Source organism: Aegilops tauschii, chromosome 5 (genome assembly GCF_002575655.3).
Source record: "Aegilops tauschii subsp. strangulata cultivar AL8/78 chromosome 5, Aet v6.0, whole genome shotgun sequence".
NCBI lineage: Eukaryota > Viridiplantae > Streptophyta > Magnoliopsida > Poales > Poaceae > Aegilops > Aegilops tauschii.
The window spans coordinates 543,004,307-543,076,395 of NC_053039.3; the positions used below are offsets into that span (position 1 = coordinate 543,004,307).

The following is a 72,089-nucleotide window of genomic DNA, read 5'->3' on the forward strand; positions in this document are numbered from 1 at the left end:
CATAAGATGTGCATATTTGCTATCTTAGCCATTTTACAATCCCTCGAGTGATTCTCCTACTGCTACAACCTCAGTCGCCAAACTTTGTCATGGTTCATTAGCAGGACATGCTTGTTTCTTTGACACACCCTCAAACCAGTTAAAAACCCCATTGATGAGATTCTTTGTATTTATCGTAACACAGATACTCAAAATAGAAGAACTATGATCACCTTCTCACCGAAATAAGGAACAAAATGTAGTGCCCGATCAAGAGAATCCTTGCCGGTGGCAGCGGGGGCATACATATTTTTAGTAGTTCAACAACAATAGTGTCACACATATACTTTTTAAATCCTTTTTCAACCATCTCGATATTTTTTTTTTGCTTAAGACATCTTCCTTTTCAAGAGTACGCCTAGGCGTATCGTATTTTTATAGAAGAAAGAAGCAGGTTACAAGAGGACTACCCTTGTTACAAACTACAAGTGTAGCACAAACTCCACACCATAGCAGTCTGAATACATGTCACCACACACATTACAACCACAACACAGGATGCCTACCCTAAACTGAAAGACAAAGTCGCGTTTCAAGTGACACCGGATGCCTCCGAAGATAAGACACCATCAAAACTTCCCTGATCAACGCACCATCCACCCATGTAAGCTTAAAAGAGAGGTCTGTGAGGAGGTGGCAGGACTTGGTCGGACTCGAGGAGGCACCGTCTCGGACGCATGAGAGATTTATGGCAAGGTTAATTAATTTAGATTTGATCTTTAGAGATTGATCGTGATTGATTGTTTCACATAAAGACATTACTAAATAGCTTGTGTCGACATGGAAAGTTCTGATTAGTTTCGATTTTTTTTTCCGTTGTGTGAGAGGTGACGCAAAAATAAACCGGCGGACTGGGGGTGAAGGGACGAAAAAAACTCAGACGAAAAAAAGCCGTGGACGCAATCCTATCAACTCAGACATTAGAAATAGAGATGTTGTTGTTCAACGCGATTGTATATTTGATAAGTCCAGTACGGAGCCTCCGTACGTAAACTCATGCAATACAAAGAGCTACCATCACAGCTTGAGAACGACTCAACATTGACAATACAGTGATTCGTTTGCTCGCCCGAGTTGAGGACGAGCGCGCGGATCCTTACGGGGCGACGTGGGGACCGAGAGGAAGAGAGCTGCTATACGTACGATCAAATTATGTAGGATCTGTGTACGACAAGACTCATCTGGTGTGGTGGGCCAAGACCTCAGAAAACGGGCCTGTCTCTTCTCGTACAAATCGTATGCCAGTTGATCATGCGTGAGGCAGTTTCGCCGAGAGGAACGTTGAAGCAGCTGCGTGATCTCCCGTATCCCCTTCTTCCTTATCTGTCTGGCTTCCTCTTCGTCGTCCAGCACAATTGGCATGTCCTGCATCCCTGGTGACGGCACCACCATCTCCACCACTACCGCATCCACCTTGGGCCAAGAGGTGCCCGAACACAAGATCTGTATATCGCCAACTTCCATTGTTGGACATTCCGCCATCGAGACAATAATGCAGTCTCGATAATGGTGCGTGCCATCGAATGCCACCACCCCCATCCCGGTTCGATCTGTGTACCTCCTCAGTATAACAGGCCACAGACACGATCCAGATGGCACGAAACTATACGTCATAACCCTCCGCTATCCAGTCACCTTCGCGGTCATCGACATGGCCCTGCTGGTCGAGAAGAACTAGCCGCGGTGAATCAACTTGCCGGAGAAGAGTACCATGTCAGTCGATGAGGTTGTTCTCCGCCCTGAGGTCAGAGACGAAGAGCACCGACCGGGGTATATCGCACGATATCTCCGCGCAGCTTTTGGCCCAAGGATGAGGAGCGTCTGGTAAAAGCGGTCTAGCTAGTTGCTGCTCGGCAAAATACTACATCCGTTGCAAAATAATTGAAGTTTTGGTTATGTCCTAAGTCAAATTTGTTTTAAGTTTAATCAGTTCTTAAAATATATCGCATCTATAGCATCGAATTAATTTCGTGAGAATCTTTATGACATATGCTTTCGTATTATATGTATTTGATGTCGCAAAATCTTAGTAAATCTTTCTGTAGAGTTGATCAAACTTAAGCAAGTTTGTCATAGCACAATTCTAGAACTTTAATTATTTTCGAAGCGAAGGGAATATTAACTTTTTTTAAAGAAAACTTTCGATCTTTTCATCTTCAATCATAGCAGTACAACGAATGCCGGAAATAATAAAAATTACATCCAGATCCGTAGACCACCTAACGACGACTATAAGCACTGAAGCGAGCCGAAGGCGCGCCGCCGTCATTGCCCCTCCCTCGATGGAGCCGGGCAAAACTTCGGGAAGTCGTCGTGCTAAGGCCCCATAGGACCAGCTCAGCGGAACAACAACCGTCGCCAATGAAGAGTTGCGTAGATCGAAGGATCCCATCGGAAAACATCAAACCCTAACAAAACGCGAGAAAACAATTAAAAATATAGCCCTCCCGCCGGCAAGGGCCGAGATCCACCGCGCCGCCATGGCCCTAAGGTCACACACAATGCAGAGCTTGAAGTCATTTTACGGCAGACGCGTTGATACGCTTGCAAAGAAATGAAGCTTAATTAAATACTTATATTTTTAGTAAAACCAGGTCCGTACAACGTACTCATCGGTCATTTTTTGTTTTTTTGCGAATAGTACTCATCGGTCATTGTTCTCAACAACAACAAAAAAACTCATCAGTCATCACTGGCTTTGCCCATCATCACATTCTAGGAACAACTTTGCGTAGACGGACGGGTAGCCTGGATTCATGTGGAGAAGGGCAGGGCCCAAACCGGCCGGTACTGTACGCGATCCAGCGCTCTCTCGAGAGACGTACGCGTACCAAGTTGTCAGCAAGTAGCTGCGGAGCCGGCGGTGCGGCCACGTAGAACCACTGAGCTGCAGGTTCGGGTCAATGGGTTACTCCCGTAGAAAGGCAGCTCTGTTCCATACCTGCATTCGCCGCGTCGCAGGGGCCACGTTTTCTCCGCTGCTCCCAACTGCATAATTTGCACAGTTGCACACGGCTCCCGTTTCCCTGCGGACCAAGCAAGCTTGCTCGCTCTCGCGCGGCTGCTCGTCGGCCGCAAGCAATTCCGGCCGGTGCACCAACGCAGTGGCGCGTTGCTTGTCAACTGCAACCGACTCGATTTATTTGTTTATTCGTGCTGGCGGCTAGATATCTGTTCCTTTTGGTGCCATTTTAAATCTGCTAGCAAGCAGTGTGCGGTGCTCGTGCACTCAGCGAGAAGATGACCCCAAAAGGGGTCTGCATGTGCATGCTACATAGTCCCGCGTAGATCGGAGTGTGTCCGTGCTGACGTTACCTAGTCGTGGCCGAGGACATCTCTCCAATGTGAACATGCACACTGTATGACGTTCGCAGAAAGTGATACGCGAGCCGGTCATTCAACGGAATGACCCCGCATATATTTTAAAGTGCATTTGAACAAGCCAACTGATTTTCGTGGTATCAAAACAAAATTCATTTAAGCTTGAACATAATTTACATAAAAAGGACGGTACTTCGTCCGTTCAACTAATAAAACCTAAAAGCAAACAAAAATCTATACTAGCTTGTAGCGGGCGGTGACGTTATACGTGTGCCCGGCCTGTCCAGTGGCACCTCCGTGCCATTGTCGTCTGTGTCGTTGTCGTCATTAGAGTGATCCCTTCCAGGCGGTACAAGGACGCGAGGGTGCGGCGGCCCTGCTCGGCTGCTGCCTGGCGCTCGCAAAGGAGCCGCTCCGCTTCCTCCTGTGTAGTGCGGATGGCCTCCGTGACCAACCCCATCCTTGGAGCCTTAGCCTTGCCGCTGCCGCCGGCCGCGGCGTCGGTGTCGCTGAGATACCACCCCTCGCCGATCTTAGCGAGCTCCCCATCCAGGCGGAGGCGTTGCCGCACGGTCGTCTCTGCGGTTATCAACGACCGTCCAATTGCCCAGGCCTCCGCGAGGTCGGGGTCCTTGTGGACCCAACCGGGTGCCTCGTCAGACTTGGCGAACGCAGCGCACCGCTCTCGCCTCGCCGCCTCCTTTAGCGCCCTCTACTCGGGCCTCATGAAGCTCCACGACCACCAAGGTAGTGGAGGAGGTGCCCACGCGCCTTTGGGATCGCCGGCGGCACCTCATCCTTCACGGCCTTGCCACGTGAGTCGCGGCGCGGCGATGAGGGCTCCTCCTTCGCGTGGCACCTGATTTGGAAGTCGCGGTTGCGCGTGGGAAGGGGGTGGGTGTCGGTGTATCTGTGTGGGGGGAGGGGGGCTCCGCCTTCATCTGTGTGTGTGGGGGTGGAGGGGGCGGAGGGGGGCTCCGTCTTGATCGGCTAATGTGGCTTAGTTGTGCCCTTTTGTGCTATTCAAGTCAGTGCTTGCTTATCTACCTTTGTAAGCTGGTATGCCTAGTAGATTTATTTTTGTTTGCACTCTTAGAACGTTGTAAGTTTCTGCCCATCCGTTTTATGGGGTTTTATGATATAAAACAGGATCCTCCCTACGACTTGCATCTAAAGAAACCAGTGACACACCTATTGGTGCCCGATGGCCCTCAGGATGGGAATGGGCCGGGTTGGCCTGCTGGGTCGCTGACCCGACCGAAAAATTCGAGGCCAATGGGTTATGTGGGTTGGTCTCAAAAGAGATTTGGGTCAACAATGCAGGCACCGGGCTGGCGCGGCGGAGCTCCGGCGATGACTCGGTCCTACGGCGGGGTGGAGGGCCAGGCACCGTCCAGTGGTGCTGCCCCCGCGGCGGCTGTGGCTTGGGGCCCGTGACCCCGATCCGATCTGGATCTGGTGGTGCTTGGGTTTGGGCCATGGCGGCTGGCGAGGCGTGCTGTTCATCGGGGCTTGTCGGCCTCTAGGCACCATGGGGGTGCCGGCGGCGACGCGTGCCCGGCGTGGTGACGTTGGTGGACGTGGTGGTCATCTTCTTCCAGAGATGGCCGGCCAGAGGCTTGGTGATCGGATCTTGAGATCCATCATCTTGTCCCAGCTGTGAGTAGGGGAGACATGGTTGCCGGTGAAAACCGAACCGACGGCAGGCGATGGCGGCTTTCTCGCCGTTACCTTGGTGGAGGCATCATCGTGTAACTACTGTCGACCCACTCGTGCTGCTCCGGGGGAAACCCTAGGATCTGGTGTTCCAGATCGGACGATGGCGGCATGCGGTGTCATTTCTCTCTTGGGAGCATCGTTTGCGGAGCAACGCTGGAAGTCCGAGGCAGGAGGTGGAGCGGCTTCGTCTTGCACGGAGCTTCGGTGGAGATGTCAAGTCATGCCTGACCGACAGGTGCTTTGTCATGCCTGGTCGGCAGGTGCTACGCACGACAGATCTTCCAAGGACTTCAAGCTGTGTCGGCTGGTGGTACTTGGCAGCATGGCGCTGAGGTGTATCAGTGGCGACCGCGACGTGCTCAGCTGTTTGCGCGCAGGGAGGAGGTGCCGTTGGGCGCCTTGGTGGCGTCGACGGTAGCTAGACCGAGCAGGGTTGATGCATCAGTGCATTTCGGAAGATGGAGCGGTGGCAGTTGGCGGCGGCGGCCTCTGAGAGCACGCCGGACCAGTGTGTGCCTCAGACCCGGCAAGTGGCTGGGTTGGGGTCTCAGGTCTTAGATGTTTGGCTTGGCTGCGATGTCTGTTTGATATTAGGCCCAGGCTATCTGTGCCCCTTGATCAACTGGATAGGTGTAGCGACAGTTTGTTGCTTAGACGGCGGCTTTAGTCTTACTGTTATATGACATTGTAAGGTCTTGTGAGAATCATTAATAAAGTGGCCGTATGCATTGCCCAGATGCAGAGGCCGGGGGTCATGCTCCTTTTCTAAAAATAAGATGCAGGCACCGGGTGACCCGCTGGGTTTGCCGGGCCGGCCACCTTAAAGTTTGTAACTCACAGCATTTACAACCTTCATTGCGTCGACCTTGTCGTATGACTTGATTTTGCGACGAGTCTGTCATATAATTTCCATCAAACGCAAGCTTGCATATATGAACAAAAAAAATTCTTGATATGTTTTGGCAAGATGCACATGCACAAAAACACAAGCAGGTGGCTTGATTTTTTTTTCTGTTAACCACGTGTTAGAAATCTTACTAATTCTTACGCTAGTCGGATTCCATTAGACCGTACCTAATTTTAACATCCGGTTTGTCCATAAGACAATGTAAAACAAGAATTTGGGTTGATCTGAAGTACCCATCGGGCCAATGAGGCCACTGACTATTCTTTATATGGGTCGATATGTAGCTTCTCAAATTGGTCTTGGGCCACAGGTGCCGGCTCCAAGGCCAGGTCTGGGTTAGCCCATTTCCATCCTGAGATGGCCCATAGAGTTTGTGTTGCATGAGCACGGATATGAGGAACTTGACGACAACTTCGAGAAGAAAAGAGATGGAGGAGGGACACCAATGAAACTATAGGAGAGTAAGGGCATCTGTAATGCCAGACCTCTAAAACGGGCGCTACATTTGTCCGTGGACCTGTTTGTACCCATCCGTGGACACTGACATGGAAGCCGTCCATCTAATCATTTCCGCATACACTTCAAAGCAAACTTGAACAAAATGGACAAATTTCATGCAAGTCGGACCAAATTCATTATACTTTGGACATATTTCAACTAAAAAAAGTGGGTGAGACTTTTTTGACCTAATCTAAATAATCGCCGGCCATGGCGGAGTACGTGCCCTTCATTCTGTCTTCCCCATGTCCGGCAAGCTCATCGACCATGAGCCCTCGAAGTCAAGCCACGAGAGCGAAAGAATAGGGAGAGACCTTCCTAGAACACAAGTGGCGGCGGCGTCTCATGTGCTACTCTTCCACGCCCGAGTCTGCTGTATCGACGGCGCCGAACATGGACATGCTGGCCTCGTGGTCGTGGCGGCGGGGTACGAACCGAGGTGGCAGCGCAGCTGACACGGAGCTGGCGTCGTCCGTGTTTGCCTGCACCTCCTCTTCAGCCACCTCCGCGTCGATCTCCGCAAACAGGGCGCTGCACGTGAACTGGCATAGCACATGCTGCTCATTCAGGAAGCCCAGGTCCTCGGCGACCATGTCCCCGACGGCATCGTCATTCACCTGCTCGTCGGAGGTTATAGCTTTGGTCCTCTTGCCCCTGCCAAACGTCATGCTCCAAGGTGAAGTGCTCCCGCGGATGCTCTAAGGTGATGCCGGTGTTGGAAATATGCCCTAGAGGCAATAATAAATGGTTATTATTATATTTCTTTGTTCATGGTAATTGTCTATTGTTCATGCTATAATTGTATTGTCCAGAAATCGTAATACATGTGTGAATACATAGACCACAACGTGTCCCTAGTAAGCCTCTAGTTGACTAGCTCATTGATCAACAGATAGTCATGGTTTCCTGACTATGGACATTGGATGTCATTGATAACGGGATCACATCATTAGGAGAATGATGTGATGGACAAGACCCAATCCTAAGCATAGCATAAAAGATCGCGTAGTTTCGTTTGCTAGAGCTTTTGCAATGTCAAGTATCTTTTCCTTAGACCATGAGATCGTGCAACTCCCGGATACCGTAGGAGTGCTTTGGGTGTGCCAAACGTCACAACGTAACTGGGTGACTATAAAGGTGCACTACGGGTATCTCCGAAAGTGTCTGTTGGGTTGGCACGGATCGAGACTGGGATTTGTCACTCCGTGTGACGGAGAGGTATCTCTGGGCCCACTCGGTAATGCATCATCATAATGAGCTCTATGTGACTAAGGCGTTAGTCACGGGATCATGCATTGCGGTACGAGTAAAGAGACTTGCCGGTAACGAGATTGAACAAGGTATTGGGATACCGACGATCGAATCTCGGGCAAGTAACATACCGATTAACAAAGGGAATTGCATACGGGATTGATTGAATCCTCGACACCGTGGTTCATCCGATGAGATCATCATGGAACATGTGGGAGCCAACATGGGTATCCAGATCCCGCTGTTGGTTATTGACCGGAGAGGCGTCTCGGTCATGTCTGCATGTCTCCCGAACCCGTAGGGTCTACACAATTAAGGGTCGGTGACGCTGGGGTTGTAGAGATATGTGTATGCGGAAACTCGAAAGTTGTTCGGAGTCCCGGATGAGATCCCGGACGTCACGAGGAGTTCCTGAATGGTCCGGAGGTGAAGAATTATATATAGGAAGTCAAGTTTCGACCACCGGGAAAGTTTCGGGGGTTACCGGTATTGTACCGGGACCACCAGAAGGGTCCCGGGGTCCACCGGGTGGGGCCACCTATCCCGGAGGGCCCCGTGGGCTGAAGTGGGAAGGGAACCAGCCCCTAGTGGGCTAGGCGCCCCCCATGGGCCTCCCCCCATGCGCCTAGGGTTGCAAACCCTAGGGTGGGGGCTTCCCACTTGCCTTGGGGGGCAAGGCACCCCCCTTGGCGCCCCCCCCACCCTAGATGGGTTTTGGCCGGCGCCCCCCCTCCCAGGGGGCCTATATAAAGGGGGGGAGGGAGGGCAGCAACATTACAGCCTTGGGCGCCTCCCTCCTCCCCTGCTACACCTCTCTCTCTCGTAGAAGCTCGGCGAAGCCCTGCCGGCATCCCGCTACATCCAGCACCACGCCGTCGTGCTGCTGGATCTCCATCAACCTCTCCTTCCCCCTTGCTGGATCAAGAAGGAGGAGACGTCGCTGCACCGTACGTGTGTTGAACGCGGAGGTGCCGTCCGTTCGGCACTCGGTCATCGGTGATTTGGATCACGGCGAGTACGACTCCGTCATCCACGTTCATTGGAACGCTTCCGCTCGCAATCTACAAGGGTATGTAGATGCACTCCTTTCCCCTTGTTGCTAGTATACTCCATAGATGCATCTTGGTGAGCGTAGGAAAATTTTAAAATTATGCTACGATTCCCAACAGTGGCATCATGAGCCAGGCCTATGCGTAGTGACTATGCACGAGTAGAACACAAAGCAGTTGTGGGCGTTGATGTTGCCAATTCTTCTTGCCGCTACTAGTCGTTTCTTGTTTCGGCGGCATTGTAGGATGAAGCGGCCCGGACGGACCTTACACGTACGCTTACGTGAGACAGGTTCCACCGACTGACATGCACTAGTTGCATAAGGTGGCTAGCGGGTGTCTGTCTCTCCTACTCTAGTCGGAACGGATTCGATTAAAAGGGTCCTTATGAAGGGTAAATAGAAATTGGCAAATCACGTTGTGGTCATACGTAGGTAAGAAAACGTTCTTGCTAGAAACCTACAAACCACGTAAAAACTTGCAACAACAATTAGAGGACGTCTAACTTGTTTTTGCAGCAAGTGCTATGTGATGTGATATGGCCAGAACATGTGATGAATGATATATGTGATGTATGAGATTGATCATATTCTTGTAATAGGAATCACGACTTGCATGTCGATGAGTATGACAACCGGCAGGAGCCATAGGAGTTGTCTTTATTATTTTGTATGACCTGCTGTCATTGAATAACGCCATATAAATTACTTTACTTTGTTGCTAAACGCGTTAGCCATAGAAGTAGAAGTAATCGTTGGCGTGACGACTTCATGAAGACACAATGATGGAGATCACGATGATGGAGATCATGGTGTCATGCCGGTGACGAAGATGATCATGGTGCCCCGAAGATGGAGATCAAAGGAGCATAATGATATTGGCCATATCATGTCACTATTTGATTGCATGTGATGTTTATCATGTTTTTGCATCTTATTTGCTTAGAACGACGGTAGTAAGTAAGATGATCCCTTATGATAATTTCAAGAAAAGTGTTCCCCCTAACTGTGCACCGTTGCGAAGGTTCGTTGTTTCGAAGCACCACGTGATGATCGGGTGTGATAGATTCTAACGTTCGAATACAACGGGTGTTGACGAGCCTAGCATGTACAGACATGGCCTCGGAACACATGCGATACACTTAGGTTGACTTGACGAGCCTAGCATGTACAGACATGGCCTCGGAACACGGAGGACCGAAAGGTCGAGCATGAGTCGTATAGAAGATACGATCAACATGGAGATGTTCACCGATCTTGACTAGTCCGTCTCACGTGATGATCGGACACGGCCTAGTTAACTCGGATCATGTTTCACTTAGATGACTATAGGGATGTCTATCTGAGTGGGAGTTCATTGGATAATTTGATTATATGAACTTAATTATCATGAACTTAGTCTAAAATCTTTACACTATGTCTTGTAGATCAAATGGCCAACGTTGTCCTCAATTTCAACACGTTCCTAGAGAAAACCAAGCTGAAAGATGATGGCAGCAACTATACGGACTGGGTCCGGAACCTGAGGATCATCCTCATAGTAGCCAAGAAAGATTATGTCTTAGAAGCACCGCTAGGTGATGGACCAATCCCACAAAACCAAGATGTTATGAACGCTTGGCAGCAGCGTGCTGATGATTACTCCCTCGTTCAGTGCGGCATGCTTTACAGCTTAGAACCGGGTCTCCAAAAACGTTTTGAGAAACATGGAGCATATGAGATGTTCGAGGAGCTGAAATTAGTTTTCCAAGCTCATGCCCGGGTCGAGAGATATGAAGTCTCCGACAAGTTCTTCAGCTGTAAAATGGAGGAAAATAGTTCTGTAAGTGAGCACATACTCAGAATGTCTGGGTTGCACAACCGCTTGACTCAGCTGGGAGTTAATCTCCCGGATGACGCGGTCATTGACAGAATCCTTCAGTCGCTTCCACCAAGCTTCAAAAGCTTTGTGATGAACTACAATATGCAGGGGATGGAAAAGACCATTCCTGAGGTATATTCGATGCTGAAATCAGCGGAGGTGGAAATCAGAAAAGAACATCAAGTGTTGATGGTGAATAAACCACTAAGTTCAAGAAGGGCAAGGGTAAGAAGAACTTCAAGAAGGACGGCAAGGGAGTTGCCGCGCCCGGTAAACCAGTTACTGGGAAGAAGTCAAAGAATGGACCCAAGCCTGAAACTGAGTGCTTTTATTGCAAGGGAAGTGGTCACTGGAAGCGGAACTGCCCCAAATACTTAGCGGAAAAGTAGGCCAGCAACACCAAAGGTATATGTGATATACATGTAATTGATGTGTACCGTACCAGTACTCGTAGTAGCTCCTGCGTATTTGATACCGGTGCGGTTGCTCATATTTGTAACTCAAAACAGGAACTACGGAATAAACGGAGACTGGCGAAGGACGAGGTGACGATGCGCGTCGGGAATGGTTCCAAGGTCGATGTGATCGCCGTCGGCACGCTACCTCTGCATCTACCCACGGGCTTAGTTTTGAACCTCAATAATTGTTATTTAGTGCCAGCTTTGAGCATGAACATTGTATCTGGATCTCGTTTTATTCGAGATGGCTACTCATTTAAATCCGAGAATAATAGTTGTTCTATTTATTTGAGAGATATGTTTTATGGTCATGCCCCGCTGGTCAATGGTTTATTTTTGATGAATCTCGAACGTGATGTTACACATGTTCATAGTGTGAATACCAAAAGATGTAAAGTTGATAACGATAGTCCCACATACTTGTGGCACTGCCGCCTTGGTCACATTGGTGTCAAGCGCATGAAGAAGCTCCATGCAGATGGACTTTTGGAATCTCTTGATTACGAGTCATTTGACACGTGCGAACCATGCCTCATGGGTAAGATGACCAAGACTCCGTTCTCCGGAACAATGGAGCGAGCAACCAACTTATTGGAAATCATACATACCGATGTGTGCGGTCCAATGAGTGTTGAGGCTCGCGGAGGATATCGTTATGTTCTCACTCTCACTGATGACTTAAGTAGATATGGGTATGTCTACCTAATGAAACACAAGTCTGAAACCTTTGAAAAGTTCAAAGAATTTCAGAGTGAAGTTGAGAATCAACGTGACAGGAAAATAAAATTCTTACGATCAGATCGTGGTGGAGAATATTTAAGTCACGAATTTGGTACACACTTAAGGAAATAGTTTCACAACTCACGCCGCCTGGAACACCTCAGAGAAATGGTGTGTCCGAACGTCGTAATCGCACTCTATTGGATATGGTGCGATCTATGATGTCTCTTACCGATTTACCGCTTTCATTTTGGGGCTATGCTTTAGAGACTGCCGCATTCACTTTAAATAGGGCTCCGTCAAAATCCGTTGAGACGACACCGTATGAATTATGGTTTGGGAAGAAACCTAAGCTGTCGTTTCTAAAAGTTTGGGGATGCGATGCTTATGTCAAGAAACTTCAACCTCAAAAGCTCGAACCCAAGTCGGAAAAATGCGTCTTCATAGGATACCCTAAGGAAACTATTGGGTATACCTTCTACCTCAGATCCGAAGGCAAGATCTTCGTTGCCAAGAATGGGTCCTTTCTGGAGAAGGAGTTTCTCTCGAAGGAATTGAGTGGGAGGAAAGTGGAACTTGATGAGGTGATAGTCACCCCTTCCGAACCGGAAAGTAGCGCAGCGCGGGAAAATGTTCCTGTGGTGCCTACACCGACTGGGGAGGAAGTTAATGATGATGATCATGAAGCTTCAGATCAAGTTACTGAACTTCGTAGGTCCACAAGGACACGTTCCGCACCAGAGTGGTACGACAACCCTTTCCTGGAAATCATGTTGTTAGACAACGGTGAACCTTCGAACTATGAAGAAGCGATGGCGGGCCCGGATTCCGACAAATGGCTAGAAGCCATGAAATCCGAGATAGGATCCATGTATGAAAACGAAGTATGGACTTTGACTGACTTGCTCGATGATCGGCGAGCCATAGAAAACAAATGGATCTTTAAGAAGAAGACGGACGCAGATGGTAATGTGACCATCTACAAAGCTCGACTTGTCGCTAAGGGTTATCGACAAGTTCAAGGGGTTGACTACGATGAGACTTTCTCACCCGTAGCGAAGCTGAAGTCCGTCCGAATCATGTTAGCAATTGCCGCATACTATGATTATGAGATATGGCAGATGGACGTCAAAACGGCATTCCTTAACGGCTTCCTTAAGGAAGAGTTGTATATGATGCAGCCGGAAGGTTTTGTCGATCCTAAGAATGCTAACAAAGTATGCAAGCTCCAGCGCTCAATCTATGGGCTGGTGCAAGCATCTCGGAGTTGGAACATTCGCTTTGATGAGATGATCAAAGCGTTTGGGTTTACACAGACTTATGGAGAAGCCTGTGTTTACAAGAAAGTGAGTGGGAGCTCTGTAGCATTTCTCATATTATATGTGGATGACATACTATTGATGGGAAATGATATAGAATTCTTGGAAAGTATAAAGGCCTATTTGAATAAGTGTTTTTCAATGAAGGACCTTGGAGAAGCTGCTTATATATTAGGCATCAAGATCTATAGAGATAGATCGAGATGCCTCATTGGTCTTTCACAGAGTACATACCTTGACAAGATATTGAAGAAGTTCAATATGGATCAGTCCAAGAAGGGGTTCTTGCCTGTATTGCAAGGTGTGCAATTGAGCACGGCTCAATGCCCGACCACGGCAGAAGATATAGAAAAGATGAGTGTCATCCCCTATGCCTCGGCCATATGGTCTATTATGTATGCCATGCTGTGTACCAGACCTGATGTAAACCTTGCCGTAAGTTTGGTAGGAAGGTACCAAAGTAATCCCGGCATGAAACACTGGACAGCGGTCAAGAATATCCTAAAGTACCTGAAAAGGACTAAGGATATGTTTCTCGTTTATGGAGGTGACGAAGAGCTCGTCGTAAAGGGTTACGTCGACGCTAGCTTCGACACAGATCTGGATGACTCGAAGTCACAGACCGGATACGTGTATATTTTGAATGGAGGAGCAGTAAGCTGGTGCAGTTGCAAGCAAAGCGTCGTGGCGGGATCTACATTTAAAGCGGTGTACATGGCAGCCTCGGAGGCAGCACAGGAAGCAGTCTGGATGAAGGAGTTCATTACCGACCTAGGGGTGATTCCCAATGCGCCGGGCCCGATGACTCTCTTCTGTGACAACACTGGAGCTATTGCCCTTGCGAAGGAGCCCAGGTTTCACAGGAAGACCAGGCATATCAAGCGTCGCTTCAACTCCATTCGTGAAAGTGTTCACAATGGAGACATAGATATTTGTAAAGTACATACGGACCTGAATGTAGCAGATCCGTTGACTAAACCTCTCCCTAGAGCAAAACATGATCAACACCAGGACGCAATGGGTGTTCGATTCATCACAATGTAACTAGATTATTGACTCTAGTGCAAGTGGGAGACTGTTGGAAATATGCCCTAGAGGCAATAATAAATGGTTATTATTATATTTCTTTGTTCATGGTAATTGTCTATTGTTCATGCTATAATTGTATTGTCCGGAAATCGTAATACATGTGTGAATACATAGACCACAACGTGTCCCTAGTAAGCCTCTAGTTGACTAGCTCGTTGATAAACAGATAGTCATGGTTTCCTGACTATGGACATTGGATGTCATTGATAACGGGATCACATCATTAGGAGAATGATGTGATGGACAAGACCCAATCCTAAGCATAGCATAAAAGATCGTGTAGTTTCGTTTGCTAGAGCTTTTCCAATGTCAAGTATCTTTTCCTTAGACCATGAGATCGTGCAACTCCCGGATACCGTAGGAGTGCTTTGGGTGTGCCAAACGTCACAACGTAACTGGGTGACTATAAAGGTGCACTACGGGTATCTCCGAAAGTGTCTGTTGGGTTGGCACGGATCGAGACTGGGATTTGTCACTCCGTGTGACGGAGAGGTATCTCTGGGCCCACTCGGTAATGCATCATCATAATGAGCTCTATGTGACTAAGGCGTTAGTCACGGGATCATGCATTGCGGTACGAGTAAAGAGACTTGCCGGTAACGAGATTGAACAAGGTATTGGGATACCGACGATCGAATCTCGGGCAAGTAACATGCCGATTGACAAAGGGAATTGTATACGGGATTGATTGAATCCTCGACACCGTGGTTCATCCGATGAGATCATCGTGGAACATGTGGGAGCCAACATGGGTATCCAGATCCCGCTGTTGGTTATTGACCGGAGAGGCGTCTCGGTCATGTCTGCATGTCTCCCGAACCCGTAGGGTCTACACACTTAAGGTTCGGTGACGCTAGGGTTGTAGAGATATATGTATGCGGAAACCCGAAAGTTGTTCGGAGTCCCGGATGAGATCCTGGACGTCACGAGAGGTTCCAGAATGGTCCGGAGGTGAAGATTTATATATAGGAAGTCCAGTTTCGGCCACCGGGAAAGTTTCGGGGGTTACCGGTATTGTACCGGGACCACCGGAAGGGTCCCGGGGGTCCACCGGGTGGGGCCACCTATCCCGGAGGGCCCCGTGGGCTGAAGTGGGAAGGGAATCAGCCCCTAGTGGGCTGGGCGCCCCCCCATGGGCGTCCCCCCATGCGCCTAGGGTTGCAAACCCTAGGGTGGGGGGCTTCCCACTTGCCTTGGGGGGCAAGGCACCCCCCTTGGCCGCCGCCCCCCCACCCTAGATGGGTTTTGGCCGGAGCCCCCCCTCCCAGGGGGCCTATATAAAGGGGGGAGGGAGGGCAGCAACATTACAGCCTTGGGCGCCTCCCTCCTCCCCTGCTACACCTCTCTCTCTCGTAGAAGCTCGGCGAAGCCCTGCCGGCATCCCGCTACATCCACCACCACGCCGTCGTGCTGCTGGATCTCCATCAACCTCTCCTTCCCCCTTGCTGGATCAAGAAGGAGGAGACGTTGCTGCACCGTACGTGTGTTGAACGCGGAGGTGCCGTCCGTTCGGCACTCGGTCATCGGTGATTTGGATCACGGCGAGTACGACTCCGTCATCCACGTTCATTGGAACGCTTCCGCTCGCGATCTACAAGGGTATGTAGATGCACTCCTTTCCCCTCGTTGCTAGTATACTCCATAGATGCATCTTGGTGAGCGTAGGAAAATTTTAAAATTATGCTACGATTCCCAACAGCCGGTGAGGGCGGTGGTGCCGGCTCGTCGTCGTACACTTCCTCCATCTTCTCATCGGTGTTGCTGCCCTCCGGCTGACATGGTGGGCCTGCCAGCTAGCCGCAATGCCGGCCAACTTCTGCTTCTGTTTGATGGAGAGTTTGTCACACATCGCTTTGGAGCTCGAGTTCATGGTCGACGTGGTGCATGGAGGAGATCGGGAATGGGGGTGTGGTGCGGTGGAGATCGTGTAGGGATTGACCACGTATAGATAGCAAGAGCCGGCCAGGCCAAGCAGCGGGTTGTGTGACTGCGGGCGCCGAAGTGGGTATGTCGGGCGGCTAGTTTGAATGCTGAGAGACTTTTGGTCAAGTCTCTCCACCATTGAAAAGGCATGGGCACCTGGACGTGTCGGCGACGTTCTTGGCCGGCACGTCGCCTCTATGCCACCTCCAGTGAGAGGTCACGTCCAATCTGTGCGGGCACAAATGATGGCCTTACGCTCTGGAGCGATGCTGACCAGCATTTGCGCAACAACCGTTTCACGTCGGCGCGAGAGAGGGTTTTCTGTGCAATCCGGGTGCCGGACGCATGCGTGGCACTGGTCCGGACGCTCGTAAAGGCCTCTCTGGTTTGCCTCCCGTTTGTGGATCAGGCCCATCCAAGGGCATGTGCGGGCTGTGCGACCGCATAGGGTCCCCAATTTCTAGGGCCCCCCGTTTTGGGCCAATGTCTGTATATTATTTGTTTTGGGCCCTTTTTTCGCAGCTAGTCGCGGGCTCCCTTGAACTGGGCCTGCTCCAAATATGTCCTGAACCGAGCCCTAGTCCCGATCTACACAGCCTACCGACGAAATCACTAGTTGAGGAGTACTTGTTGTAAAGATCACTCACATGCAGCGCGCCACTTGTCGCAACCTGGGAGTTTTCCTTTTTTCGTAGATCCGTTTATTCAAAACGTTTTATCTCTCAAACCGTGCGTCCAAATCTCAAATCGCATTCACCGTTGGATTCCTCGCGGCGAGATCTTCAAAACTAGATCCCATGTTGATATGTTTTGACGAACTTTTTTTTCATGAAAAAACCGAACCGGGAGCACGGGTTTTTTCCCTTTCCGAAAGAGGCACGCCCGTGCCTCTCACGAAATCATAACCGTGCCTCTCGCGGAAGCAAAACCGTGACTCTTGCGAAAGAAAAAGAAGAAGAGAAAACACCTTTTTTTTCGTTTCCGAGGAGGCACGGACGTGACTCTCGCGAAAGCACAACCGTGCCTCTTGCGGAAGCAAAACCGTGACTCTCGCGAATTTCCGTTTCTGAGAGGCACAGCCGTGACTCTCGCGAAGGCACAACCGTGCCTCTCGCGGAAGGTAAACCGTGACTCTCGAGAAAGGACAAAAACAGAAAACGCGGTTTTTTTTCATTTCCGAGAGACACTGCCGTGACTCTCGCGAAAGCACAACCGTGCCTCTCGCGGAAGCAAAACCGTGACTCTCGCGAACGAAAAAAAAACAGAAAACACGTTTTTTTCCGTTTCCGAGAGGCACGGCCGTGACTCTCCCGAAAGCAAAACCGTGCCTCTCGCGGAAGCAAAACCGTGACTCTCGCGAAAGAATAAAAAACGCGTTTTTTCACGCAAATTTTTTATTTCGGATTTTTTGGTCGAAAAGCTAAGGAAGACCGGTGGAAAACCAAAACATCGGAAAAACCTAAAAAAACGTTTAAATAGCCGAAAACGCGTGCGGAAAAATAAAAATAAAAATCCGGAGGGAACTCAGAGCGCGACATGTGGCGAATGGCTGAGAGCGCGCCAAGTGGCGCTGATCGTTGCGAGGTTCCCGAAGGAGCGCCCGTTAACTAGTGGCTCCCGCCTACCGATCCATTGATCAATCTACGATCTTTCCCGAGACGAACCGACAGATATGCGCCCCCGCCGCAGGGCTAGTGGTGTTGTCTCGTTTTTGATTGCTTCGTTTCCTTTGTTTTTTTTTTTTTTTGCTTTAGTGATTGCTTCATTTCCTGCCCGGAGACACAGCTCAGTTCATACTTCATAGCTCTTCTCGTATCAAGAACTAATTCCATGATTCCGCTAGCCGTGGGTCGCTCGGAAAGTCGCAGCAAATCAAAACACACAAGTTGAAGCAGCGGGTGGCGAAGACCAAAGGTGAGGGCATCACCGATATGTCTAACAGGTGCGCATCAATTCAGGTCGTTTATTTTTGTTATATGAAGTTGGTTAGTTAATCAACTTGACACACACCAAGATTTCCAAGATAGTTGCTCGTTTAACATTCAGGTTGTTTATTTTTGTTATATTATCTTGACTAGCCTATAATTTATACAGTGTTTGAATTTATTCAAATTTCTTTTCTTAAAAACCAAGTATTCTAGAAAGTTTAGGACCACAATTTGCATTTCGCACAGGGGCATCGAATTTCTAGAGACGGCCCTGTTGTGGATAAACAGACGTCCAGACCAGTTTGCGGACCGATGTGTTAGCGCATTGGACCAGACCGCTCGAGAGAGAAGTAGGAGTATGTCATAAGCTCCAGAACAGGGACCAACAACAATTGACTTGAATCGGGGTCGTCGCCATCCGTTTCTTGAGTCTCGATATGCACATGCTCATTCATGGCTTGTGGTGCAAAAGAACTAATTTAGCGCGTATTGCAGTTAGCTAGTCAGGATTTGTAGTCATTTCCGTGAAATACAGGCACATGCACACACGCGTACGAGTGCAATGCATGCACACTGACGATCGTTGGAGCGCGTGGCGCATGTGCCATGCATCACGGAGAAATTCCATTGCTGCATGCATGTGGTGCTGTAATTTAGGCGGACGCGGCAAGCCGTTTTTGGACTAGAGAACAGGAGCAAGAGCCAAAACTGGAAATTTGGAACCGTCCCGGCAAAAGAAGAGAAGAGAATGTGGAATCATATGCGCGCTCTCCTTCTTCTGGCGGAAGAATCGTCGTCAAATTAATAAAGTTGACCGGTGCAACAACAAATACCCAACTACAAAGGACATGGACCGCGTGCGTGCGCTCACTATGCCCGACACCGTACGTGAGCTTGCTAATCATGGTTGCGGCCCATTTCGTACGCCGAACCGCGTGTGCGCTGCCTGGGAAGCAAGCTAAGCAATTGCTCTCAACTGACGCACCACAAGAGAAGAGAAGAGAAGGTTCTAACTTGAAAGTTCAAACCTTTCCAGACCTGCGCTTTAGGCCGGTCGCCGTCGATCGCGACGGGCTCCAAGTCGTCGTCAAACCAGACGGGGGTCCGTCTACAAGCGATGTACCTGGTGGCTACTAGTACCAGCCAGGCCCCACCGCTAGCACTATAAAAGCCTAACCCGGCACGATCCGAGCCCCATCCACAGCCAGTTCCGAGCTCGTCCGAGTGACTGAATCCATCTCTCGTCTCCTACAGTCCTACACCCTCGTTCCGCACAGAACTACGAACCCTTGTTGAGCAAATATCCGACTAGCCGCGATATGGTTTCGTCAATGAAGCAGCAGTACAGAGATCAGGCCGCCGGGGTGCCCATGTCCCTCTCCCTCTCGCTCTCCCTTGGTGCCATGGCCGACCGCAGCAAGAAGATGCGCCGCGGCGGCGTGGACGGCGAGTTCGTGTGCAAGACGTGCGGCCGCTCGTTCCCGTCGTTCCAGGCGCTGGGCGGCCACCGGACCAGCCACCTCCGCGGCCGCAACGGCCTCGCGCTCGGCCTCGCTGCTGGATACGATCAGCCGGCGACCAAGAAGACCACGGACCAGAAGCGGGCGCACCAGTGCCACGTCTGCGGGCTCGAGTTCGAGATGGGGCAGGCGCTCGGCGGCCACATGCGTCGGCACCGTGACGAGGCGGCCGCCACCACGGCGCAGGCACCGCCCGTTCTGCTCCAGCTCTTCGTCTAATTGTTTTTTTTCTAGTTCAACATGGATAGAAATCCAGTGCAGATTTACTGGTTCACCTGTGTGCGCGATTGGATTTGTACATTTGCTGCACACTAGTAGGTGTTAATCGCTGGTTCATTCGATCATTTTGATATACATGTACATACTTCGGGACTTGTTCATTCGTTCATTACAGAGACTATATATATGTTACATTGATGGACGCGTCTAGCGGGCGGCTGGGTGCCCGCTAGCGCTCATGGGCGGCCAGCTTTTTTGAAAGCTTCTATCCACTTTGTCCCGATTAGAAAACTTGTAGCATGTTGTTAATTAATCACCTTATATCGATTTCTTCTCACGTATTAATATTCCTCATGTTCGTCTCTTGTGCATTAATTTTTTGTTTTCAAAATTATAAAAGACATATCTTCTAAACCGCATGTCGAAATTTAGATCCGTTTTCACCATTGAAACCCTCGCGACGTGCTCTTCAAAAGTAGATCCCACATGGGATGTTTCGACGAACTAGTCTTCCTGCAAACCAAACATCAATGTGTGTGCAACTAGACTACATTGCCGCGCCAACTGAGCATATGTGTGTGCCAATAGTCCTGCCAACTAAACATCAATGTGTGTGTAACTAGACTATATTGCCACGCCAACTGAGCATATGTGTGTGTAACTAGTGTCCTGCCAACTAAACATCAATGTGTGTGCAACCAAACCACATTGTCGCGTCAACTGAGCATATGTGTGTGCAACTAGTGTCCTGCCAACTAAATATCAATGTGTGTGCAACTAGACTAAATTACAAGCCAACTGAGCATATGTGTGTGCAACTAGTCTTCCTGCCAACTAAACATCAATGTGTGTGCAACTAGACTACATTACAGGAGGAGGTTCCGCATCGACTTTCGTCGAGGCAATAGACTAGTTGTACATCAAAGTTGTCGTGGTTGCTAGGTTGCAACCTCATACGAAGGTGCAGCTCCAAACATTAGTTTCGAAAAAAAGTTGCACGATGTAGTACTAAAGTTGCACAATATATCACCAAAGTTAGCATTATAAAATTTTTGTTGAAACATATTCATATGGGATTTAGTTTTAAAGATCTCGTCACGACAAACCCAATGGTGAAGACGGATCTGAATTCCAACACGTGGTTTAAAAGATATGACTTTTTTAAAATGAAGAACCGAAATAAATACACATGAATCTGCTTTGTTGTTCATCGGATATAATAAGTCTGACTGCATTTAATGATCAATCACATGCACTAGCAGACAAATCCTGCGCATGCATGTGTGTGGCAGAGCCGGCCGCTCGTTCTCTCCGTTTAGTGCGCGTGCACTTTGGAGGTTTTAGGTACATTGATTCGTTCGTTATTTTGGTCCAACTGAGTCACCTAGGAGTTGAGTCGATCAACTCCGCGAGGACGAATTCCATGTGCAATATTATTCATTGAAAGAGGGTCTTTGACTCTGTCGTTGAACAAATCCCTTGCTACCATCTCCAAGTGTCTGCGCCCAAAGGCAAACTACACTTGGGCCTCCACGTCAGGAAGTGGGAACAACATCTCATCAAATGTGTAGACTTTGGAATAACATGCAAACGCCCAAAAACTCTAATTATATTAGAAACAAACAAATATGACAATACACCATAACCCGCATAAATTTTGTATCCCCACGTAGATTTGGCCTTAAGTCGCGCGCTCATCACAACCAACCAGTTTTACAACAATTTTTTTGGTAGAAGTATATACTTGTTTGTGGAGGGAGATGAAAAGCCGACCGTCGACCGGTGTGGCTTACAAGCTACACGTTTTTCTCGAGCTTTCTGTCTAGGTTTACAAATATACATGTATTTATAGGAATGACGCATCTATAGAAGAAATAATTGTGTATCCATACACGAGTTATAACTATTCTAGAGTGCATGACCCCAAGTCGTGCGGGGAAGGGAATCCGGCATGGATAAGGAAGGAATCGCGTGGAATCACCAGGGGTGTAGAGTTGCTAGCCCTCTAGATGTAACTAATGCTTGATGTGCTAGAGGTAATGACAGTCAGCAATGTGTTGAATCATCGGCAGAAAAAGACACTAGCGTATACCACGAAGAGAACAAGAGTGAGCAAAGAGTAGGCGACAATTGCTCTTCGGGCGGGCACGTGATTTGAACCTAGGTTTCGATTATGGATAACTAACTGATTATGTATGTGGAACATGGAAAGGTTGTATGAAGTGCGCTAAGTTTGTTATGAGTTGGTAGGGGCGGACCATTTGTCTCATCGAAAAATAGGGAGGTGTGGATGATGTAATGTGATGTGATGATGCAATGGTTAGCAAGAGCTCTGTTTTTGGGGCTTCGGTAGCAGGTAGGTTGAGGTAACGAGGTGTGTCAGGAGGTAAGTCGAGGTAACAAGACAAAGAAGAATGTTTATCGAGGTGTGCTTGGGAGAGAAGGACACGGGAAATAAAATGACCTGAATGTGCTACCCAAATTATCCGTTCTAGCATTTCTGAGAGAGGGGGACAAAAGGAACAATGTATCACACAAAAAAACGATGTACACAACCTCTTTCATAAATAAGGAAGGTCATCAATTAAAATTTAGGGACATTCTCATTCACTTTACCAAATACTACTAGTATTGTGAAAATAATAAGGAAAAAGATCAATCAGAACAAGCAAGAGCCAGCATCACTCCATATGTCACGGCAAGTTACCAAACTTTTTTCTCCGGTATACTAGGTGGAGTACATACCGCTAGCATAAACACTAAACAAGTCTGAAGGACTCTGCATGATCAAAGATCTTTTCATGGACGCTAGAACGTTCTAGACCCCTCCGGTCCACACGCTCACGCTTGTGCCACCCACCAACTTATATTTTTGTGAAAAAGTGCGACCCTCGGACTCTAGAGCCCGGACTATTTTATTCGTTCTGTTTAATGGATTAACTGTCGAATCCCATTACATTCATAGTAAATAAGATTGTCAATAAACAGTAATCATAATTTTATCAAGTTCTCATTGGCTTTAGGAACTATTATGCCCAACGGAATGTCAGTGTCTCAGTCACTGCCAGACGGCAGATCACCTAACCTTTTTTTCTCTATAAGAAAGATACTCCCTCTGATCCGAATTAACTGACATTGTATAGAGGCTGCGTCATTGAACATTATGTAGTGGTTGCGATAATTAATTCAGATCGGAGAGACTACCAAACTTTTCTTTAGGAGACCAAAACGTACCAAACTCTTTTTTCTTTCCGCGAATTCAAAAGGTACCAAACTTGTATACGAACACCGGTGTGGCAGTAGTACGTGGTGTGATCTTCAAAAAAGTACTTGCAATGTACGTGTGGCGTAGACAGGTCTGAATGATCCTGTACGATGCAAAGATCCTTTCAGACTCTAGAACGTTCCAGACCCATCCAGTGTCACGCTCCCGCGCCGTCCAACTCCACCGCCACGCGCCTTGTGGCGCGACAGGTGACGCCACTCCGCACCACACGTTCGTCTCCGGTCTGCCGCGCTACGTACGACCACAAATATCCCATCGAGCTCGATCCCATCCGTCACGTCGCGAACGTCGCGGTGGCATCCAGCGACTCGTCCACACAAACACAAACGTAAGCTCCGCCCGCAGCAACACGCACTCCACCACCTACTGCCCACAGACCATCAACAGTTCAACACAAACGAGCATCCATCGAAATCCAAGCGCGGCTCCAGCAGATCATATATACAAGCAGCAAATCCATCCATGGGGGCGGGAATGAAGCGCGCGAGGGAGGAGGAGGTACTGTCCCTGGCGCTGTCGCTGAGCACAGACTCCTCGACGTCGGCCGACTCGGCCAGTGCGCCGGCCAGGAAGAGGGCGCGGCGGGGGAGAGCTGTGGCCACGTCCGGGGAGGGAGAGTTCGTGTGCAAGACTTGCGGCCGCGCCTTCGCGTCGTTCCTGGCGCTGGGCGGCCACCGGACCAGCCACCTCAGGGGCCGCCATGGGCTGGAGCTCGGCGTCGGCGTCGCCAGGGCCATCAAGGAGCGGCAAAGGCAGGAGGACAAGCAGCGGCACGACTGTCACATCTGCGGGCTTGGCTTCGAGACGGGCCAGGCGCTGGGCGGCCACATGCGCCGGCACCGCGAGGAGATGGCACTCAGCGGCTCCGTCGACCGGTGGGTCGCGCTGTCGGATCACGAGGCGGGGCACCAGGCCGCCGCCGACCGGCCGCCGGTTTTGCTCGAGCTGTTCGTCTAGAGTCTTTAGAATCAGATAGGTTCATTGCTCGATCTTGTACAGACTGCATTTTTGGTGGTTAGCGTTTCTGTTCTTGCTGGATAATCTGCTTTGGATCGGTCCCTTTTCTAACCGATTCACTGGAGATTTACATGCACAGATGCAGTTGTATTTTGTATACATAATCAAGACAAATTCATTTGTTCTAAAGGCAATTTACAGATTCTTGCACTCAGATTGTTTTTCTATGACTATGTTGTTGTTCACAGACATTGTTTATGATAAGTCCAGCACGGAGCCTCAGTTTGTAACTTAAGATCGTCTCTACATTGACAGTATACAGATGTCAGGAGTATTAATGGGATTGGGACTTAGAAGCTGCCATGCATGTGCTCCATTTGTGATCTGTCTGTTCCTAACAGCTGGCATAAGTGTACGTCTTGGAACGTCGAGAGACATATGAGCACACTATTGCCAAGTGTCAACATTTATGCAGGTGGAAAAGACAATAATTCAAATAAGAATTCAGTTTTTTTTTAGAAAAGGAGGATGACCCCGGCCTCTGCATCTGGGAGATGCATGCGACCATTTTATTGATTATTCTCGAGGACCTTACAAAGTAGAGCAACAATATGCCTGAATCCACCATCTTGGCAATCTGCCGCTACTCCTATCCATATGATGAAGGGGTGCAAGCTGGACCACATAACCAGCCTCTCACCGAAACCTAACATCTAAAGCCGGAGGCCCCAACCGAGCCATCTGCCAGGTCCGGGGCACAAACCGGTCCGACGCACTCACATGTGTCATCGCCGCCATCTTCCACTGGTCCATTTTCAGAGCAGATTGAGGTGTCAACCTTGGCAGGTCCTCCGCCATCAACGTCACCACGGCGCCAAATGACCACCTCCACTTACGCAAGCCTTGGCAGGTACTCCGCCATCGACACCACCACGACGCCAAACGTCGACCTCCACGAACGCGAGTCCATCTCCGAGCATCGGACGTAGATCCATGCTAGGATAGGACCACACCACCGCCGTCGCCCACCACCCGCAAGCGCCACCCAGCCCCAAGGTTCCCAAACCGCCGCCCAACAAAGTTAGGGCTTTCGCCCGGGAAACCTAGAGGAAGGGGAAGTGAGGAGATCAGTCCATACCGACGCGTCCAAGGAGGAGAACGGCGCCCTCAGGCGTCGCCATCGGCGCGCCGATCATGGCCGGCCAGGGATTTCGCCCGAACTAGATCCCCGCCACCAGCAGCGCCTCCTGTATAGAACCGGCGACCAAGGGAGGCGCGGCCCGACCAGGCTGGTACGCACGCCGAACAGGGGAGGAGGGGAGGCGCCAAATCGCGCGCACCGACCGCCGCAGAAGCCGCTGCCAGCCGCCAACGAGCACCGGGATCTCGCCGCCCGCGCGGTTGCTCACCGGAGCCCGCCGTGCCTCGCCAAAGGAGCCGCCGCTCCAGATCCGGGACTCCCCAAGCTGGCAGGGCAGCCGAGGCCCTGCCGCCACCATCCTTGGCGCCCCGGGCTAGCCCGGCGGCTGCCTCAGGCGGTGGCGAGGAGGTGGGGCGAGGTGAGCAGGGGACCGCGGCGGCACGGCTAGGGTTCCCCGCCCGTCTAGGGTGACTCCAGAGGCCACACCCACCGTCAGCCCTAGACTACATCCATCGCTGCCCTTCCCCCGCCGCCGCACGAGGAGGCCATCGATGCTGACGGCGGCGGCGGGACTCACCCTTCTAACTCTCTCCTTCCCTTCTCTCCCTGGTCGGCGGGCCTCCTTTGACTGCCGATCAGCGATGTTCGCGCCAAAATCTCGCGCCCTGTGCGCTGCTGGAATGTCAATCCGGTACGCGGCCATCGACGAAGGTAGCGCCACTTGATCATCTCATACAACAAATTATATCACATCATGTCTTGACCATATCACATCACAACATGCCTTGCAAAAACAAGTTAGACGTCCTCTACTTTGTTGTTGCATGTTTTACGTGGCTGCTACGGGCTTAGCAAGAACCGTCCTTACCTACGCATCAAAACCACAACGATAGTTTGTCAAGTTGGTGCTGTTTTAACCTTCGCAAGGACCGGGCGTAGCCACACTCGGTTCAACTAAAGTGAGAGAGACAGACACCCGCCAGTCACCTTTAAGCAACGAGTGCTCGCAACGGTGAAACCAGTCTCGCGTAAGCGTACGCGTAATGTCGGTCCGGGCCGCTTCATCTCACAATACCGCTGAACCAAAGTATGACATGCTGGTAAGCAGTATGACTTATATCGCCCACAACTCACTTGTGTTCTACTCGTGCATAGCATCAACGCATAAAACCAGGCTCGGATGCCACTGTTGGGGAACGTAGTAATTTCAAAAAATTTCCTACGCACACGCAAGATCATGGTGATGCATAGCAACGAGAGGGGAGAGTGTTGTCCACGTACCCTCGTAGACCGACAGCGGAAGCGTTATCACAACGCGGTTGATGTAGTCGTACGTCTTCACGATCCGACCGATCAAGTACCGAACGTACGGCACCTCCGAGTTCTACACACGTTCAACTCGATGACGTCCCTCGAACTCCGATCCAGCCGAGTGTTGAGGGAGAGTTTCGTCAGCACGACGGCGTGGTGACGATGATGATGTTCCACCGACGCAGGGCTTCGCCTAAGCTCCGCAACGGTATTATCAAGGTGTAATTTGGTGGAGGGGGGAACCGCACACGGCTAAGAGATCTCAAGGATCAATTGTTGTGTCTCTGGGGTGCCCCCCTGCCCCCGTATATAAAGGAGCAAGGGAGGAGGAGGCCGGCCCTATGAGGGGGCGCACCAAGTGTGGAGTCCTACTAGGACTCCCTAGTCCTAGTAGGATTCCACCTCCCATATGGAATAGGAAAAGAGGAAGGGAAAATGAGAAGGAAGGAAGGGGGCGCCCCCTTTCCTGTTGGAAATATGCCCTAGAGGCAATAATAAATAGGTTATTATTATATTTCCTTGTTCATGATAATCGTTTATTATCCATGCTAGAATTGTATTGATAGGAAACTCAGATACATGTGTGGATACATAGACAACACCATGTCCCTAGTAAGCCTCTAGGAGACTAGCTCGTTGATCAATAGATGGTTACGGTTTCCTGACCATGGACATTGGATGTCGTTGATAACGGGATCACATCATTAGGAGAATGATGTGATGGACAAGACCCAATCCTAAGCCTAGCACAAGATCGTGTAGTTCGTTTGCTCAGAGCTTTTCTAATGTCAAGTATCACTTCCTTAGACCATGAGATTGTGCAACTCCCGGATACCGTAGGAATGCTTTGGGTGTGCCAAACGTCACAACGTAACTGGGTGGCTATAAAGGTGCACTACGGGTATCTCCGAAAGTGTCTGTTGGGTTGGCACGAATCGAGACTGGTATTTGTCACTCCGTGTAAACGGAGAGGTATCTCTGGGCCCACTCGGTAGGACATCATCATAATGTGCACAGTGTGACCAAGGAGTTGATCACGGGATGATGTGAGTTACGGAACGAGTAAAGAGACTTGCCGGTAACGAGATTGAACAAGGTATAGGGATACCGACGATCGAATCTCGGGCAAGTAACATACCGATGGACAAAGGGAATTGAATACGGGATTGATTGAATCCCCGACATCGTGGTTCATCCGATGAGATCATCGTGGAACATGTGGGAGCCAACATGGGTATCCAGATCCCGCTGTTGGTTATTGACCGGAGAACGTCTCGGTCATGTCTGCATGGTTCCCGAACCCGTAGGGTCTACACGCTTAAGGTTCGATGACGCTAGGGTTATAGGGAAAGCATGTACGTGGTTACCGAATGTTGTTCGGAGTCCCGGATGAGATCCCGGACGTCACGAGGAGTTCCGGAATGGTCCGGAGGTAAAGATTTATATATGGGAAGTCCTGTTTTGGTCACCGGAAAAGTTTCGGGTGAAATCGGTAATGTACCGGGACCACCGGGAGGGTCCCGGGGGTCCACCAAGTGGGGCCACCAGCCCCAGAAGGCTGCGTGGGCCAAGTGTGGGAGGGTACCAGCCCCAGGTGGGCTGGTGCGCCCCCCCACCAAGGCCCAAGGCGCATGGGAGAGTGGGAGGGGGCAAACCCTAGGTCCAGATGGGCCTTAGGGCCCATCTAGTGGGGCGCCTCCCCCTCTCCTCCCCTTGGCCGCCCCCCTTGATGGGATCTAGGGCTGGCTGCCTCCTCTTGGGGGTGGAAACCCTAAGGGGGGCGCAGCCCCCTTCCCCCCTATATATACTTGAGGTTTGGGCTGCCATACACACACGAGAAAGTCTCCTTTTGGTGCAGCCCTACCCCTCTCCCTCCTCCTCCTCTCCCGCGGTGCTTGGCGAAGCCCTGCGGGATTGCCACGCTCCTCCACCACCACCATGCCGTCGTGTTGCTGCTGGATGGAGTCTTCCCCAACCTCTCCCTCTCTCCTTGCTGGATCAAGGCGTGGGAGACGTCACCGGGCTGCACGTGTGTTGAACGCGGAGGCACCGTTCTTTCGGTGCTTAGATCGGAATCAACCGCGATCTGAATCGCTACGAGTACGACTCCCTCATCCGCGTTCTTGCAACGCTTCCGCATCGCGATCTACAAGGGTATGTAGATTCACTCCCCTTCCCCTCGTTGCTAGATTACTCCATAGATTGATCTTGGTGATGCGTAGAAAATTTTGAATTTCTGCTGCGTTCCCCAACAGTGGTATCAGAGCTAGGTCTATGCGTAGTTTCTATGCACGAGTAGAACACAAAGAAGTTGTGGGCGTCGATGTTGTCAATTCTTCTTGCCGCTACTAGTCTTATCTTGTTTCGGCGGCATTGTGGGATGAAGCGGCCCGGACCGACCTTACACGTACGCTTACGTGAGACAGGTTCCACCGACTGACATGCACTAGTTGCATATGGTGGCTAGCGGGTGTCTGTCTCTCCCACTTTAGTCGGAACGGATTCGATGAAAAGGGTCCTTATGAAGGGTAAATGGAAATTGGCAAATCACGTTGTGGTCATACGTAGGTAAGAAACGTTCTTGCTAGAAACCTACAAACCACGTAAAAACTTGCAACAACAATTAGAGGACGTCTAACTTGTTTTTGCAGCATGTGCCTTGTGATGTGATATGGCCAGAAGATGTGATGAATGATATATGTGATGTATGAGATTGATCATATTCTTGTAATAAGAATCACGACTTGCATGTCGATGAGAATGACAACCGGCAGGAGCCATAGGAGTTGTCTTTATTATTTTGTATGACCTGCGTGTCATTGAATAACGCCATGTAAATTACTTTACTTTATTGCTAAACGCGTTAGCCATAGAAGTTGAAGTGACCGTTGGCGTGACAACTTCATGAAGACACAATGATGGAGATCATGATGATGGAGATCATGGTGTCATGCCGGTGACAAGGATGATCATGGTGCCCCGAAGATGGAGATCAAAGGAGCATGATGATATTGGCCATATCATGTCACTATTTGATTGCATGTGATGTTTATCATGTTTTTGCATCTTATTTGCTTAGAACGACTGTAGCAAGTAGGATGATCCCTTATAATAATTTCAAGAAAGTGTTCACCCTAACTGTGCACCGTTGCGAAGGTTCGTCGTTTCGAAGCACCACGTGATGATCGGGTGTGATAGATTCTTACGTTCGAATACAACGGGTGTTGACGAGCCTAGCATGTACAGACATGGCCTCAGAACACACGCAATACACTTAGGTTGACTTGACGAGCCTAGCATGTACAGACATGGCCTCGGAACACGGAGGACCGAAAGGTCGAGCATGAGTCGTATAGAAGATACGATCAACATGGAGATGTTCACCGATCTTGACTAGTCCGTCTCACGTGATGATCGGACACGGCCTAGTTAAACTCGGATCATGTTTCACTTAGATGACTAGAGGGATGTCTATCTGAGTGGGAGTTCATTAATCAGACGAACTTCATTATCATGAACATAGTCAAAAGGTCTTTGCGAATTATGTCTTGCGCTTTAAGTTCTACTGGTTTAGATATGTTCCTAGAGAAAATTTAGTTGAAAGTTGGTAGTAGCAATTATGCGGACTGGGTCCGTAAACTGAGGATTGTCCTCATTGCTGCACAGAAGGCTTATGTCCTTAATGCACCGCTCGGTGTGCTGAACCTCAGCGTCGTCTGTAGATGTTACGAAACATCTGACATACACGTTTTGATAACTACGTGATAGTTCAGTGCGGTTTAGAATTGTGGCACCAAAGACGTTCTTGAAACGTCGCAGAACATGTGAGATGTTCCGAAGACTGGAATTGGGATTTCAGACTAGCGCCCACGTCAAGAGGTATGAGACCTCTGACAAGTTTCTTAAGCCTGCAAACTAAGGGAGAAAAGCTCAATCGTTGAGCATGTGCTCAGATTGTCTGAGTGCCACAATCGCTTGAATCGAGTGGGAGTTAATCTCCCAGATGAGATAGTGATAGTTTCCCATAGTCATTGCCACCAAGCTAGTAGAGCTTCGTGATGAACTATAACATATCAAGGATAGTTATGATGATCCTTGAGCTATTCGCGATGTTTGACACCGCGAGAGTAGAAATCAAGAAGGAGCATCAATTGTTGATGGTTAGTAAAACCACTAGTTTAAGAAGGGCAAGGGCAAAAGGGCTACTTCATGAAACAGCAAGTCGTTTGCTGCTCTAGTGAAGAATCCCAAGGTTGAACCCAAACCCGAGACTAAGTGCTTCTGTAATGAGAGGAACGGTCACTGAAGCAGTACTACCCTAGATACTTGGTAGATGAGAAGGCAGGCAAGGTCGACAGAAGTATATTGGATATACATTGTATGAATGTGTACTTTACCAGTACTCCTAGCAGCACCAGGGTATTAGATACCGGTTCGGTTGCTAAGTGTTAGTAACTCGAAATAAAAGCTGCGGAATAAATGGAGACTAGCTAAAGGTGAGATGACGATATGTATTGGAAGTGTTTCCAAGGTTGATGTGATCAAGCATCGCATGCTCCCTCTACTATCGAGATTTGGTGTTTGCGTTGAGCATGATTGGATTATGTTTATCGCAATACGGTTATTCATTTAAGGAGAATAATGGTTACTCTGTTTATTTGAATAATACCTTCAATGGTCTTGCACCTAAAATGAATCTCGATCGTAGTTATACACATGTTCGTGCCAAAAGATATAAAATAGTAATGATAGTTCCACATACTTGTGGCACTGCCATTTGAGTCATATTGGTATAGAACGCATGAAGAAGCTCCATGTGGATGGATCTTTGGACTCACTCATTTTTGAAATGAATGAGACATGCGAACCATGTCTATTGGTATATATGCATGAAGAAACTCCATACAGATGGATCGTTTAGACTCACTTGATTATGAATCACTTGAGACATGCAAATCATACCACATGGGCAAGATGACTGAAAGTCCTCGTTTTCAATAAGATGGAACAAGAGAGCAACTTATTGGAAGTAATACATTTTGATGTACGCAGTCCAATGAGTGCTGAGGCATGCAGTGGATATCGTTATGTTCTTACTTCACAGATGATTTGAGTAGATGCTGAGTGTATTTACTTGATGAAACACTAGTCTGAATTATTGAAAGGTTCAAGTAATTTCAGAGTGAATTTGAAGATCGTCGTAACAAGAGGATAAAATGTCTGTGATATGATCATAGAGATGAGTATCTGAGATACGAGTTTGGCACACAATTGAGACATTGTGGAAAGTGTTTCACAATTAATACCGCCTGGAACACCATAGTGTGATGGTGTGTCCGAACATCATAACTGCACCCTATTAGATATGGTGCATACCATGATGTTTCTTATCAAATTACCACTATCGTTTATGGGTTAGGCATTAGAGACAACCGCATTCACTTTAAAAGGGGCACCACGCAATTCCGTTGAGACGACACCGTTTAGAGACACCTAAGTTGTCGTTTCTTAAAAGTTTGGGGCTGCGATGCTTATGAGAAAAAGTTTCAGGCTGATAAGCTCGAACCCAAAGCGGATAAATGCATCTTCATAGAAAACCCAAAACAGTTGGGTATACCTCCTATTTCAGATCTGGAAGCAAAAGTAATTGCTTCTAGAAATGAGTCCTTTCTTGAGGAAAAGTTTCTCTCGAAATAATTGAGTGGGAGGATGGTGGAGACTTGATAAGGTTATTGAATCCTCGCTTCAACTAGTGTGTAGCAGGGCACAGGAAGTTGTTCCTGTGGCACCTACACCAATTGAAGTGGAAGCTTATGATAGTGATCATGAAACTTCGGATCAAGTCACCACCAAACCTCGTAGGACGACGAGGATGCGTGCTACTTCAGAGTGGTACGTGATCCTGTCTGAGATATCATGTTGTTGGACAATACTGAACCTACGAGCTATGGAGAAGCGATGGTGGGCCCATATTCCGACAAATGGTTAGAAGCCATAAAATCCGAGAGGATCCATGTATGAAAACAAAGTATAGACTTTGAGAGCACTACTTGATGGTCGTAAGGCTGTTGAGGTAAATGGATCTTTAAGAAGAATACGGACATGGACGGTAATGTTGCCGTCTATGAAGCTCGACTTGTGGCAAAGAGTATTTCCACAAGTTCAAGGAGTTGACTACGATGAGATTTTCTCATCCGTAGCGGTGCTTAAGTCCGTCGGAATCATGTTAGCATTATCTGCATTTGTGAAATCTAGCAGATGGATGTCAAAACAAGTTTCCTTACCAGTTTTCGTAAGGAAAGGTTGTATGTGATACAATCAGAAAGGTTTTGTCGATCCTAAGGATGCTAAAAGGTATGCTAGCTCCAGCGATCCTTCTAAGGACTGGAGTAAGCATCTCGGAGTTGGAATGTACACTTTGATGAGATGATCAAAGATTTTGGATTTATACAAAGTTTATTAGAAACTTGTATTTACAATAAAGTGAGTGGGAGCGCTACAACATTTCTGATAAGTATATGTGAATGACATATTGTTGATCCGAAATGATGTAAAATTTCTGGAAAGCATAAAGGGTTGTTTGAAAGGAGTTTTTCAAAGGAAGACCTGGATAAAGCTGCTTACATATTGGGCATCAAGATCCATAGAGATAGATCAAGACGCCTGATGATACTTTCAAAAGACAGCACACCTTGACATGATTTTGAAAGAGTTCAAAATGAATCAGCAAAGAAGGAGTTCTTGGCTGTGTTACAAGGTGTGAGTATTGAGTGAGACTCAAGACCTGACCACAGCAGAAGATAGAGAAAGGACGAAGGTCGTCCCCTATGCTTTAGACGTAGGCTCTATAGTATGCTATGCTGTGTACCGCACATGTAGTGTGCCTTGCCATGAGTTGGTCAAGAGGGTACAATGGTGATCCGGGAAAGGATCTCATGACAGCGGTCGAACTTATCCTTAGTATCTAGTGGACTAAGGAATTTTCTCGATTATGGAGGTGGAAAGGAGTTCGTCGTAAAGGGTTACGTCGATGCGAACTTTGACACTAATCCGGATGACTCTGAGTAGTAAACCGGATTCGTATAGTAGAGCAATTATTTGAAATGGCTCCAAATAGCGCGTGGTAGCATCCACAAGATGACATAGATATTCGTAAAGCACACACGGATCTGAAAGGTTCAGACCCGTTGACTAAATAACCTCTCTCACAAGCATAACATGATCAAACCAGAACTCATTGAGTGTTAATCACATAGAGATGTGAACTAGATTGTTGACTCTAGTAAACTCTTGGGTGTTGGTCACATGGTGATGTGACCTGTCAGTGTTAATCACATGGTGATGTGAACTAGATTATTGACTCTAGTGCAAGTGGGAGACTGTTGGAAATATGCCCTAGAGGCAATAATAAATAGGTTATTATTATATTTCCTTGTTCATGATAATCGTTTATTATCCATGCTAGAATTGTATTGATAGGAAACTCAGATACATGTGTGGATACATAGACAACACCATGTCCCTAGTAAGCCTCTAGGAGACTAGCTCGTTGATCAATAGATGGTTACGGTTTCCTGACCATGGACATTGGATGTCGTTGATAACGGGATCACATCATTAGGAGAATGATGTGATGGACAAGACCCAATCCTAAGCCTAGCACAAGATCGTGTAGTTCGTTTGCTCAGAGCTTTTCTAATGTCAAGTATCACTTCCTTAGACCATGAGATTGTGCAACTCCCGGATACCGTAGGAATGCTTTGGGTGTGCCAAACGTCACAACGTAACTGGGTGGCTATAAAGGTGCACTACGGGTATCTCCGAAAGTGTCTGTTGGGTTGGCACGAATCGAGACTGGGATTTGTCACTCCGTGTAAACGGAGAGGTATCTCTGGGCCCACTCGGTAGGACATCATCATAATGTGCACAGTGTGACCAAGGAGTTGATCACGGGATGATGTGAGTTACGGAACGAGTAAAGAGACTTGCCGGTAACGAGATTGAACAAGGTATAGGGATACCGACGATCGAATCTCGGGCAAGTAACATACCGATGGACAAAGGGAATTGAATACGGGATTGATTGAATCCCCGACATCGTGGTTCATCCGATGAGATCATCGTGGAACATGTGGGAGCCAACATGGGTATCCAGATCCCGCTGTTGGTTATTGACCGGAGAACGTCTCGGTCATGTCTGCATGGTTCCCGAACCCGTAGGGTCTACACGCTTAAGGTTCGATGACGCTAGGGTTATAGGGAAAGCATGTACGTGGTTACCGAATGTTGTTCGGAGTCCCGGATGAGATCCCGGACGTCACGAGGAGTTCCGGAATGGTCCGGAGGTAAAGATTTATATATGGGAAGTCCTGTTTTGGTCACCGGAAAAGTTTCGGGTGAAATCGGTAATGTACCGGGACCACCGGGAGGGTCCCGGGGGTCCACCAAGTGGGGCCACCAGCCCCAGAAGGCTGCGTGGGCCAAGTGTGGGAGGGGACCAGCCCCAGGTGGGCTGGTGCGCCCCCCCCCACCAAGGCCCAAGGCGCATGGGAGAGTGGGAGGGGGCAAACCCTAGGTCCAGATGGGCCTTAGGGCCCATCTAGTGGGGCGCCTCCCCCTCTCCTCCCCTTGGCCGCCCCCCTTGATGGGATCTAGGGCTGGCTGCGTCCTCTTGGGGGTGGAAACCCTAAGGGGGGCGCAGCCCCCTTCCCCCCTATATATACTTGAGGTTTGGGCTGCCATACACACACGAGAAAGTCTCCTTTTGGTGCAGCCCTACCCCTCTCCCTCCTCCTCCTCTCCCGCGGTGCTTGGCGAAGCCCTGCGGGATTGCCACGCTCCTCCACCACCACCATGCCGTCGTGTTGCTGCTGGATGGAGTCTTCCCCAACCTCTCCCTCTCTCCTTGCTGGATCAAGGCGTGGGAGACGTCACCGGGCTGCACGTGTGTTGAACGCGGAGGCACCGTTCTTTCGGTGCTTAGATCGGAATCAACCGCGATCTGAATCGCTACGAGTACGACTCCCTCATCCGCGTTCTTGCAACGCTTCCGCATCGCGATCTACAAGGGTATGTAGATTCACTCCCCTTCCCCTCGTTGCTAGATTACTCCATAGATTGATCTTGGTGATGCGTAGAAAATTTTGAATTTCTGCTGCGTTCCCCAACATTTCCCTAGTCCAATTCGGACCAGACCAAGGGGAGGGGTGCGGCCACCCTTGTGGCCCTTTTTCTTCTTTCCCGTATGGCCCAATAAGGCCCAATACGTATTCCCGTAACTCTCCGGTACTCCGAAAAATACCCGAATCACTCGGAACCTTTCCGAAGTCCGAATATAGTCGTCCAATATATCGATCTTTACTTCTCGACCATTTCGAGATTCCTCGTCATATCCCCGATCTCATCCGGGACTCCGAACTCCTTCGGTACATCAAAACTCAATAAAACTGCCATCGTAACGTTAAGCGTGCGGACCCTACGGGTTCGAGAACTATGTAGACATGACCAAGACACGTCTCCCGTCAATAACCAATAGCGGGACCTGGATGCCCATATTGGCTCCCCCATATTCTACGAGGATCTTTATCGGTCAGACCGCATAACAACATACGTTGTTCCCTTTGTCACCGGTATGTTACTTGCCCGAGATTTGATCGTCGGTATCTCGATACCTAGTTCAATCTCGTTACCGGCAAGTCTCTTTACTCGTTCCGTAATACATCATCCCGTAACTAATTCATTAGTCACAATGCTTGCAAGGCTTATAGTGATGTGCGTTACTGAGTGGGCCCAGAGATACCTCTCCGACAATCGGAGTGACAAATCCTAATCTCGAAATACGCCAACCCAACAAGTACCTTTGCAGACACCTGTAGAGCACCTTTATAATCACCCATTTACGTTGTGACGTTTGGTAGCACACAAAGTGTTCCTCCGGTAAACGGGAGTTGCATAGTCTCATAGTCATAGGAACATGTATAAGTCATGAAGAAAGCAATAGCAACATACTAAACGATCGGGTGCTAAGCTAACGGAATGGGTCAGGTCAATCACATCATTCTCCTAATGATGTGATCTCGTTAATCAAATGACAACCCATGTCAATGGCTAGGAAACATAACCATCTTTGATCAACGAGCTAGTCAACTAGAGGCATACTAGTGACACTCTGTTTGTCTATGTATTCACACATGTATCAAGTTTCCGGTTGATACAGTTCTAGCATGAATAATAAACATTTATCATGATATAAGGAAATAAATAATAACTTTATTATTGCCTCTAGGGCATATTTCCTTCAGCAGCACCTGCGGCCGTTGTCTGTGTGGTCAGATTTGTCGTCTCAACAAATGCCCAATGTGTGGTGTTCACTTTGATCCGCGATTCTGAAGTTGATTGGGACATTGCAGCATGATTTCTTCATTGAAAAGTTAGTGGCGGTAACACAGAGGACTTCATCTATGGTGCTGAATACAAGGTCTCGAGTTCCGGGATGAAAACTCTAGGTCTGGCCTTAATTGATTGTACCTGACAGTGGCAGTTTACGCCCCTTGTTCAAGGCATTGTCTGGAGACTACCCAGTGCTTCTCTTGTGGGTGAAAAATCATAGATTCGATCTACGTGGTTCCATCCGACGATGACAGTGTTCATGCATCATTTCCTTGCTGAAGGTGTCGTTGTTGGAGGATCCTTCTCGTTGTCTGGGTGTTGTCAAGGCCAGTGGTAGTAGTTGATGTTTTGGTGTAGTGGGTCGTTCGCCTCGCCTTGACCCCCATGGGTCTTTTTTCTCTTTCTTTCTAGTTGTGTGCATCTGGTTATGTAGAGGTTGGCTGTGCACTCGTTGTTGTTTGTGAGCATCATTGATTTCATGCCAAAAATTGGCATGCCAACATTGGCTAGTGCTTGGTTGGTTATCAATTTTACTTCCCTCGAAACATGTTTTTGCCCCGATTTATATATGAAGCAACCATCGCAAACAGTACACGACCGAACTATACAAAGTGGTATACAGTATTTATATTGGAGAGACTACTCGAGTACAATGACAGTCGAAAAGAGCTAGATCGTATAGTTAGATTACAACCCTAATGTTAATCCACATAATTAGTGAAATTTTCACTCTATTATGGCGTGTTGCTCACAAGCGCGTGCTCTGGGGACACAACGGGTAAAATCCATTAGCAGGCAAATTTGATCATGGTTAATTATTTGGTCTGGAGTCTTTCCCGAAAAACTAGTTGAAAAGATTAGGAATCTTATCTGTGTAAAAGATGGACTCTTTAAAAAGTCAGTATAAGAAGGTTCTTAGACTAGTCACAATGGGTAGTAACTTAGACTAGTAACATGCATATGTTAGTAGTCTATGTTACTACCTGTATAGTGAAGAGTAACATATGTGTGATGTCATGCAACACTTTATTTATTAGGTTGTAGACTCATTTTGTCTTGGTATGTGTGATGTTACAGTAACTAGCTATGTTACTAAATGCCTCTTTTTCCTCATTAATTACTCACTAGATCATCTGTTTTGCCTAGAGATGTGTGATGTTACCACCTATGTTACTCCTATTGTGGGTAGTTTTACCCCTTAGTCTCAGATATGCGAATTGTGAACGGCACCACGGAAAAGCGCAGAGGGATAGGGGTAGACCATTAATTAATTCCAACACGGAGAAATCTCCCATAGCCGTTGTGCAGCAATTTTGGTGAACGCGGGAAGCCATTTTTACACGAGACGAGAGAAGAGAACAGGAGCTAGAGCCAAAATGGGAAATGTGGAATCGTCCCGGCAAAGAAAAAGAAGTGCGGAGTCATCCGCGGTTTCTCGTTCTTCTCGCGCAAGACTCATCGTCGAGTGGCCCGTCAAATCGGTTCCAGTCAAAAGAACGTTCACCGGTGCAACAGCAAATACCCAACGAACACTGATGTTTTGCATTGGGTCCAACGGCAACGGGACTTCAGGGTTGTCCGGATCCCACAGCACACACCGTGAGCTAGCTAATTTAGCTTCCGTCCCATTTCGCGGGCCCTTCCGTCCACCCGCTCGTAACCGTAACCGCGTACCTCCTAGGATACCAAGGAAGCAGGCTAAGCAATTACTCTGAACTGACGCGAGCAGAACACATGGTTCTACTGGTAACTAGGGAGCAAGCCGGGTCGCCGGCGATCGCGACGGGATCCAAGTCGTCAAGCCAAACGTGGTGTACACGTGACGAACCAGGGCCAGTCCCCGCCACTAGCACTATAAAAGGCATGAACCGAACCACATCCACAACAAATTCCGAGCTCGCCCGAGTCACTGAATCCATTCCAACTCTAATCTCCTCCATCGTTTCGGACATACTTTTGTTGATCGAGCTCATATCCGACTAGCTGCAGATGGTTTCGTCGATGCGGCAGTACAGAGATGAGGCCGGTGCTTCCTCGTCCCTCTCCCTCTCGCTGTCCCTTGGCGCCGTGGCCGACCACAGCAAGAAGATGCGCCGCGGCGGCGCGGAAGGCGAGTTCGTGTGCAAGACGTGCGGCCGCTCGTTCCCGTCGTTCCAGGCGCTGGGCGGGCACCGGACCAGCCACCTCCGCGGCCGCAACGGGCTCGCGCTCGGCCTCGCTGCCGGGACCGATCAGCCGGCGACCAAGAAGACCGCGGACCAGAAGCAGGCGCACAAGTGCCACGTCTGCGGGCTAGAGTTTGAGATGGGGCAGGCGCTCGGGGGACATATGCGCCGGCACCGCGAGCACGGGGCCGCCACCACGGCCCAGGCACCGCCGGTTCTGCTCCAGCTCTTCGTCTAGCTAGCTAGCGTTTCATTGGTTTCTCTATAGCTGGTTCGATATAGGTAGGCACCCAGTGCAGGTTTACTGGTTCTTCTGTGTGCGCGATTGGATTTGTACATTTGCTGCACACTAGTAGGTGTTGATCCTTGTTTCATTCTCTCATTTTTATGATTATGTACATATTTAGGACTTGTTCGTTCGTTGATTACAGAGACTACATATATGTTACATTGATTTGTTCGTTATTCTGTTCTAACTGAGCCGCCTACGAGTTGAGTCGATCAATTCCATGTGTTTTTTTTTCCAAAGAGGGTCTTTCACTCTATCGTTGAACAAATCCCTTGCTACCATTTTTTTTTGCGTGAAAACTTTCGATTTATTCATTTGCAGTCATGGCAGTACAACGAACACCCAAAATAATAAAAACTACACCTAGATCCGTAGACCACCTAGTGATGACTATAAGTACCGAAGCTCCCTTGTCAAGTGGCTGTACCCAAAGAAAAATCCCTCCTAGTGGCGGAGCCAGCAGCTCAAGAATGGGTGTACAGAGTCACCTAAAAATCCTAGTTTTACGCATATTTCCTCATTCATTTGATGTGCATTGTCCTATATACGTGAATTATATATGTGCCATTCAAAATGTTTGCCAAAATAATGATTGTTCACTTGTACATCCAAATCCTAGTATAGTTCCGCCAAAATAATGGCTGTTCACTTGTACACCTTCTCCAAGTGGCTGCGCCAAAGGCATGAAACTCATGGGCCTTCATTTGATGAGGTGAGTACAAACATGATCAAATGTGTAGGCTTTTGAACAACATGTAAAAAGTCAAAAACTAATTTAAAACAAAATTATGGCAATAATAAAACAAGTCCACATAAATTGTGTATCCCCACCTAGATTTGGGTCTTATGTCGTGCACTCACCACAACCAACAAGTTTTGAAACGTATTTGATATACTCATTTGTGGAGGGAGATTAAAAGTCACATAGGCCGTCGATCGGTGTGGCTCATGAGCTACACATTTTGATCAAGGTTTTTGTCTAGTGTTGATAAATTGCATGTATTTGTAGGAATGACATATCTACAAAAGAAATGATCACGTATTCATACATGAGTTAAAAATCCTCTATAGGGCTCAACAGTTAGTCGTGTGGGGAAGGAAATCGCGTGTGGATAAGGCAAAAATCGCCTGGAATCCTCGGTACAATAGACATAATAGAAGTGAGAACACAAGCATGGATGGAGGTGGATGGGTTGGCTTCATCCCTATAGTTTTGTATGGGAGTATATACAATGCATCTATTTTCATTACTGCTTCTGATCGGTGGGACACTTATTTATCTTCTTGTTGAGACGTTAACGAGACCCCATCACTGAACCACCACCAGAGACACAAATATGAAGTTAATGTTCATGCTCATCGACAATGCATGCAATCCTAGTGTAGCTCCGCCCATGCGTGCTACCATTTCCAAGTGGCATCACTTCAACAATGCATGCAATCATCCACCTACGACTGTTACTTGTGCTACCATCTCCAAGTTGAAGTTGCTAGCCTCTCGAAGTGTTGGTGGAGATGATAATCCACAATACGCTAAATCATCGGCGGGGAAGACAGAGTGTATCCAACAAAGAGAAAATGAGTGAGCAAAGAGTATGTGATAGTTGTGATTTGGAGAGGGGGGGGGGAGCTAGGTTTTGACTGTGGATAACTAAATGATTCTATATGTACAAATTGGAGAAGTTGTACGGAGCGCTAAGTTTGTTGCCAGTTGGTAGTTGCAGACCATTTGTCACATCGAAAAATAGGGAATGGTGATGATTTCATATGATAATATGATGGTGAGCTAAAGCTCTATGGTTTAGGCTTTGGTAATGGTATCAATAGGTGTGTTAAGACGTAAGTTGAGGTAACGAGGTGTGTCAGGAGGTAAGTTGAGGTGATTCCGTGCATCATCCTCCTACCATCGTTACTTATCATCGCCGCAACCATCTCTTTAAGCTCCTCGATGTGCAACAACCCTGACGATCACCAGCATCACCCGATCCGCACCTACCAACATGTTTTGTTGCCTCCGCCTAGGACTCTGTAGCTTGTTGACGGTCGGAGCAGCATCCCCATATCCGGCGAGGTCCTAGCTCGACCTTGTCGTGGTTGACGCTTGTCATGTTGTCTCCAGCTTGGGCCTCTGGCAAAGTAAAAAAAATGACTACGCCAATAATTTTACAGGTACCTTATATCTAGCAAACATGCATAAAAAAGACGTAAAAGTCCTCTTTCATAATAAGAAGGTCATCAATGGAAGTTCAATTACATTTGCATTCCCTTTAACAAATACTTTTGTGAAAATATCACAGCTGTTGAAGTTCGACCGTAGTGTCACAGTTCTTAATAGATTGGTCGTAACTCCCTTAGAAAAAAAGATCGATCAAAACAATAGTTAGCATCACGGTTCTCAATAGATTGGTCGTAACTCCCTTAGAAAAAAAAATATCGATCAAAACAATAGTTAGCATCACGGTTCTCAATAGATTGGTCGTAACTCCCTTAGAAAAAAAGATAGAACAATAGTTAGCATCACTCTGTATGTCATGACATGTCACCTAACCTTTTTTTTCCCTGTATCTATACCCCTATATAGTGTCACAATAACTTTGAATATCAAACGTTGGATATGCTCCATCGAATGGTTGAGAGACGGTAATCCAAACAAATATCATCTGTTGTATAAAGTTTTCATTTCATAAGATTCCGCCACGTGGCCATTTAATTGAATCCCACTATCGTCTCATATTATTCTATAAGTATCTTTTTTGTATGCTAGAGCACACACCACACACGTCTCAAATCTGAAAGATTTGGCGCGATCAAAGATCTTTCCACAGACTCTAGAACGTTCCACGCCCTTCCTGCCCGCACGCTCACGCCGGCGCCGCCGTCCAACTCTGGAGTCAGGATTAAATTAATGGATTAATCTGCGATTCCGGCCACCGCCCACGCGGGCAAGAAGCGGCGCGCCGCCACGCGCCTTTTGGCGTGCCAGGTGACGCCACTCCGCGGTCCGCACCACACGTTCCCCTCCGGTCGACCCGCGCTACGTACGAAGGAAAATATCCAATCGAGCTATCTGCCAAAACAATATAATATCCGAGCTCTAGCTCTATCCCATCCGTCACGTCAAAGAACGTCGCCGTGGCCTCCGACGATTGGTGCACAGACGCCAGAGGTCGGCCAGCCCCCACCAACTTGGCACACACGTATGCTCCCCCGGAAGCACCACGCACGCCACCGCCTCCTGCCCACACAACCTATATATAACTGCGGCCGACCATGAGAGCATCAATCCATTCTCGCAGACCAACAACACAACAGAGCATCAATCCATTCTTCTTCCTGGTACCGAGTTCTCACAGACCAACAGCACAACAGAGCATCGATCGAATTCCACACGCGAGATCAGGAAGACGAGCAGCAACTACATGGGAGCGGGCATGAAGCGCGCGAGGGAGGAGGAGCCAGTTGTGTCGCTGGCGCTGTCGCTCAGGACAGACTCCTCGGCGACGTCCACCACGACGTCGGACAGCTCGACCGGTGCGCCGGCGCTGGTCCCCAGGAAGAGGGCGCGGCGGGGGAGAGCTGTGGCCACGTCCGGGGAGGGGGAGTTCGTGTGCAAGACTTGCGGGCGTGCCTTCGAGACGTTCCAGGCGCTCGGCGGGCACCGGACCAGCCACCTGCGCGGCCGCCATGGGCTGGAGCTCGGCGTCGGCGTCGCCAGGGCCATCAAGCAGCGGAAGCGGCAGGAGGAAAAGCAGCACGACTGCCTCATCTGCGGGCTGGGCTTCGAGACGGGCCAGGCGCTGGGCGGGCACATGCGGCGGCACCGCGAGGAGATGGCACTCAGCGACGCCATGGACCGGTGGGTCGCGCTGTCGGATCAAGAGGCTGGGCACCAGCACGCCGCCGACCGGCCGCCAGTCTTGCTCGAGCTGTTTCTCTAGTTACCTAGCTCGACCTCTCTGCTTGCTAATTCAGGACTTGTGCAAATCTTCAGAATGGTACATTAGCGTCCTGTTCGGAGTCCCTCCACTCCGCCGCTCCGCTCCGGGAGCTGGCGGAGCTGTAGTTAAAAAGGATGGAGCTGTAGTCCCTCCACTCCGCAGCTCCTCGTATTTTTAGGAGCTGGCGGGTTGCCGAACAGACCCTAGGTTTAGGTTAATTGTGTCTTCAGAATGAGATAGCCTAATTGTTCGATAGAGTACGTTATTGCTGGTTAGAGTTCTCGTTCATGGAATTTTGATTTGGATCGGTTCACTTTCTTGACCGGTCGACTAGGGATTTATGTGCACATATACATACCTAAAGACAAATTCTTTTGCTCTAAATGCGATTGACATAATCTTGTCCTTAGACTGCTGTTCTATGAATATGCTGCTGTTCACCCCCATTTGTGTATTTTTTTGCGGGGGCATTTTGTATATGATCACAATTCACAAGTCCAATTCGGGGCCTAAATTTGTAAAATTCTGCAATATAAAGCTCTACCTTCACAATTTAAGATCGCCCAAACGTTGACAATATAGTGGTGTCCGGAATATGTAGTGGTTTGAGATTTAGAAAACCGTGATCCACTACTTGTGTTTTATCCATGATCTGTCTGTTCCAAAACAGCTACAGTGAGTCTACATCCTGACAGAGTGACACATCTAGGGATATGAGCATAATAGTGACAAGTGTCGACATTTGTGCAAGTGGAGAAGGAAATGAGAATCGAGAAGATGCGATAAACATCTACGTTGAGATGTTAACGAGACCCCATCATTGAACCACAACAAGAGACACAAATATGAAGTTGAAGTTCATGCTCATCGACAATGCATGCAATCCTAGTATAGCTCCGCCCATGCATGCTACCATTTCCAAGTGGCATCACTTCAACAATGCATGCAATCATCCACCTACCACCCTTACTTGTGCTACCATCTCCAAGTTGAAGTTGCTAGCCCTCTCGAAGTGTTGGAGGAAATGGTAATCAACAATACGCAAAATCATCGGCGGGGAAGCCAGAGTGTATCCAACAAAGAGAAATGAGTGAGCAAAAAGTATGCGATAGTTGTGCTTTTTTTTGGGGGGGGGGGGGGGGGGGGGGGGTGAAAGCTAGGTTTCGACTGTGGATAACTAAATGATTATGTATGTACAAATTGGAAAAGTTGTACGGAGTGCTAAGTTTGTCGCCAGTTGGTAGTTGCAGACCATTTGTCACATCCAAAAATAGGAAATGGTGATGATTTCATATGATAATATGATGGTTAGCGAAAGCTCTATGCTTAAGCTTTGGTAATGGTATCAATAGGTGTGTTAGGAGGTAAGTTGAGGTAATGATGTGTGTCAGGAGGTAAGTTGAGGTGATTCCGTGCATCATCTTCCTACCATCGTTACTTGTCGTCGGCGCAACCATCTCTTTAAGCCCCTCGATGTGCAACAACCCTAATGATCACCCGCAACCCCCAATCAGCACCTATCAACCTGTTTTGTCGCCTCCTCCTAGGACTCTGTAGCTCGTTGTCAGTCGCTGCAACGTCCGCATATCCGACGAGGTCCTAGCTAGACCTTGCCGTGGTCGACGCTTGTCATGTTGCCTCCAGTTTGTGCCTCTGGCAAAGTAAAAAAAATGAGTACGCCAATAATTTTGCAGCTGCCTGACATCTAGCAAACATGCATAAAAAAGACGTAAAAGTCCTCTTTCATAATAAGAAGGTTATGAATGGAAGTTCAATTACATTCTCATTCCCTTTGACAAATACTATTGTGAAAATATCACGGCTGGTGAAGTTTGACTGTAGCATGACCGTTCTCTCAATAGATTGGTCGTAACCCCCCCCCCCCCCCCCCCCGTCCCCCCCCCCCTTATAAAAAAAGATCGATCCGAACAATAGTTGGCATCACTCTGTATATCACAACAGATGACCTAACCTTTTTTTCCTATATCTATACCCTGTATAGTGTCACAATAACTTTGAATATCAGCCATTGGGTATGCTCCATCCGATGGTTGAGAGACGGCGAATCCAAACAAATATCATCCGCTGTATAAATTTTTCATCACACAAGATTCTGCCACGTGGCCTTTTCATTGAATCCCCACTATTGTCTCATATTATTCTAGAAGTATCTTCTTTTGATGCCAAGAAACTGATTCTCCAATAAAAAAAGCAATGGAACAATCTAGATTCTATAGAGTTGGGACCTGACTAGTATAATTTGTATGGAAGAAAATAAAATGTCAAGAATGCATTTCCCCTGCTACTACTATTATATATTTTCTGATGTGCAAAGCACGTAAATAATTTAACAGTACCGGATGGAGCACGTATGTGCTAGAGCACACACCTGAAAGATTTGGTGCGATTGAAGATCTTTTCACATACTTCCTCTAGTACAAAGTTGTACTATTCTTTTTTTAAACGAAGGCTCAAGAAGAGCCCGGCTTTGAATTAACAAAGCCATCAACCGGCCAGGATTACAACCACAGCAGTTCAAACTCGAACAAAAACAGAAACACGGCAAGATACAAGGGTGCTGGTAGGCAGCTCTCAAAACCTCACACACTACAACTAGCAAGGTAGCACATGATAAGCACAAGCTGAAGCACGCAGAGGCCCTCGTCCACACAAGGATCACCATGGAAGAAGGAATGGGGCTCCGGGAAGCGCCCGCTGTCGAGGATAGGATATGTTGGCACCAAACAACCAAGGCCCTGGAACAACATCACCATCCGTTCCCACTGTCGAAGGAGGCCCCTGCCTCCTCGCCTGGCTCGAAAGGCGCCGAACCGTCGACATATGGGGTTGCTCACCCTAGAACATGGACGGAAGGATGCAACCAGAAGGCAACGAAGGAGAAGGAACAAAGCACACCCTACGTGACTAAGAAACTTCACCAGAAACACCGCACCACCGCTGCCCACTGACGATCCTTTGGAGAGGAGAAAGATGCCGGTCTGACAACAGGGTGTCCAGGGAGGAAGGAGCAACGAGGAGGCAGGACCAAGGCCGAGGAATGACGCTCCGGCTCTCACAACGTGCACTGCTGTAGCCACCGGAGGAGGGGAACCCGATCCCCTCCTGGCCAGAAGCCGCCGGACCAAACTGACACCAGGAGCACAGAGAGCACCAGAAGAAAACCCGAACACTGTCGGACCTGCAAAGCTGCCGCCGCCGCCACTAGGGACCCACTGTCGCCGCCGCCCAACAACCACCACACCGCAGTGCCCACAGTCCAATATGCATCCAAGGCGACGACTTCAAGAAGCAAACGGCGCCAAGAGCACCGTCGCCGCCCAACAAAGTTCCAGTTTTCACCCGGGAGGCTAGGGGAAGGGGAGGGTGGAGCAAAGACCTGAATGGCGCCTCCAAGAAGGGGAGCGGCGTCCATGGACGTCGTCGCCGTGGTCCATGTACTATTCTCGAGACACTTATTTTAGGACGGAGGAAATACTATAGGAAGTTCCAAACCCTTCCTGCCCGTGTGCTCACGCCGGCGCCGCCGTCCAACTCCAGAGTCCGGATTAAATTAATGGATTAATTGCGGATTCCGGCCACCGCCCTCGTGGCCAAGCAGCGGCCACGCGCGTCGTGGCGTGACAGGTGACGCCACTCCGCACCACACGTTCGCCGCCGGTCGACCGCGCTACGTACGACGGAAAATATCCAATCGAGCTATCTGCCAAAATAATAATATCCTACGGAGCTCGATCCAATCCGTCACGTCGCGAACGTCGCGGTGGCTTCCGACGATTCGTCCGCAGGCGCCAGAGGACGGCCAGCCAGCCCCCACCAAGTTGGCACACACGTATGCTCCCCCGGAAGCACCAAGCACGCCACCGTCTCCTGCCCACACAACCTATATATAACCGCGGCCGCCCATGAGAGCATCCATCCATTCTTCCTCCTAGCACCGAGTTCTCATCACAGATCAACGGCACAACAGAACATCGATCGAGTTACAGATTACAGCGGATCGTTAAGATAAGCAGCAAATCCATGGGAGCGGGCATGAAGCGCGCGAGGGAGGAGGCGCCATTTGTGTCCCTCGCGCTGTCGCTCAGCACAGATTCCTCGACGTCCACCACCACCTCGGCGGACTCGGCCAGTGCGCCGGCGGCGGCCGCCGGGAAAAGGACGCGGCGGGGGAGAGCTGTGGCCACGTCCGGGGAGGGCGAGTTCGTGTGCAAGACGTGCGGCCGGGCCTTCGAGACGTTCCAGGCGCTGGGCGGGCACCGGACCAGCCACCTCCGGGGCCGCCATGGGCTCGAGCTCGGCGTCGGCGTCGCCAGGGCGATCAAGGAGCGGAAGCGGCAGGAGGACAAGCAGCACGACTGCCACATCTGCGGGCTCGGCTTCGAGACGGCCCAGGCGCTCGGGGGCCACATGCGCCGGCACAGGGAGGAGATGGAGGAGATGGCACTCAGCGGCGCCATCTATCGGTGGGTCGCTCTGTCGGATCAGGAGGCGGGGCACCAGGCCGCCGCGGACCGGCCGCCCGTCTTGCTCCAGCTCTTCGTCTAGAGTCTTTAGAATCAGATAGTTTCATTGTTCGACCTTTTAGGCTTGTACAGAGTACAATTTTGGTGGTTAGCGTTTTTGTTCTTGCTGGATATTTGCATTGGATGGGTCCCTTTTTTAACCGATTGACTGGAGATTTTTGCATGCACAAATGCAGCTCCATACATAATGAAGAGAAATTCATTTCTTCTAAATGCAATTGACATTCTTGCACTCAGATTGTTGTTCTATGACTATGCTGTTGTTCACCGACATTGTTTATGATAAATCCCGTACGGAGCCTCAGTTTGTAACTTAAGATCGTCTCACCATTGACAGTGTCAGATGTCAGGAGTATTAATTCGATTGAGACTTAGAAATCGCGACCGCCATGCATGTGCTCCATTCGTGGTCTGTCTGTTCCTAACAGCTGTCGTAAGTTTACGTCCTTGGAACATCGAGAGAGATACGAGTACAGTATTGCCAGGATGCGATAAATATACGAAAAGTCTAACGCCCACACGTGTGGGCGTCTGGCAACTCGGCCACATCTATGGATTCTCGTTCAACCAATTCTGCACGAATCTTGGTACGTTCTAACAGTTTTTGTGTGCCACGTAGGACTAAGCTGGTTTGTGGGCATTCATCCGGTCGCCCACACGTCTTTTTTTCACCACACGGGGGGCTGGTGTGTGGGCGTTTAGCAATTCGCCCACACACTAGTTTCACGCACGCAGAGGGGGCTGGTGTTGGGTGTTTATCACTTCGCCCACACGCCCGTCTCCTAGCCGACACCCAAAGCTGACAGTTGCCATGTGTTTCTGCAGGTACATGGAAACTGCCCTAGTTTTGCTTGTAAGCAGATGGCAACTCTTTTTTGCCCGAGTTGCCATATGTTTTTGCATGGTACATGGCAACTGCCGTAGCGTGCACGTAAGCAGATGGCAACTCTTTCTTTTACATGGCAACTGCCCTAGCGTGCTTGTGAGCACATGGCAACTCTCTCTTTTACCCGAACATGTTTTTTTGCCATGCCTTTTTGTAGGGCTACATGGCAACTGCCTAGTGTTTAGTGGGTGGTAACTCCTAAAGTTTTGAAATCATGGCAACTGCAGTAGATCAGACCATACATGGCAACTGCAGTTGAGCAACCATGGCAACTGTAGTTGTCCGACATGGCAACCGAAGTTCAGCTACATGGCAACTGCAGTTAAACGAACATGGACGAGGGTATGGACCATGGCAACTGCGGGATGCGCGGTGACTATCACGCGGGCGTGTGGGACCACGAGGTACGAGGCCTGACGTACGGGGCGTGTGGGCGTTATCTATTTCGCCCACATGCACGCGTGTGAGAGGGATCGGGAGGGAAAAAAGAGGTGTATGGGCATTATTTTTTTTTGCCCACACGTGGGTGTGTGGACTGTTCCTTTTATACACCATACAAAATGTGTGGGCAGTCCCCCTAACGCCCATACGTGTGGCACTTATCGGCGTCCTAAATATAAAGAAGTAAGATATATATATAGACGCTTCTAACATGAATGTTGCGTTCTACTACTCCCCAGGAAGTAGATATTCTAAACATAAAATCATGACGTTGGAAATGATAGTACCACGATTATTGCGGGAACTCTGGAGGATCCCAAAACCTAACAGCTAAGTAGCTACTGGGAGGCTCCCAAATATTTTTTAGCGCATCAGGAGGCTTTGTTTTGGGTGATCTCCAATAGTCTTAACTCCCAGTACCATAACACCTTCCAACATAAGGTACATGCTTTGCATGTCAAAAGCTAATATTTTTGTTCATTAGATTAGATGTACCATAACGCCTTCCAACATAAGCCGATTTGGTCGTTGTCAGCTTGCTGTCGAGCCGACCGTGCGACCAAAATGATCTACTACTTCCTCTGTAAAGAAAGAAATATAAGGGACTACATAGCAATTCGTCTGGGCGCCGCTGCGGCAAGTGGTTCGCATGGAAAATTCGTCCGGGACGTGACAAAAATTGGCAGGACCACACGACAGGTTCGGGTCAACGGATTACCCGCCATTGTACACCGCTCTGTTCCATACCTGCATTCGCCGCGCCGCACGGGGCCACGTTTTCTTGGCTCTTCCCAACTGCATATGCACAGTTGCACACGGCACCCATCCGTTTCCCTCCGGACCAATCAAGCAAACAAGCAAAGCTAGGTCGCGCGGCTGCTCGTCGGCCGACCAAATCGCATGCAAGCAGTTCCTGCCGGTGCACCAACGTGCTCGTGCTTTTCAACCGCAAGCTACAACTCAGCTAGATTTATTTATTCGTGCTCGCGGGGTGCTCCTGCACTCACGACACGATGGGATCGGGGCGGTCCCTTACTTGTACGTTGACCAATGAGACGCCGGACGGGGTCTGCATGTGCATGCTATCCGTTTTAACGTAGTAACAAGGGCCTACATGGTTCCGCGTAGACAGTAGGAGTGTGTGCTTACGCTTCCTAGTCGTGGCTGATCCCAGGTAAGCCAAGTTGATCCACACCACACCACACCACACCACATGGTCGTCCGTGTTTACTTGTTCCGGAAGCCTTGCGCGCAGCCGGCCAGCCGGCCAGCCGGGGCCTCAATCAGCACACATTTGAACGGCGGACGCGTCAACTACGCCAACGAGTAGCTTGGACGTGTTTGGTTGGGTGCATTAGGCCCAGCCTGGCACACGCGGAAAAGATTGAGCTTGTTTGGTTGGTTGCATTTACTGTTGGGCCTGCACAGCTCGAAATTTAAAGCACACTTATGCCTGGCTCGCTGAAAACGCTTAGATCAGCAGTTTCTAGCGAACCAGGCTGAGACGAGCGCACATGGTGGGTCACTTGCACGAGGGGAGATGGAAGGGATACGAGGTGGTATGCAACCTGTGCGTGCTTATCTTCTCGACTTCTCCTATCTCCATTAAATCTTCTCTCTAATACTGTTCTTCCTAGCCCCTTCCGATCTACACAGCGGTGCTTCGATTCGAGGTAAGCTCAACACAAAAAAGATGCACCTCGATGCTACGGTTACATTCAGGCGATCGGTTCGTAGTTTCCTCTGCCTCCGTGCGCACTGCAGTTCGCCGCGCCGCCTACGGGGTCGATCATCTTGGCCTCCTCTCTCTCGCCCTACTACACTGGAGTCGTTTCCAGTGTCGATCATCTCGACCTCCTCTCTCGTCCACTGCACTGACGACTGTCGGGAAACGTAGTATTTAAAAAAATTACCTACGATCACGCAAGATCTAGGAGAAGCATAGCAACGAGCGGGGAGAGTGTGTCCACATACCCTCGTAGACCGAAAGCGGAAGCGTTTAGTAACGCGATTCATGTAGTCGAACGTCTTCGCGATCCAACCGATCCAAGTACCGAACGTACGGCACCTTCGCGATTTGCACACGTTCAGCTCGGTGACGTCCCTCGAACTCTCGATCCAGTTGAGGCCGAGGGAGAGTTCCGTCAGCACGACGGCGTGGTGACAGTGGTGATGAAGTTACCGGCGCAGGGCTTTGCTTAAGCACTACGACGATATGACTGAGGTGTGTAACTGTGGAGGGGGGCACCGCACACGGCTAAAAGATCAACTTGTGTGTTTGGGGTGCCCATTGCCCCCGTATATAAAGGAGGGGAGGAGGAGGCCGGCCAACAAGGGGCGCGCCAGGGAGAGGGGAGTCCTACTAGGACTCCAGTCCCAGTGGGATTCGGCCCCACCCTTTTTTCCTTCTACCGGAGGGGGAAAAGGGGAAGGAGAGGGACTAGAGGGAGTAGGAGAAGGAACGGGGGGTGGCGCCCCCTTCCCAAGTCCAATTCGGTCTCCTCCCTTCTGGGGGGCGCACCAGCCCCTTGTGGGCTGGTTAGCCTCCCTCCTATGGCCCATAAGGCCCGTATCTTTCCCGGGGGGTTCCGGTAACCTCCCCGTACTCCGGAAAAATGCTCGAATCACTCGGAACCATTCGGATGTCCGAATGCAACCTTCCAATATATGAATCTTTACCTCTCGACCATTTCGAGACTCCTCGTCATGTCCGTGATCTTATCCAGGATTCCAAACAAACTTCATTACATCAAATCACATAACTCATACACTACAAAAAAAATACACTTCCGTGATGATACGTGTTTGTCACAGTAGGTCGCGTTTTTTGTCGTGCATGTACATCCATGACAAATTTATGACAGAATCAAGATAGTCATACCTGTGCTGTCGTAGAAGTGTTCCATGACATAAGGTAAATTATTATCACGGAAGTGTCCACTTCCATGACGATAAACGCGCGCCACAGAAGTGCTTTTGTCAAGGGTGACCGACACGTGGCATCCACCGTAACGGAACGCTGTTAAGCTATCGGGTCGGGTTTTGGATCCGATAACCCGTTAACAGCCCCGACCAATGGGGATTTTCCACGTGTAAAATCATCATTGGCTGGAGGAAACACGGGTCGGCTCACCGTTGGGACAGATGTCATCCACTCATTGGACCGAAGGCGCCTATGATACGGCGACACGTGGCACGGCCCAACAGAGGCCCATTCCTGTGAAAAGGCCGGCCCGTTTGACTTGGTCAAAAGGTGGTGGGCCGGCCCACGGAAAGCCTGTTAACGGCCTGTTCGCATATAGCCCATTTATAGCCCGCTAACCCAGGGCCCGTTACGCCCTATCCGAATTAGGCCCAGTAGCGTCATCTGGGCCGTCCAATATGATTCAGCCCGTTTTAACTTCCGGCCCATGTGTGGCCCATGACTTCTTTCGGCCCATATGAGGACCTTTGTAACTCTTGGCCCATTAACGGCCCGTGGTGAAACTGGCCCATAATGAACAGTGTATCACTTTATACCCATTAACGGCCCGTTATTCCATTGGGCCGTTTCCAGCCCAAGTTATCTTTCGGCCTTCTCAGGGCCCATTGATTCTTGGGCTCATTTGCAGCATTCGGTTACATACGGCCCGTTACTGTCATTTTCTGCTTGTGGGCCAAATTCAGCCCGTCTGAAAGGATCGATATAGTTGACTAGAGGGGGGGGTGAATAGGCAACTAACAATTTTTAGCTTTTCTTTACCAAATTAAAGTTTGCATCAAAATAGGTTGTCTAGATATGCAACTAAGTGAGCAACCTATATGATGCAACGACAACACGCACGCAAGCAAGTAAGAAATATAACACGAGAAAACTTGCGAAAGTAAAGGAACGAGATAACCAAGAGTGGAGCCAGAGAAGACGAGGATGTGTTACCGAAGTTCCTTCCTTTTGAGGGGAAGTACGTCTCCGTTGGAGCGGTGTGGAGGCACAATGCTCCCCAAGAAGCCACTAGGGCCACCGTATTCTCCTCACGCCCTCACACAATGCGAGATGCCGTGATTCCACTATTGGTGCCCTTGAAGGCGGCGACCGGACCTTTACAAACAAGGTTGGGGCAATCTCCACAACTTAATTGGGGGCTCCCAACGACACCACAAAGCTTCACCACAATGGACTATGGCTCCGCGGTGACCTCAACCGTCTAAGGTGCTCAAACACCCAAGAGTAACAAGATCCGCTAGGGATAAGTGGGGGGAATCAAATTTCTCTTGGTGGAAGTGTAGATCGTGGCCTTCTCAACCAATCCCGAGCAAATCAACAAGTTTGATTGGCTAGGGAGAGAGATCGGGCGAAAATGGAGCTTGGAGCAACAATGGAGCTTTTTGGGGGAAGAGGTGATTCAACTTTGGGGAAGAAGACCCCTTTATATAGTGGGGGGAACAAACCAACCGTTACCCCACTTCTGCCCCGAAGAGAGCGGTAGTACCGCTGTGCCAGCGGTACTACTGCTTGCCACTCTAGGCGGTACTACCGCTCCTCATCGCGGTACTACCGCTTTGCCCACAGCGGTACTACCGTGGTGGGAGGGCGGTACTACCGCACAGGAGCGGTACTACGGCCCCCCACAGCCGCGGCTAGTACCGTAAAACCCGACACGAAAAAGGAGCCCTCGAATCGAGGTGGTACTAGCACGAGACCACCGCGGTACTACGGCTTGGGGCCACTAGCGGTACTACTGCTCTGGAGCGATACTACCGCTCCCAGAGCGGTACTACTGCTTGTGGCACCCAAGCGGTACTACCGCTCCGTCCCGCGGTACTACCGCTGGGACCAGAGTTAGTACACACATGGGGGCTACTAGCGGTACTACTGCTCTGGGCGGTACTACCGCTCCAGAGCGGTACTACCGCTTGTAGCACCCAAGCGGTACTACCGCTCTGGCCCGCGGTACTACCGCTGGGACCAGAGAGGGCACAAAGAGAAGAGAAACAAGCCCATCATCGAAACGGAAAGGCTCGGAGGGAGGGGCAAAGGAAGTGTACGTGATGATTCCGCCCTAGACTTTCCAAAACGGACCCCCTCTTGATAGTACGGTGATCCCTATGAAACTAGTCCACCAAACTAATCCGAAAGGACTACACCGTCTTCGCTTCAAGCTCCGAGGGTAGGAAATCGTCTCGTGCCAAAAGGATGAATCTCTGAAAAACACTCAACGCACACGATTAGTCCGCAAAAGCATTGTCATCAATCACCAAAACATCTTAGGGATAAATATGCCCTTACACCGTCGTTACAGTCGGCCCGTTTGCGGACCGTTAACACGTTGGGCCGTTTTCATGTAAAAAAACCCGTTGGGTTGTTTTCATAGAGTTATCAAATACGGCCTATTAACGGCCCGTTATGGTCCACGAATAGTACGGCCCATGATTGGCGAAATGATGATACGCCCCGTAGAAGGCCCATGGATCCTACGGCCCGTATGAGGCCCATGGATAGTACGACCCATAGAAGGCCCATGGATCGTACGGCCCGTAGAAGGCCCATGGACCCTAAGGCCCGTATAGAAGGCCGATGGATCCTACGGCCGGACGAAGGCCCATGGATCATACGGCCTGCAGGAGGCCCATGGTTACAACAGTCCGTGTGTTGCCATGATTATTTTGGCCTAGTTACCAAAAATAGGCTATTGTGGCCACTAGAAAAAAACAGAAAAAGAACTGCAGTGACTACAAGCAAACAACTAAACAAGACAATAAGGAAATAAATAAGCAAGTAATTAACGCTAGCCTATTACCGCTATTACACATATTAAATCCACTGGGCATCAAAGTTCGCCACCAGTGCAAATATAGGGAACAAAGCAGCACATTACATACACTCGCCGTCAAAATTGGCCACCAGTGCAAATAAACGTGGCAGCAAAACAAGAGCATAACTGAAACAACTTCAGAAGAGCTCAAGAAACGTTATCCTGGGTATCCACCATGCTGGCAATAAGCTTAGCAAGCTGATTAGCTTTGTCCTATTTGGCGCTAAAATCCTCCAACGCTTGCTGTTGCACCAGAAAGTATGCATCTGAATGCTTCAGGGACTTCCGCAGTCCTTTCACTTCTTGTCGCAGCACAGCTGATCGATGTCTTTCAGCTTGTAGTTGAGACTCAAGAAACCGAACTGATTCAGACAGTGAGTTTGAATAGCTTGTGCAAGCGGTAGTGGCCAGTAACTCGAACACTAAACCAAGACAGGACTTTGGGGTTGTCTCGCTGTCTTCAAGATAGTCTTCCTTAGCTGTTTTATCAGCTTTGTTGGAGACCAACAAGGATGTGTCACTATCTTGAACCTTATCTGCATTACTTCCTTTACCATTGCTTAATAAGGCACTCTTCCCCAATATTCTGTCCGCATTCTAAAAGAAGAAACAAGTAGACACATAACAAGTTTAGCATGTACTAGTATATGAAACTCATTTCGGTGAACCAGTTCATTAGTAAGGTGGACAGGATTAAACTACCAAGTCTTCTATTGCCAAGTACTAGTACATAATAAAAGCATCAAACAAACATATATCTATGTCCTATGGTCACTGCATTGTCTTGCCAAATCAAAATAGAGACACGGTTCAAATCATATCAGTTCAAGACAAAGCAGCAGTGAAAGAATTCAAAGCGTGGGAAACTACACGGCACAACAAGGTTTCAGATGGGTACCACGGGTCTACATGTACAACAACACTATTGGCTCTGTTCTGATGCTAGTAATGTGCATGATATGAAAGTCAACTGTATACACAATTCAAATTGAAATCAACAGAGCTATTGATAAGAGCAAACCTGTTAAAGAAACATGCGTGAACATACCTGCTGTGCCATTGGAGTTTCGATTGGATCCTTCAATTTAAAAATAAGTTTGTATGAGTAAATACAGTGATACAAGAGCAAAGCAATCATAGTTAAAAAAGGCGCGCCTAAGCGAGCGCTTAAGCGCGCCTAGGCTCTAGGCGTTGGCAAAACGCATTGCGCATAACTACGCATAATCTGTGCATAACTGCGCATAAGCATGCACTTTGGTCAGTAAAGCGCAAGGCGGTGGCAAAACGCACAATTAACGCCTAGTGCTTTTTTGAACTATGATAGCATGGAATCTTAAATTAGAACAGTTGTTCTTCAGGTTTAGGCACTTGTTCTACATGAACAGAGTACATTAAGACGCAAGAATATAATACTAAAAAATATAAAATAAGCTCATAGACCTTACCACATTCTTGGTTCGGGACCAGTACAGAACAAGGCGTTCCCAGTCATCGTCCAGTAAATGTGTCTCAGGAGAACATAAGGGAATTTGATGAGTTTCTTTGCCGGTGAAGTACGTTTTCTTCAGGTAATTCCGATACTGCCACGAAGCATTCTTGAAGATAGCAGAGGTATTAGCACAGGTTACCTCATCCTGAGTTTCCAAATCGGTCCTTCTCTACAGAGAAAAATGGGAAAATTTGCTGTATTATAACCATCATGGAGGTAGGATGTATGGGACGAAGCAAAGTAATTGCCATGAATAACATTACTTACACATAACTCCTGGACAAAGACCTGCAACTGGCATTTTCCTTCATCTTCAGTATAATATTTCCAAGATGGGAAGATACGCACATACGATTTAACAACATCAAATGCGATAGATGCTAAACTACGACTAGCTGGTTGTGCTTCCTCCACAGGAATAGGCGTACTAACTGGTGGAGTTGGGATTCGCCATGATAGTACTGGCCCTTTGGGCACTGGAGCTGCCTTACTAACTGCTCTTGTTTGGGAGCTCTGTGGTGGAGATAGTGCTGTGTCAACAGGAACTGGGTTACTATCGGCTGGGGTTGGGGTTAGATTGGGTGAAGCTGGTTCTCTGTCCATCGCAGTAGGGGTACAATCAGCGAGAGTTTGGGTTATGTGTGGTAGGACTGGTTCTTGTACATGTACAACCGGGGTGCTATCTCCACCAAGAGGTAGCACTATTTTATTTGAAGACCGTGTTTTTAGTCCGCTAGATACTGGCATCACCCGCTCCAATTCAAATGGCTGATAAACAGGAAACATAGTTGAATGTACATACATTGTATGAGAGACAGATGCAATAGGTGGAAAAAAGAGGGCATGAAATAGTTGACATGTATATTGTTTAACTAAAACGGATAGCATGACATAATTTCACATATATGATGTCTATCTAAATTGGATAGCATAACATAACATAATTCAAAGATATGATGAATAACTAAACAGGATCGCATGACATAATTCACCTACATTTTATCTAAGTAATCAGGATTGCATCATTTAATTCACATATGTGATTTATATGCTAAACAGAGGGCATTCGATATGATGTCTGAACTAAGAACATGGTGTTGAATATTGTGTATATGATGTCTAAACTATGCAATGCAAGACACCGTATGCATGATATGAGCAGTATAACCGTGCCAAGTTAGAGCATACACCTCAGTGGGGGAATAGGACTGGTCATCTGTCTCTGAATCCATCTCTCAGGAGCTATCGGGACCCAACAAGAGATCTGCTTCGACAGGTAGCACTATCTGCTCTGAAGGCCTTGTTTTCACTCCAGATTTTTCCATCTCCCACCCAAATGGCTGATTCATAGGAAGAGTAGTTTAATGTACAAACATTGTCGACAAATGGAAATGTAATAAAGAAAAGGATGGGCAAGGTATCATTCAAATATATGACGCCTGGTTAAACAGGATGGCATTGCACATTTCACATATATTATGGCTGGCTAAAAGACATGAGACTGCATAATTCCCATATATGATATAGAAACTAAATAGTTGGCATTACAGAACATGTCTAAACTAAGCAGATGACATATATGATGTCAAAAGTAGGCACTGCAAGGCAACATATGCATGATATGACTAACATCATCATGCCAAGGTAGAGCAAACACCTTGGGGGGTAAATAGGAGTGGTCAGCGGCGTCTGAATCCGCCTCAGAACAGATATCTTCCTCTGGATTACAATCTGGAGAGGGGTGGGGAGGGTTTGCCATTGAACCCACCATGGAGCGATGTCTGCATCACATTGTATTGCCGCGCAAAACTCTTCTCTTTTTCTCTACATGTTCAGCATGACTGTGTACAATATCTGACATGCATACGAAAAAAATATGGTGAGATTATGTAAGGAGAGCATCCAGAAATTTAGAGTGATGGTAACAACCAGTGGATCGACGTTTTTCCGTTGAACAAAAATAGCCCTAATGGATCGACGTGAATGTATAGTAATAAGTGATGCAACAAGTGTACAACCTCTTTGCCGTAGCCGTGTCGACCTCAGCATCATTGGGTTGGTCGCTGAAGCAGTTGAGGCAGAGGTGGCTGTCGGAGGTGTGGAGGGAGATTTGAGGAATCTGTAGACGGCGTCCAGGGCACTGCTCTGTTGTGATGGATCGTTCTGTCATTGGAGCAGCTCCGGTGAGCCGTAAGACGTCAAGGCTGAAGCAGCACAAGACAGACATCGTCAATCTCAAGTGGGATTCTAATAGCATCTCCAATAGATGATGTAAAATGGATGTAAAATTAACATCACCAAAAACCACCTCACTACAACAGATGAGGTAAAAACTGTTGACTCTAAACTTAACTGTCAAAACTGAAATTTACTATGGAATCTGAATGCTACTGTCGAAACTGAACGCAATGGTAGCAGAGAGGCACTTGACATGTAGTTTAGGGAGGGCCTGCAGTTCATCTTCAACCTGCACCCCGCTGAGCCGCCAGCCACCACCGGCCGAACCGCCGGCCCCAGCGCAGCCTCGCCGCCCCGAAACAACTCGCCACCGCCGCCCCGGCCAGCCCTCTAGGCCCCCCGCCCCCTCACCCTGAACCCTAAGATAGATAGTGGGGTACCTCTTCGGTGAGCCCCCGTCCCCGCTGCGGGTGGTTCTTCCTTAACTCCGGCGAGCCCCCCCAACCCCTGAAAATCGACTGACCCAAAAGTCAATTCAGTCGACTGAAGTGTGGTTTAATCGGAGCAGAGCAGCAGCACGAGCGAGGAGGAGAGCAGCAGCAGCAGCTGGGCGAGCGAGCGGTCGAGCGAGAGCCGGAGCAGCAGCAGCAGCGCGAGCGAGCGAGAGCCAGAGCAGAAGCAGCAGATCCGGTTGGTATGGACGCCGCCAGCGAAGGGGCCTCGCACTGGGGGAGAGCCGGCATGGAGATGTCGCCCGCGGCGCCGGCTTCAAGGTAGCCGCTCCATGGGGGTGCGGGATGGAGCACCGTCGGCGCCGGGAGGTCGAGTTAAGGAGAAGGTGCGATGCGATGAGTGTACAACCTCTTTGGTGGCGCCGAGTAGGCCTCGGCTTCGTCCGAGGAGTCGGTGAGGATGCTGCGGTTCCGGTGGAGCAGGTTAATGCGGCGCTATGGGGATGGAGCAGCCGCGATAGACGAGGCGATCATCGGAGCAGCTCCTTGGAGGTGGAGGACGGGGCGGCTGAACCGGCGGGACGGCGAGATGGACGACGGATCCTCATCCGGGGAGGTGGACGAGGGACGTCGAGCTGTTGCGGTGGACGACGTCGTCGGGGAAGAGGCTCCGGCTGGGCAGCGGTGATGTGGCGGACGGAGGAGGGTGGGGTTTCGCGGCTGGAGCGGAGAGGTTATGGCGGCCTAGGATTTCGAATGGCGAAAAGGAGGCGATGAGAGGGGGTGAAGCATGACTTAGGGACGCGCTTGTCCAAAATGTAGGGTGTGTTACAAAAGTACCCCCCACCGATTTGAACTAGCGGCCCTTTCGGCTCAGGGTTAGAAGGGGGATTTCGCGTGTCGGGATTTGGCAGCTGGAGGGAGTTTTCGCGCGCGTTGTAATTTCGGGATAGCAAGGCGCGGGTTGTGAAGGCGCCAGTTTTGGGAGCACGATATCTGAATTTTCGGGATATAACAAGACGTGGGTTGAATTTTAGGGACGAGCCTAACATGTAGTAATATTGTACTTGTACGTACCAAATCAATTCGCACTTCCCTCAACCAAAAAGAAAACGAAAAAAATAAAACTATTCACACCACACAAAGAGAGAGTCTTGCCCTGTTTTACTATACAAATGCTATTCAAAGCTACTCCCTCCTTCCATCTATATAGGGCCTAATGCGTTTTTCGATGCTAACTTTGACCAAATATTAGAGCAATGATATATGACATGCAACTTACACAAAGCACATCGTTAAATTCGTCTGTGAAAGGTTCTTTCAATGATATAATTTTCACATTGTGCATGTCATGTACTATTAATCTTGTCAATAGTCAAAGGCGGTCTTAAAAATCTCATTACGCCCTATATAGATGGAAGGAAGGAGTAAGAATCCATGTTATGTCCGATTAATTTTTTTCGCTTGCTGTATAATGCATGTAACCTACTCATACCAACATTTTAGTGCATTCCAAATGTCTATACTACCGCTGCAATTCGAACTAAATTTGAATTCGTTTCTCTATTTCAATAAGAATCTACAATCATGATTGTTGCCAACTTCAACCATCATAATTTCCTTGTTATCCGCCAGATATAAATCGGACGACCTATAATGCAGGATGGCAGGCACACCATCATCAACAACTCCGTTTTTATAAGAGTAGAGATAAAATATATTAAATGTAGTATAACATGTTCATAACCACACCGTGTGTATCACCGTTATATATATTCACACATGCGTCGGTTTGAAACACTATGATAAATTCTTCAAATATCCGAATTCGCTTTTTATAATGAAGTATATATGATCTCTATTCGTCTTTTACACCCACACAACCCTCTTATCTTTGTAGCTAGCGCTAACTTTCTCTTGTGCATGCACACGCCCGCATCCCTCTCACCCTCCCTCAGCATTCTCTAGCTCCATCGCGCAAATTCGTCTTTTCACTTTAGGTCGTTCACCCACGGTGTGTGTAGGCCCCCCAGCTCCTTCTTTACGGCACACATCGATCGATATGCCTCTCTAGCCAGGTGTGCCTAGCATAAACACAAGCTTCCCCTCTTCTCTTGTCACCGTCCATGCCTCACTCCCACCACTCTTTTCATCGTTCTCGTACTCGCACACTCCTCCCCCCTCGATATAGTATGCCTCTCGTACCACCTCCTACATGCATCCCTCTCTCTCTATCCTTCTCCTCGTGCCTCATTTGCTTCTAACACACACATGCATGTATACCGATCGATCTCCCAACATATACCTAGATCGACTTTAACTACCCCCCATCGATCGACGTACCTCACAAGTTATGTCTCTCCTTTCTCTAACAAAGGGCGATTGATCTTCCTATGTAGTTACGTCTGCTTACCACAGCCACATCGTCCCCCCTCATCATTCGTGCATGCCTCCTGACTCGTCTCTCACACGCACGTGCACAGACAACAAGCAGCCATCTCCTCTCTTATTGATATTGCGGGCGTGCCCTCCGTTTGTCTAGCAAGCCTATCCCTCCATTTGTTAGAAGCAACTCCACTACCACCCCCTCCAACACTCTAGCTCTGTCTCTCTCCCAACCTTATTCCTCTCCTGCACATATGCATGGATGCCGACCGATCTCCCTTAATACATGAGGCAGATCGATCTCCTTAATACATGAGGTAGGCCTCTCTCCTCCTCCACACATATACCAGCCATTGTACCTCTATAGTTAATTGGGCCTCCCTCTTCCCCCACCACACACCGATAGTCGAGCGCTGCAGGTAGGTATCCATGCCACAGAGACAAACTGCACATGTCCCATCTCACATTCCAGTAGGCCAGCCACTCTATATCTTTGACGTGGGCACACACAAATTCGATGGCACTCTTTATCGATCGCGCGCGCACACACACACACACACATCATCCCTCTCTTCGATTCTATGGACACCTCAAGCCGATGATACCTCCACTCTCTTCTCGTGGATCGCCCCCTCTATATCCAGGACTCTATTTCACACACATTGCATATGTTACATTTTTTGATTGACCCCCCCCCCCCCCAAAACTCTCAAGAACCCACACACTATATCTCTCTAGGTTTGTATCTCTCTCACACAACCCCACGTAGGTGGTGTACGTATACAAGAAGAGAATAGGTGCACCGTGCATGTACTCACGCTTCGTGCCCAGCCACACCCGCGCGGGTACACGGTGGAGCTCATTTCTTTACGAAATGGCAGCCCACGTGCTAATTTGAACGCCTGTAGCGGTTGTTTACCTAGGGAGGTCGTGTACCACGCGTGCACGAAACAAAGTTCGACTTGACGCGTTGCCGCGTTATTTTTAAATAAAGTTATAGCGCTCAATGGCACGTACACAGAATATAAAACGATTTTTATGGAGAAAAAGGTAGTCCGCTCACAATATACAATGGAGCCTGCCTGCCTGGTTTTTCGCTCTTCAGAGTATCTCATACAAGGCTGCGGTGGCCTCTCTCACTCTCTCACCGTTGGTCACTGATCCGGCCGCATCCCGTCCGTCGGGGGAAAGGGAGTGCGGTGGCCTCTCTCTCTCTCACCGTTGGTCATTGATCTGGCCGCATCCCGTCCGTCGGGGGAAAGGGAGTGCGGTGGCCTCTCTCTCTCTCACCGTTGGTCACTGATCCGGCCGCATCCCATCCGTCGGGGGAAAGGGAGGAAGTGCATCGTTTCTCCGTCTGACGGCGCCGAGGCAGCACGTCCCGATCTGCGGTACACACTGTTCTCTCTGACCAAGCTCCGGCGCGGCAGGGCCTACGCCACCTGCTCGCAGATTCCGCCCGTCGCCGCTCACCTAGTTACATCCTGACGACCTCCAAGTATCCCCTCCGGCCTTGCTCCACTGCCCGTCTTCCTACGTCGCTGCATGTGGATCTTCCATAGTTCTTTGCCCAAAACGTAGCTCGTCCGGCGTACTTTCCATATTGCATTCTCGTCCTCACACCGTTTTAGACAAACACAACCGTGTTGTTATCTTCCCTTAGGACAAGGAATATGCTTCTTTTTTGTCGTTGCATGTGTCATCAACTGTTATTGGCCAGTACTTGTTTCCTTTCTACTCGTTGCTATTGCGACCTTTTGGTGAACTGCACAAATCACTTTTTTCTTAAGATTGTTTTGTGCAGTTGTACTAAAATGACACACAGGAAACGTCTCTACATTTCAGTGTGACTGCACAAAGGGAGATTGGTTTTGCTCTATCCTCATCATCCAACTCCGAGGCTAATCTTCTCCAACTAGTTAGTCTTAAGAGAGACTGCAAAGGTGACCGACTTCTATTTGTGTGTTTATTGTTTCATCAGCAGTCCTCTATTATCGTAATCACACTTAATATCTTTGGAACAAGGACGCTCAGCTCTATTTTAGTGGAACTGCACAAAATGATCAGAATGTTGCATGCTCTAGACAACTACTTTTTTTCCCAACATGCCTTGTTGATTTAGACAGAGCTGGGGGGGGGGACGTTGCTGCCAATGAAAGCATGGATCAATTTTAATTTAACACCTTCTCACAACTCTGTCTTCAGTTGTGATGTAATTATTAGCTCTGATCTGCTAATAATTGCATTCATTAGCAAGGAAGTTAGTTTTTTATTGTTTCCGAAAGAGCATCGATGGCAAGACACGCGAAACAAAAGCTGAAAGCTCACACCATTCTACAATTTCATGTCGCTGGAAAATTATTTGTATAGTACGTCAATTATGTAAACAAATGATGGAAGCTTGATAGCATTGCCAGAAGCCTCTTCATCATCAGGGTCCATGTGCCATGCACAAAATTATACTCCTTCGTTCCTAAATATTTGTCTTTTTACAAATTTCAAACGGGCATATTTTAGAGTGTAGATTCACTCATTTTGCTTCGTATGTGTACTCCCTCCGTTCGTAAATATTCTATTCGTCATTCTAGAGATTTCAACAAGTGACTACATACGGAGCAAAATGAGTGAATCTACACTCTAAAATATGTCTATATACATCCGTATATGCCAGTCCATTTGAAATCTCTAAAAAGAAAAATATTTGAGTAGTCACTCGTTGAAATCTCTAGAAAGACAAATACTCCGGAGTATATTCAAGAACCGAGTGGGTAGTGCACAACCGCATGGGAGACTCAGCCCGGTCGTTGCGCCGCATTAATAGTGAGTAATGAGCAGTCAAATCGTAAGCCCCACCTTTCCCACTGTAAGTTGCTCTGAAGAAGCAACCATCAATACGCTCTTCTTTGAATCAGCTCATACTACTCCATCCGTCACTGTTTATACAGCGCGCTTCAGAAAAAAAAAAAAAATCGATGGGACCAAGGCGACTAGCGATCGGCCTGAAAAATAGCATTGGTAGTTATAGCACGGCGTTTATTACTAGAGGGAATAATGCATACACACATGCATGCAGTGCTTCCACCCCGCGTACACACATGCATGCACTTACTTCACTCCGTAGTAGTACAGTACATGGAGAGAAAATTGTGGACTTGATTGCGGTTACCACGCCCTAATTAATTGAGCATTAAACCAAACGCATCTAAAGTCTCTTTGGTGGTGGAAATGCATTGAGAGAAATGCATCATAATGAAGCGTGCCCTGTAAACTGTGACGGAGGGAGGAGTAGTATGAAGGTGCAAAACCAAGTACGCGTATGGCCAGTCGGTCAACGTACCTCCTCTTGGCATATCACTGACATGTGGGACAGGAGTGTGAGCAAACCGATATCAATTGACGGCAAAGAGCCAACCCGCCGTTCCTTGAGAGAGACGAGGAGCGAGAACACACAAACGGGCTCGCACGGAGGCCAAGATATATTCGAGCATGGTTGGTTGATCGATATCATTCATTACATGTTGGGCTGCCGTTTTCCGCCCTTCTCCGGAATAAACGTGTACTTTATCAGAGATAAAAAAAATAAGAGTACAGACGCTCCACCATGCGGTTCTAGTAGTAGTACTACTCGTACTATTGCGCTTGGCTCTTCGCCTCTTCGTGAAGTCGAACAATGATGGTACTCCGCATGTTGGGTACTACAGTGTATGCCTCTGACAATCTGACACCGAATGGACTGATGCATGTCCACCGAGGGTAGGTTGCATTAGTCAAAAGGCGTAAGCGAGCTTCACCTTGTCCTGCAAGCTTCTCCTCGTTCTGCGAGTTGACGGGACACACCAAAAAGTAGTGCTAGTCCATACTCCCTCCTTTCCGGTTAATATGGCTTAATCTTTTTTGCGGGTAAATGAGAGAGCTTTATTCATATATAAGCATTCTTAGGACGATCAGCCAAGACACTGGTCACTAGGAAGCGAGGTACCCCGCAAAAAAAGAAGTAGGAAGCGAGGTGTTTCATCAAGCCAGCTCTCGGCCACAGTCAAAGTGCAGCAAGCACGGTTCGCACGAAGATGCGCCGCACGGTTCGCACGAAGATGCGCCGCAAGGTTTGCTGACCTGTTTACTTTGCGCTTGGCTGTTCGCCTATTCGGGAAGTCGAACAATAATAGCACTAGTAGTATAGTGTATGCTTCGGGCAATCTGACACCGAATTAACTGTTGCACGTCCACCGCCTGAGCGAGGGAGAGCTTGCATTAGTCAAAAGTTTCTCCTTGTCCTGCGAGCCACCGCGCGCAAGCTTCTCCCGTCCTGCAACCTTCTCCTTGTTCGGCAAGTTGACGGGACACAGCAAAGTAATGCTAGTCCATACTGCCTCCTCTCCGGTTAATATTGTCTTAATTTCAAACGAGATAAATACAATGTCTGTCACTGTATATTTGTAAAAATACGGTCAGTGGACTTCATAATACGCCCATTGCGCTCAATATATATATTTTGCGGTGTTTATACGGTCACTAGCTCACCCTGACTGAGTATGTGTGTGCATGCACGTGTAGGTTGAGCACTTGAGCGTGACCGTGTGTGTTCCGTCGTGTGCTCGGACATGCATGCATTAGGGCGTCGCGTGCATTTTTGCGTCCATGTGTACGTGTGACTGTTGCATACACGTAGGGGGAGTACGTGTAGGGGCCACTAAGGAGCAGCCAAATCACACAGTAAGTTAGTTAGAAGAAGCAACCATCATTTCACTCTTGAATGACACGTACGCAATATAAAATGGTTGATATGGAGAGAAAAAGAAAACCACTATATATACACTAGCAGGAGCCTAAGCTACAAGCCTGCTTGCTTAGGTTGCTCTCTTCACAAGCATAGAACGACGGGCCTGATCCTGCAGCTGGGGGAAGGGAACAATGTTCTGCGTAGACGTGGTCGACATCGGCGAGGGAGAAAACCCACAGTCGGTGCGTCCCAATCGGGGGTCACCGCGGTATGGGCCGATGCCGCGTCCCAACCGCCCTTCTAGCTACAGCCCGACGTCCCAGGTAGTCCATCTTCCTTTTGGAGCCGGCTTGCTCCACTGCTGTAGTTCCATCTCCATGTCGATCTTTCTCTACTTCTACCGACTTCTACTTGTGATGAGTTTATGTCTCATGAACTAGTGCCAGTACTATTATTCTAATCACACTTCTTCAATATCTTTGCCATCAGGGATGCTCAGGTCGATTTTAGTGGAACTGCACAAAAGCATCGTATGATCCGAGGGTGCCAGCCGTCTTTCCTTCAACAGGTTCTACCTGGCTCAGGTCGATTAAATCATGTTTAGGGTTTAGGGTTTAAGTCGTAGTGACCCCATCAGTAGTTTTTCTTTCGTACACGCTCTCACAACTTTTTCCTTTAGTTGTGAAGTAAATATTGGCTCTGATCTATGAATCATTAAGATGCATCAGCATGCGTGTTAGTTTTCCTTTGTATTTGATGGAATGTTGTAACGGGGCAACCTTGGAATAGGAATGAAAATGGAGTGGAAAGTTTCTGTTTTTCCAGAGAAAAAATGGAAACGGAGAGAAACCAACATTTCGTTTCGTTGGATCGCGCCATCGAGCAAAACCAACGTTTAAATCATGTCTGTCGTGTTCGTGTCTCACCCTCCTCCACGGCTCGACCCCACACGGTTGCTCGGCATGCCACTCACCGCAAACCGAGTATACGATAACTTTCCCGCCTGCTTGTCGATGGATCGCGCCATGGAGTACTAGCACTACTGGAAGAGATTGACGAGTTGGGGGAGAACAGCTAGCTGTAGCACGGACTCCCAAGAACTTTTTACATGCATGTTGTAGCCGGCTATTGCGACCTTTGAACGCGGAGCAGTCGCGTGCACCCGGAAGCGGCGCGGGCGACGCTCTCTCGGCCGGCGCGCCGCTTCAATGCCGGCGCCAGTGAGAGGTCGCGTCCGCTCTGGCCGGGCATGAATGCGGCAGTGACCGTATACACGAGAGTACTATATGGACGTAGCTTCATTGACTTAGTGCACTTGCCTTTGGATTTATGATAGGTGGGCCCAAAATGTGGCTGGCTCACCTATCATACAGCCAAAAGCAGGTGCAGTGAAGGCACCGGAGCTGAGTCTGTACTACAGTAGTATATATATAAGCGGGAGCCTCAGCGCTTGTTCGCTAGGGTTTGCACTCTCCACACGCTCGCCGCACTACATATATGTTACACGCTGGAGGCTAAGCGTTCATTTGCTAGGGTTTGCTATATTCACAGTCTCTCACCCTCTCTTCACCAGATCTAAACAAGACTGTGTTGGCCTCTTGTCTCTCTCCCCCCCCCCTCACAACTGGTGAAGGAGGCGCCCGTATCCCGTCGCACCGGGAAGGGGAGGAGGTGCAGCGTTCACTCTATCGCCTTCGGCGAGGGAGGCAATCCACTGCCGGCTGCGCTGTTCTCTTTCACCCAGCGCCTGTGCGGGAGGGCCACCGACCCCTTCTTCCTCGCTGCCGTACGTAGTGTGGGGAGATCCGGCCTCCCGCCGCACGCCTTGCCACATCCCGACGACCCTAAGGTATAAGTTTCTTTGAAACCGTCATTGCTCTAGCTGCATGTGGATCTTTTTCGATCTGTAGTCGAATCTAGGTCTTGGTTCAAAGAGGAAAGAAGGGTGCGGTGGGCTGGAGCAAGAATCTAGGACGTGGTTCAATGAGGAAAGGAGGGGCAGAAAGTAGTATAGACTGGCTATCCAGCCGCTTTGTAGGTCGAAAAGGGGAAAAGGGGGTAACCCAGTACACACATCTGTAAGGAACCGATCTCTTTGTTGAAAAGGGAAAGAAACTGGGGGGGGTAGTTTGTGCGGGACTAGATTTGCTGCCCTCACATAGGAAGAAGGTTCAAAGAGAACAAATATGGGACCAGCGCATATATGCTGCTTGGCTACATACTCTGCATCACCCATTTATACGTGTGGACGCACATGGTGCTGGCATGTCCCATACAACTATTTTGCTCTTGTTAATCTAAGAATGCCGCCGGAAAATTGAAGCAATGCCACTGTTAAAAGTAAATTACATTTTTTAACAAATGTTGTTTCAAGAGAATGTCTCTGTTAATATGAATCAATGCAACCGTTTTAGAAATGCTACTGTCCTACTTTGTTTTCAATCCAAGATAAGTTAGATGCTTCTTTCTGTCACCATTTGTTTCATCCTCCTTTATCGGCAAGTAATTGTTTCCTTTTTTGCCTCTGTTAAAACAGGGCTATCGATTCAACTTGTTGCTATTGCGACATTTTGCTTCACTACTCGAAGCACTTATGTTTTAAGAGTGTTTTGTGCAGTTCAACTTGAATGTCACACCGGTGACTTTGCTTAATTTTGGTGGAACTGCACAAAAGGAGATCGAGATTCGTATTTTACCTTTGTCGGTCTCATGAAAGGTCGGTACAGGCCTTCATCCACATGATTGTGCAGTGTGCTTTGAGATGTTGTGCTACTTGTATTGGTACTGTTTTAAATAAATGTTGAATTGAAGCTATTGTATTGCTGTCTTTTCCCATTAAGTAGTGAACAAAAATGGGACCAACCCAGACATGATGCTTGTTGCTTTGTTACAACAAACTCTGCATCACCCCCTTTATAAGTAGATGGAAGCACATACTGTTGTTGCGCCCACTCTCCCCTGGAACTGTTTATGCTTTTCGTTAATCTAATGCCGCTGGTAAAATTAAGCAATGCCACTCTCAGAATTAATTAACTACTGAATCTTAGTTCAAAACTCCAACACTTGTTAGGAATGGTACTATCCTGCTTTGTAGTTCTTTCTACATGTTTAACCAAGGTATTGTTAAGATAATGTCTCTGTTAAAATGAATCAGTTGCATTGTTTTAGGAATGGTACTTTTCTGCTTTGTTATTCTTTATACATGTTGAAACAAGGCATTGTTAAGATAATGTCTCAGTCAATATGAATGAATCACACTGATGGAGAATTGCTACTCTCCTGCTTTGTTTCCCATTAAGATAAAGTAGATCAGTAGATGCTTTTCTTCTGGGAGTACAAGTCATCAACCGTTATTTCTCAGTAATTGTTTCCCTTATACCTATTGTTGCTTACAGGGATATCAAAATTAAAGCTCGGTTTTATTCCGACTTCGATTTTAGTTGAACTGCACAAAAGGAGCCAATGTGTCCAAGGCAAACTGCTGCATTACTGGGTCCAGTTGGTCGTTCCACTTTGTAGAAAGAAGCAGTCATTGTTTGCGCTACATTACAGACGGAATGACTGAGAAGCTTTACAGAGTATTATTAGACACCGGTGACATGACTAGTCTGCAGAGACCATTGGCAATGTAACAACGCGTGGAGTGCCCTGGGCAAAAAGTGCCCAAACAAGTACAAGAAGCTACGACAGGACTCCACGATCATAGGCATTACATATTTTGAATGGGAAAAGCTTGTCAAAGTTTAATCATTGATGTTAGCAAGAAGACGTTAGTTTAATATATTGGAATTGGAAAACCTTATCAAAATTTGCTCATTGATGTTAGCCAGAAGACATGCATTTGATATTTTTGAGTGGGACGCCCTTGCTGCGAGCAGCGTCGAGTGTTTTTTCCTATTCCTGTGTTCAGTTTAGAAGTAAGTAGTTACTTTGCTGAGATATTCTTGTGTTAAGAGTTTGTTCTGAATATTGTCTATGTAATGCCAGGCCTTGTGTTTGATTGCAAAGTTGAGCTTGGAATGTTGTGGCATGCGGCATCACGAGCTGTTCACCGTGCCTCCTGAGAACAATGCTTCGTATTGTTTTGCATGTCGATCTAATGCCAGTGATTTGCTTGTTAAGAAGATCATCCTCTTCTGTTATTTCCGTGCTTAAGAAGTTCATCGTCTGATGTTTCATTCATAGCCTATACGATAAGTCGGGTAGGTTAGACGTGAAACAATATGATCTTCCGACCAACTCATGATATTAGGCCATGATTGGATCATCGGTTTCCAACGAAAACCGCTTGTAAAACTGACACTGGTAAATTAAAGCAGATGGTCTTGGGCGAAGGCGCTTGGTTGGTCGATTTCGACTAGTAAAATATCGGAAGTACTTCACACACGATAAAAATGCTGAACGACACTCGGACGATTGCTAATCCAGCCGTTAGCTGCTGTTTCAGCCTTGCCATGGATGGCATGATATGCACGTCATGCATGTATCGTCTGGTAATGTCGTCCATATAGCAGTGCTCGTAAAATATACACTGGTCTCTCAAATTACACGCGTAACCCGCCGGTTTACTTACAGACCTCGGGCCCTCGGTTTCATTACGCCTGTATTTTACGCGTTGTTTCCGATGACGAGTAAATTACACTTCTATGTTAATACATGTTTGAAATAAACCAGAGCTCCCAAGCACGGCCTTACCGTTTCATGCCGTCTCAGTTCCTCGAAGGTGCTCATAGGTGTCCGATGATCCTGGCTTCCTGAATGAGCAGCGGGCGCTGTATCAGACCATCCGTAGGGCCCGCGAGGCCCTTTCCGTTGTCCTTCAAGTTGTTGCGCTCGCCGTGGCGCCGAGCATTGTTAACATCGTCAACGAACATGAGGATTCAGGAGATGACTTTATTTTGACTGGATGACACTAGGGACCCACTAGGGCCATAGCCGTACGTACGCAAGTGCCTCCTTATTATGTACAACTATATTTTTTTTGCTTTCTCCTGGTTTCCTGACATCACGGTCCCATACCATTGTCAACCTATGTAGTCATATAAACGAGAGAATTGCACAAGGTGTGGCCGACAGCTGGGACCAAGCAGCTCGAGCAGTATTTGTGTTTTTGAGGCGTGAGCACTGCAGAGTTTTTCTTGGCGATGATTTCGTTGTTGTCAGAGGAGAGCAGGGTATTAACTGGGCGGGCTGTGGCCCGTCTAGCCCAGGCCAGATATCCAGCCCAGATACTAATTTTTTCAAGATGAAAATGGCTAGCCCAGCTATACGTCTTTTTGAGGAATACCCAGGCAAGGCCAACTTGTTATTCTCCGCCCCGCTGGGCTGCAAATCTTTCCTAGGAGGGATGCATTAGGCTTAACAGGAAAATGGGCTTTAAAAAATAATAAATGGGATGTAATTATAAAAACAGGGCAGTAACTATAAAAAAATGCACCAAACACGAAATTAGTTTATAAAATATTATTTATGGATTTTGAAAATCTTAAATTTTCATTGTTGCGGGCGCAATGTTTCGTTGGATTTTTACATAATACAAATTTATATTTAATCTGACTAGAAATTTCGGGATAAAAATATTTCGGATCCCATCAAAATGTGGGAAATTTAATTGAATTCTGTCTTCAACGGTTGGTTGAAATTATTAATCATTGTCCTAGCTAGAAAATGGGCTGTACTTTTAACAAACTGTAAATGGGCTGTTGTAAATTCCATTAGAATTCAAAAATGGGCTGTACATTCTTACAAAACGCAAACGGGCTATAAGTTCTCTGCCACACACCTGTGGGCCTACTAAGTGACGCGTCCCCTAAAAAAATAAGTTGATGCGTATGCAAGGCTTTGTCAACTTATTATAGTCAACACACGGTTCTAGCAGCATTGGCCGTTGGATGTTTATCCAACGG

The 72,089-nt window shown here is 48.4% G+C and overlaps 5 protein-coding genes across 5 annotated transcripts; all 5 read left to right on the forward strand.

The window, feature by feature from the left end:
* Window positions 1-19,294: 19,294 nt before the first annotated feature.
* On the forward strand, window positions 19,295-20,142 carry LOC109784233 (zinc finger protein ZAT7-like). The gene has a single exon (XM_020342829.2). The coding sequence runs from the start codon at window positions 19,401-19,403 to the stop codon at window positions 19,818-19,820; it is 420 nt and encodes a 139-aa protein (XP_020198418.1). The 5' UTR covers window positions 19,295-19,400; the 3' UTR covers window positions 19,821-20,142.
* Window positions 20,143-23,380: 3,238 nt separating this feature from the next.
* Window positions 23,381-24,257, forward strand: LOC109784232 (zinc finger protein ZAT3). The gene has a single exon (XM_020342828.4). It carries the CDS (start codon window positions 23,569-23,571, stop codon window positions 24,061-24,063), a length of 495 nt encoding a protein of 164 aa, XP_020198417.1. The 5' UTR covers window positions 23,381-23,568; the 3' UTR covers window positions 24,064-24,257.
* A 14,548-nt stretch (window positions 24,258-38,805) lies between these two features.
* Window positions 38,806-39,545, forward strand: LOC109784231 (zinc finger protein ZAT7-like). Its single transcript, XM_020342827.2, has one exon. It carries the CDS (start codon window positions 38,894-38,896, stop codon window positions 39,305-39,307), a length of 414 nt encoding a protein of 137 aa, XP_020198416.1. The 5' UTR covers window positions 38,806-38,893; the 3' UTR covers window positions 39,308-39,545.
* A 3,070-nt stretch (window positions 39,546-42,615) lies between these two features.
* LOC109784230 (uncharacterized) lies at window positions 42,616-43,748 on the forward strand. Its single transcript, XM_020342826.4, has one exon. The coding sequence runs from the start codon at window positions 42,778-42,780 to the stop codon at window positions 43,294-43,296; it is 519 nt and encodes a 172-aa protein (XP_020198415.1). The 5' UTR covers window positions 42,616-42,777; the 3' UTR covers window positions 43,297-43,748.
* Window positions 43,749-47,251: 3,503 nt separating this feature from the next.
* LOC109784229 (uncharacterized) lies at window positions 47,252-48,053 on the forward strand. Its single transcript, XM_020342824.2, has one exon. It carries the CDS (start codon window positions 47,338-47,340, stop codon window positions 47,860-47,862), a length of 525 nt encoding a protein of 174 aa, XP_020198413.1. The 5' UTR covers window positions 47,252-47,337; the 3' UTR covers window positions 47,863-48,053.
* The last annotated feature ends 24,036 nt before the right edge of the window (window positions 48,054-72,089 follow it).

What these genes read in the sequence shown, in the direction of transcription:
- LOC109784233 (XM_020342829.2), top strand. Translation starts at nt 19,401, where the DNA reads ATGGTTTCGTCAATGAAGCAGCAGTACAGAGATCAGGCCGCCGGGGTG.
- LOC109784232 (XM_020342828.4), top strand. Translation starts at nt 23,569, where the DNA reads ATGGGGGCGGGAATGAAGCGCGCGAGGGAGGAGGAGGTACTGTCCCTG.
- LOC109784231 (XM_020342827.2), top strand. Translation starts at nt 38,894, where the DNA reads ATGGTTTCGTCGATGCGGCAGTACAGAGATGAGGCCGGTGCTTCCTCG.
- LOC109784230 (XM_020342826.4), top strand. Translation starts at nt 42,778, where the DNA reads ATGGGAGCGGGCATGAAGCGCGCGAGGGAGGAGGAGCCAGTTGTGTCG.
- LOC109784229 (XM_020342824.2), top strand. Translation starts at nt 47,338, where the DNA reads ATGGGAGCGGGCATGAAGCGCGCGAGGGAGGAGGCGCCATTTGTGTCC.